Source organism: Ceratotherium simum, chromosome 9 (assembly GCF_057802395.1).
Source record: "Ceratotherium simum simum isolate JZ-2026a chromosome 9, ASM5780239v1, whole genome shotgun sequence".
In the NCBI taxonomy this organism is placed as follows: Eukaryota; Metazoa; Chordata; class Mammalia; order Perissodactyla; family Rhinocerotidae; genus Ceratotherium; species Ceratotherium simum.
In genome coordinates this window covers 3,733,564-3,803,359 of record NC_141908.1, presented here as the reverse complement: position 1 = coordinate 3,803,359, position 69,796 = coordinate 3,733,564, and the positions used below count along the sequence as shown (strand labels likewise).

At 58.4% G+C, this 69,796-nt stretch overlaps 1 protein-coding gene across 13 annotated transcripts; it reads right to left on the bottom strand.

Moving 5' to 3' along the window:
- Positions 1-10,818: 10,818 nt before the first annotated feature.
- On the bottom strand, positions 10,819-69,013 carry BIN1 (bridging integrator 1). Of its 13 annotated transcripts, XM_004423917.3 has the most exons (19): positions 68,792-69,013; positions 40,415-40,495; positions 34,013-34,067; positions 33,679-33,773; positions 33,082-33,177; positions 31,876-31,983; positions 30,990-31,082; positions 27,049-27,134; positions 26,770-26,845; positions 25,326-25,408; positions 21,945-22,092; positions 20,151-20,279; positions 16,702-16,809; positions 16,175-16,198; positions 15,053-15,160; positions 14,053-14,142; positions 13,703-13,813; positions 13,306-13,407; positions 10,819-11,466 (listed from the first exon to the last, which is right to left on the bottom strand). In XM_004423917.3, the coding sequence occupies exons 1-19, from the start codon at positions 68,873-68,875 to the stop codon at positions 11,359-11,361; spliced, it is 1,785 nt and encodes a 594-aa protein (XP_004423974.1). In that variant the 5' UTR covers positions 68,876-69,013; the 3' UTR covers positions 10,819-11,358. The 13 variants fall into 13 exon arrangements, with proteins under 13 accessions (XP_004423974.1, XP_014637989.1, XP_087291148.1 ...); XM_014782503.2 differs by lacking the exon at positions 30,990-31,082 and having other exon boundaries at positions 68,792-69,002; XM_087435022.1 differs by lacking the exons at positions 16,175-16,198; positions 16,702-16,809 and having other exon boundaries at positions 68,792-69,007.
- Between the last annotated feature and the right edge of the window lie 783 nt (positions 69,014-69,796).

Sequence of the window (69,796 nt, the reverse complement as noted above, 5' to 3'; positions counted from 1 at the left end):
ATCCCAGGTGCGGACCTACATACCACTTGTCAGGCCATGCTGTGGCAGTGTCCCATATACAAAATAGTGGAAGATGGGTGCGGATGTTAGCTCAGGGCTAATCTTCCTCAGCCAAAAAAATATATATCTATATATCCTTCATAAAGAAACTCTTAGAAACACTTTATAAATTCAAGTTTACATAAATAAGGTAAATCAGATTAGCTTAATAATTTTGTTTTCAAAAAACAGGTTGGTTTTTTCTTTGATTTATCATTGTTGAGCATAATGCAAGTACACATTTTATTTGGTTTGATTTCTCATGAAGAGAATAATCTGAACTTCCCAAATAGTTTACTGATCAAAAAGCTAATGTTACTCTTATATGTTACAATTATGAAAACTGTAAATTGATGTTACTCTAAATTGAATCATTATTCAAATTTATATATGTTTTGTAGTGCATCAGATTAAGTTAATTTCCAATATCTTCAGATAACTTTAAACTGATATTGAATGGAGCTAATTAATGAATAATCATTGGCTACCTAGGTAATTTCTAAGATATAGTACTAAAACATAATTACTAAGATAACTTTAAGTTTATATACTTTTGCTTCTTATTTTTATATGCTATAGAAAGACTGTATATTTGGGTCATGTTAATAAATGTATTTGTGTTTCCACTTTAAGAAGGAGGAGAGGGATGCGTGTGGCTTTGGAAGGGTGTGCACCTGCCTTCCTGGCTCTGCTGGTCGGCTAGCGGGCTTGCCTGGGATTGTTCTCAACTTTCCACGCATCTCCTCAGTTTTTTCTGTTGAATAGAAATTGGTTACTTTGGATAAAAGATGTCATTAATATGGGTGGTTGATGTTACACACAAAGCAATAGTAACAAAGAAATACAAGTGCGTATGTGCTTTGGTTTTGTGAGGCAGTAAAGAGCAGTTTTGTTCCAGAGTGTGAAAGAGCACAGTGAAGGACAAAACTGAAAAAGTGAATTTTATTTGCCTTGGTTTATAATACCTGAGTCAGAAAAGAAACCATGAAATATGTTAAAATTTTGGCGAAGTTCACTCCCCATGGATGGCCTTGCTGCCTCGGTTTACTGATTAGTGCCTTTGGCTCCAACGTGAAAGGTGATTCTGCAAAGCATGCAGTCTGCCCAGACAGCAGAGTCTGTGTCTTACCATAAAAATTGCTGTGCTTTATGTTGACTTTATTATGTCTTTGATTATTAAAAAACAAAACACACACAGAACCTCACTCGTGAACAAGATGCAGCTCTTCAAAATCATATCACTTCAATGTTCACTTTACAACTTTGTATTATTACTAAATAGGTGAGCAAGAATTGTTTCTCGGCGCCTGTGACGCTCTCCTTATCAAGGGCCCAGATCTCTGACAGCCCTTTTCATTTCTCCTTCCTGAGGTCAGATCCTAAATACTGAAACAGTAAAATAAAACTTTCAGATGTTTTTTAACTAAAACATTCTTTGAAACTTCCCGCAGGGCCCCTGGAAGCTCACAAAGATTTGTTCTTCCACCTTATGAAACAAGAGAGAGACACTCGAGGTCATGATGTTTGTTTAATGGGCCATCAGAGCTGCCGGGAAGAACTGTCACCTCAGAAGAGACTCTCTGCCGTCCCTAGGTTAAGTTTGTATTGGTAAATGTCATCAATATAAATATTCCAGATGTTGCACGCTTCGTGGGAAGTCCCTGAAGGGTTGCCAGTGTCCTCGCTGTCCATAATATCTTTTACCCTCAGGGAAACGCTGATCAAAACTGTTATGAAGTAGTTATTTCCCAATAGAGAAGTTGACTCTCCTCTATCTTGTATTACCACACGCTGTAATAAATGAACCACAGTGTTGTCATCTACAGACAGCTCTCTCAGTTTATTCCGCTGTTTGTCTGGAAGCTCTGCTGTCAGCTACAGGCCAGACACTGTGTCTTCAGCAGAGAAGGGCAGCCTGAGGCCCCCATGAAAGGACTGTGCCAGCTGCTCTGACTGCTGACACTTCAGTGAGTGGCCTCCTGGGGACAGACTGCTGACCTGGCTTCGCCTGGACAACTGTCAGACCACACCAACAGATAGACAAGGGTTTCTAGGACTCAATTCAGAGCAGAAGCTTCTTGAAAGTAGGCAGGGAATGAGAATTAATTACTTAGGATTGAATGAGGCCATTTCATTGTCGTTATTTTTTGGAATATTGTTGATGTTGCTTTCATCTTTCATTTACAGATCTGTGAGGAAACCCTTTCTCTTCCTTCTTAACCTACAATTTAATAGATTTTGCTTTTGTAAATTGAAAAGAAACATTTTTTTTTCCAGAAATGACTGAAGTCCCTGGGTACCCCTTCCCCATGTTCCTCCCTCCTCAGAGGTAGCTACTAATCTGAATTTGATATATATTATTCCCATGCATTTTTAAACACTGTTATATATAGACATCCATTAGTGATATATGGCATAGTTTTGGAAGCTTTTAATCTTCATCAAGTTGGCATCATATTGTAACTCTCCTTCTGCAGCGTTCTTTTTTGGGGAGAGGGTGGTGAACGTTGTTTCTGAGATCTGTCCACAGTGATAGATATAGCTCTTGCGCATTCATTTTCCCCTCTACACATTCCACCTGGTGACTTGATCCATTAACATTGTTTGTTTATACCAGTGGTGCTGCACTAAACATTTTTGCAGGTCTGATGACCTACTTACTGAGTAGAAGAACCTCAACTGGAAAACTGGCCCTGTTTTAAGCTGCTGAACAGTTCATAGCTGGGCATAAAAAGCGACGTTTTAATCTGATTCTCACTGACTCCCTGAATTCAGCAACTCTTGCTTAGTGCCCTCAACTTTTCCTGGAGATGTAGTTATTGTCGTAGGTTCCGTGAGAAGCTCTCCTCCTTCTTGTGGGGGTGTAACTGGATCGTGCGGTTGGGGTGTCGTAGGTGGGGATCATTCGCTGTTCATCAGGCGTGAGGAGCCGCTTTATATACAGACTCAATGCCACAAAGCCCTCCCGGGAGAACATGCCTGGTCCCAGCCTCACGGAGGGTAGAAAGGTAGCTTCCTGCAGGCCGGGAGCACCCCCAGTCTGGGGCACTGTGAGAAGAGAGGAAACCCTCCAGCCGTCTGGTGGCCACGGCTCCTTGGGCTCTGTTGTCAAGCAAATAATCAAGGCTTTGAAGACTCCAGGCTGACACTCATGAAAACGTCCAGACAGAAGCTAATTCTAGGGCCCTGACAGTTGCTCAACGCTGCACAGCTCTCTCGATTTGAGAGCAATCTCAAGGAGGCCTGCAAATTAATGAACATTCTTACTGCACCTGTGTAAATAATCAGGCCAAACCTAATGAGACTTGTTTTGTGATAAAGAATAATTTTTGGAGATTATTATGATCCTCAGGGAGAGAAAAGAATGTTTTTAAAAATTGTGAGAAACTTTAAATGGGCAAAAAACAAAATTACTGTGTCCCTTCGATGGCATTCTGGGCATCATCTAGTGGACCGCGGGGATTGTATGATCGGTGGGGTGCATGCGTTTGTCTGGGGCTGGGCTGTCCCGCAGTCCTGTAGACACTGAGTCAGCCAATGTGGGGCCGACAGGGATGCACACAAGTCCTGCTCAGGCGGGGCCCTGAATCTCCTCCGGGAGAAACTACGAATCTCTGAAAATCCGGTGCTCATTTAAACTGCCTGTAGCATCTTACTGGTTCTTCATTAATTAGTTACATAAAATGTGTAGCTTTTCTGTTTGTATGAGACATATGTATACATGTATGTATGATTTTACCTTTTTAAAAATATTCTGTAATACTTCTTAGTTCACCCAACAACCCTGTGAATTGCGTTGTCACCACTATTTGACAGGAAACAAACTGAGGCCCAAGACGACGTCGCACCACAAAGAGTAGATGCCCCCGTCCGTCGCCAGATCCCAGCTCTGAACCACCCAACACCTGCCTCCAGGGGCCTGAAGACAACTGAGACGTGGGCCTTGCCATTGCCCTGTGCCCTGTACCTTCTGGGGTCACCGTTTCCTTTGCTCCCGCGTAAAATGCTCACTGTCCCTTCTGACATGTTGTGAACAGAACGTTTCAGCTCCTGTCTCCCTGCCCCCTAGGACCTTTGCCAGGCAGAGGCTGGGGGAGATGGCATTTTTTCCGTGCACTGCTCTCTCTGTCCTCCTGTCCTGGCAAATCCTCTCTCCCCTACAGCCACTCTCCTCTCCACCCTGGGTTGGCTTCTACGGGGCCCTCGGCCCCTGCTCTGTGATTTCCTCAAAGCAACATTGACACACCGAAGGTTTAAGATTAAAGGTGGTGGGATTTTCAGCCCAGCACAGAATTAGAAACAAATTGAATATTAGTCTCCAGTGCCCTGCAAACCCATCAGGTGTTTGCTGTCCGGGTATTTCTCCCCGGTGGTCCTTCATCAGGCCTGGCTCACTGCCTTCTCCTCGGGTCACGCCCCCAGCCTCTTCTCCTCATTCTCTCTCCAGCCTTCCCCTTTTGGGGGTCCTCCCGTGCACCGCCCTCCTTCCCCACAGGCAGAGGCGCAGTTCCCTTATCGTGCAGAACAGTTCCTCTTCGGCTTCTCCCATCCAGGCCATGGTGGGGAGGGAGGAGGGATCACCGTTCAGAACCAAGCATGATCTTTGAGGTATTTTTTTTCCCAACAAATGACCTTTTGACTCTGAGGAAGTTTTGCTTCTTCCTAGTCCAGTCCGTTCCAACTTCACACTGTAGGCAACTTTTCAGATAGAAGTTGTTTTCTTCCTATTGCACAAAAATTGAATTCCCCGACAGGAGATGATAATCTGTCAGCATGGAATGCGTCCAAACAACGCTGCCACGGCCTGCAGATGCTGCTCGGAGAGGAAGTTCTGGAACGTGCTGAGTAACTGCAGCCTCTTGATAGAATAAGGACACACAAAATTTTAAAAGATAAGTGTTCACTTGGATGAACTGTTGGCTCAGAAACTACAGACACACATCCTGAAATGTAACCCCTGCCTTGGGATCTCATGGGCTCTCAAAAGATTCGTGTGAACAAAAGACAGAAAGATTAGCAGATCGCGGGACAATAAGGGGTGTCATACTGGGAAACCAACAGTTCAGCAGAGAATGTCTGCGTGAGCCTGAGTCCACGGGGTGCACCTCGGGGTTCTGCAGGGGTCGGCTCTGCGGAGCTCAGCAATCTGATTACAACCGATCGTGTGAACCGCCTCCTCACTCAAATGTGGGGAAGCTGGGTTCCAGCCTCTAAGTGGCTGCTAGAGGTCCCACAGTGGGCTCTGAGCAGAGTCGGGACTTGTCCTCCTGTCCCTCCATCTGTCCACCACTCTGGGTGCCACATCAGGACATGGGCTGAGACGGAACGAGACGGCCATCGGCCGTGGCAGACTTGGAGGCTGCAGAGCTGACCAGGTGAAACGCGGCCGGGTGAAACACCAGTCTGCCCTTGAGTTTTTACAAACCACGGGCCAAATCAGGCAAAACCAAACAGGTGACTGGGTTGGGTGATGGGATTATGACTCATTTATTCCAGTTTTTAATAAACAATGCCCTGTGGCTTCTGCAATAAGCAGTGGTGGCCACATGGCAGGGACTAGGCAGAGCATGACGGAGCACTGCACTCTCTGAGCACCCGAGCCCGGACCCTGACCTGGAGCCAAGGGGCACAGGGGGCTCACACAGGGGTCAGAGGAGTGGGCAGCTCAGCTCCATTCCCTACACACGTCGAGACAAGTGCCATGACAGACAGATGGATGGATGAGGGTGAGCTCAGAGGAGCAGTGGGAGAGGGAAAGGTGTATCTGTGAGCATGGCAGCATGGCAGAGAAAGTCGGACAGCGGGCAGAGGCCACGCTACTTGGCTGTGTTACTAGGACAGTAAATCCAAGGCAGGAAGTAGAGGAAGATGGGGTAGAGAGGTAGTCAAGGTCTGTGTAAGGGATTGGTCTTGTGTAGGAAATGGAGCCTACCAGAATGTTTAAACATGAGAGTGATGTGATTAGAAATGAGTTTCTGAAAAACCGCCCTGGCAGCTATGGTACCATCCACAGATGGACTAGAGGGAGGTGCCACAGAGGCAGCAAGACCCACCAGGACACTATCGAATTCCTGCAGGAGGAGGTGAGAAGGCCTGAACCAGGAGGAGGTGGGGGATGGGGTGAAATGATTCAGAACTCTTTAAAAGGCCAATCAGAGGACTCGGTGACAGACACAGGAGCATGGAGCAATCAGGAACACTTCAAGTAACAGAAACCCCCGCAAATGTGATGGGCTTATTTGTGTCACACACAAAAAAGTCAGGAGACACCAGTCAGGTTGAAATGAATGTGGCTCTATAATGCCACCCCTCCAGCTTTACCCTGTGCCATTCTTGATGAGCGGCTCTTTGTCCTCAGGAATGTGGCCTCAGGGTCACAAGTTGGCTGCTACACCTCCAGCCCTCATTCCAAGGCAGGGAAGAAGGCAAGGGCCTTTCTCTTAAGAAGGCTTTGACTTTTTATTAGGGAAGGGATGCCCTCCCTCATCTCTTTGGCCAAGACTGTGTCATAAGGCCACACATAGCTGCAAAGAAGGCTGAGTGACTTTAGTGGAATTCATTGGTACCCTGAACAAAATCAGAATTCAGTGAGGGAGGAGGAGCAGATGAGTATTGGCTGGGCACCTAGCAGCATCTAGGCGATGCCCCAGGTTTGACAAGCCTGCTTGGAGGCACATAAAGTTTGAGGTGCCCTTGGGCATCTGGGGAAGCTTGGCAATTAGATGAAGTTAGCTTCATGGGCACCTGAAGCTTGGGTGAGGACACTCACCTGAAGCCATGGATTCGGGGTCACCAGCTCATAATGAAAGATGACCCTCCAGAAGTATCTCAGCCCATTCCATAACTCTGCTCTATAGAAGCTACATGTCCTCTAGACCTACCAAAATAAGAACAAGGTGTTGTTTCAGGCTTCAAGAAAGAAATCCCGTTGACTTAGGGATTGGGATGGTTTCTGTATATGAACTTTGGCCCATCGTGAGTTTATCATCTCCTCAGGGAATCAGCTGTGCCTCCTTCCTGGTCCCCTGGAAGTTCACACAGGGCAGGGCACTTCGGGGACATCGGATAAACACTCAAGGTTGACAGACTGAGAGACAGGACCTCTGCTCACGCTGGGATTCCAAGCCTTTCCTTTAGCAAGACTCAACGTCCATCTTTGTCTCTGTGGTTGATCTTGGCTGACTGGGGTGGGGACATGCCTCTTCTGCCCTTCTCCTGCCAGCAGTCAGGATCCTCATCTGTCATCAGGGGCCGTCAGGGAGGCGGCTTCCTTGCTCATTGTTAATCATCCTTTTTAATGATATTGCGAAGGGCCTTTCCTCAGTGATTTGCTCTTCCTCATAACCAGAGCCAGGCCTGGAACGTCGTTGTCACAGCCTGCCCGAATCCTCCAACCGGCCCACAGCGGCCCCTCCCGGGGAGCCCGGGGACCCCAGAGCAGGCCAGGCAAGGCTAGACTGTCCTTCCCGTTCTCTCTGGCCTCGTAGACCAGAGGCAGTTTCTGAAGCAGGAAGCTCTTCTTCAAGGAAGGTATTTTGCAGCTCCTCAGCAGTCCACGCCTGCAAAACCTCTTCCTCCTCCCTCCTCTTGCTGTTGGTGCTCAGGCTGCCCCCCTGGGCCCTGCTCCGTCCTCTGCTACAAGCTCTCCCCGGGCGCCCGCATCTCTTCCCTGGCCCTCGTCTCCACCTCGATGCAGCTCAGCCCCGACCTCTCTCCTGAGCTCCGGGCTCCCTGGCAAGAGCTTGAAACGCACGGGTCTTTCCCACTCAGCCGGCCCCACGGCCAGACCTGCCCACTCCTCCTCCTGCTTCTCTCTGCCTGAGACGGGCCTTCCCGCATCAGCTCCTGCGGACCCTGTTAACTCTGAAGGCTCAGCGGAGACTCCTCCTCCCACAGGAGACCAGGGTGGTAGCTCCTTTTAGTCTCCAGAACCTTGAACACACTACTGTGACAGCCCCTGGGGCAGTCCTAACAGTTCTTGTCTGCTTTCCCCCGAACTATGAGCGCATCAGGCGCAGGAACCACATTTTAAGCTTCTCTGTAATCTGGTGCCTATGTGGGAAATGGTGAGTGAGTGAATGAGTGAATGAGCTAGTGAGTGAACGTTCAGGACACTGGATCTACATAGACACAAGTGCATCCCCAGCCACACAAGTCTCCAAATGGCTAAGGAAGGTCACACACCGTCTATACTGTCTCCACTGGTGGGACAGGCTCTGGGCATGGAGCTGGCGGGGGTGGGGGTGGGGTGTTGGGTGAATATTCCTCCTGGAACATGGAGGAACAATCTACATGGGTTGTGTTCCCCAGTCACCCACTGACCCTCTGGAGGTCAGTCCTAGATAGACTGGATGGAATGAGGAAAGCAAGGGTCTCCCAAGTGTCACACACTCACTCTCACAACACACACACACCCCTACTTGTAGTCTCCATCCAGTCACATTCCCTGGTCTCATGACCCTTTCTGGAAGCCATGTGCACCGCGGAGTGCACATTCACTGGTTTGAGCTCCTAGAATCTCCCCTTTTCCTTGGAAGCCATACCCTATTTTTGTTTAGGCGTCTACCCTCCCCCACCCAGCCTGGCCCCACCTCCAGCTCTAAGCGTTGTAAGTTTGGGGCCAATCCAGAGGTCCCACGCCCAGCCACAGCAATTGGTTCAGCATTGGGGACCTGACAATTCAGGCCAATGAGACCAAGGAGATTTGCTGGGGGGCTTCTGGGAAGGAAGTTCCCTCCCCTCTGTGGAAGTCTCTTCTGCACAGTGCAGTGTGCAGACATCAAACCCAGAACCGCTGGGGACCCAGCCCAAAGAGGAAGTCGACACCCAGAAGACAGGGGAGCCAAGAGCATCACGGGGCCTGAGCCGCAGCTTGAGTGCCACCCACCCTGGACACCAGAGACACCCAGCCAAGGCTTGCTGAGCAAATGAACCTAACGTATGGTCACAATGCCCCAGCATAAACCCAGCATTTTGGGGGTGGGTGAGACTAGGGGTGTGAATTCTTTAATTCCCAGAGGCAGAGCCAAGGGTGAGCGGAACCAAGAGAAGCAATGCCAGCATGGTTACCAAATCCAACCCAGAAGGAGGAGCCAGAGGCCAGCAGGCTGGGCAGTGTCCAAGCTGCTGTGGAAGACCTCGGGAGCAGCAGGAGGGAGGGAGACCAGGGGGAGTCCCCTGAGATGGACTGGGGACTTCTAAGACACTCTGGTGACCGTGTGTTATCTATGGCCTTGGGCGTGGGGAGGGAGGGGCTGTTAGCACTGATGAGGTGTGTGCTGCCCAGCTCTGAATTCTCTCGGAGTGACACAAACCCAGTAGTGTCCCAGCTCCCACTCACCCAGCTCAGCTCCGGCCGGCTGCTTACCCACTTAGGCAGGGGCCCTGTGCCCGGGCTCCCTCCCCCCAAAGCTGTCTCCGCTCCCTCTCACCTCCCACCTCCCATGTGGAGCTCCCTGCGGGCCCCACCACTATGATACAGAGCAGGGCCTTTCCTGAGAAATTACCCCAGCTGCAAGGGCAGGACCCCCTTGAGGATCAGGGGGTGAAGCTCAAAGCGACCGTCTGATACATCTTTGAATCTCATATTATGATGAACCTAAGGCAAATGCTTTCTCCTGCAGAATCTGCTTAAATTGTTCATTCTGAAATAAAAGTGAAGACTCTCCTGTTGGCCCCAGGGCTGCATCCCCCCACATACTCCAGGGCACACAGCCCAGGTTCAGAAGCAAAGTGCAGCTGGACAGGTCTGGGGGTCAAGCCTGGCTCCCCCAGCGATTAGCTGCATGGCCCTGGGCCAGAGAATTAACCTGTCAGTCAGTGTGGAAGGAACGAATGAATGAAAAGCTAAAGCTTTCAAAGCAGGGGTAACTGGAAATGAGCTCCCCACGCTATCACTCAAAGAAATCATGGTTGGCAGAGCCAACACCATCAGCCACAGGAGAAGGGCCACAGCAGTGACAATCCTGCCACCTGAAGCAAAGCCCCCAAAAAAAACTAAGATTCTGACATTCATCCCTTTCACCTGCTTTTACCATAGCCAGATGTATGGAGAGTAAATCCCTTCCAGCTGGAATTCCAGCTGGTCCTGGGTCCATGAGCACAACTCCAGCAACTTCTGGGAGACCCAGGCCACTGCTGCATGTGCCACATGCTGCTCAGAGCAGCCACATCGCTGAGGAGCTGCAGAACCGGGGCTGTGTGCAGTGGGGGCCTTGACCTCAGAAAGGGAGGCAGGCAGCGAGACGAGGGAGAAGATGGGTGGGCCAAGCTTGCCCATCACTGCCCCCAGGCTCAGGCATTCCCCATGTGCCTGGGGCCCACCCTCAGGTTCAGAACCCAGGCCCACCACTCACCAGCACACCACCGAACCTGCTGGGGCCTCAGTTTCCTCATCTGTGGAGTCCTGGTATCTGATCCCTGAGTTCTCCCATGTATTAAATAATATCACTTAGGCAGTCACCCAGTGGATGTCTTGGCACTGAGCTGGTTCTTCAAGCCCCTTGTCTTCCCTTCCCATCACCGGCCCCCATCACCTGCATCCTAACCAACCACCAGTAAAAACACCAGGGGCCAGGGGCTGAAGCCCGTGGTCGGGGCTGGGCCCAGGCGAACCCAAAAGGAAGTGGTGGCCGAGCAGCTGGCAGAGGACTGCCAAGAATGGAGCCTGTTGCCCAGCAGCCCCCGCCTGGACAAGGACCTGGGGGGTGGAGTGTCTTGGTAGAAAGGCCACAGATAATCACAGTTCCGTTGCACTGCAGACAGAAATGGAGGGAGAAAAAATAAACGAAGACACATTTTCTGAGTGTCATCAGTTTTTGTTTCATTTTGTTTTGAACACTAAGATTTATTTTCAAACAGCACACAGACGGTCTGCGGGGCAGGGCCAGGCAAGGCTGGTGTCTGGACCCCGAGGTCTCTGGGGAGACGGGACCCCACCCACAGCAGCTGCCAGGAAAAGAGGACCCTTGCCCCGGCAGCACGGCCGAAGCTTCAGGCAAGCGTGGTGGCTCAGCGGCCCCAGGCCCCGCCCTGCGGCCGGGCACACAAGCGGCGGTGGACGCCCAGCAGGCACGGGCAGGGGCGGCCGGGAACTCAACTAGGGGACACAGCAGCTTGGTGATTCCACCGCACTTGCCGAAACCAGGCTCTTTGGAAAACAACCTAACCTTTGGGAGAACACCTCTCGGCTTAGGTCTCTCCTCTTAATTTCCCTTTGCTTTTTAAAAGTTTAAAAACAAAAACAGAAAAAACAAAAACACACATTTTTCGGGAAAAAGTGTTCTTCACACGCCCAGAGTGCTGCAGCAGCCACTGCCCTCACTGGACTCGCTCGGTGAAGTTCTCGGGGAAGACGCCCCGGCATTTCTCCAGCTCCTTGTGCTGGTTCCAGTCGCTCTCCTTCACGCCCATGAGCCAGCCTTCATCCTGAGGGGAAGCGGAGCACCCAGGTCGCACAGGGACGGGGGAAAGAGGGCATGTGAACTCTACAGAGTGTGCATCTCGCTTGGGATCTGCTGGGAGGATGTCCTCTCCTTCCGCCTGTTCGTTTCCTCTAGACTGTCACGCCTGCCTTGAAGAACGCCTCCTCCAGGCAGCACTCCCTGCTACTCCTGACACTCGAACCAGCCCACCCCAGGAGCCGTGCTGTCCATCAGCAGGTGGATTGAGCTCTGTCATTTGGTGAATCCTCCTCCCTCTGGAAAGGCAGCCTGACTGCTGCACTGGTCTGAATGTGTCTAAACAGCTTCCTCAATCCCAGGCCAAGGAGTTTCCCCCCGTCTGATGCCTACAGGGGACATATGACTGAAGAGGACATCCGCTGTCCTTCCAGACTTCTACAAACAATTCCAGAAAATTTTGGTGAGCACTGACCAGTCAAAAGCTTCTCGAGTGACCTGAAGCTGCCCCACCAAGCCCTCCAACTTGAACTTGGCCTTTGCTCTAACACTGACCCCCACAGGGATCATCTGCCTGACCCCTGACAACCTCCCAGGCCCAGACCCTGACCCCTGAGCCTGCAGTGGACATCGCTGCCCCCACAGCTGGGCTATGCCTGGGACCCATCTGGGTCTTCGTTATTTCATTCTGCATCACTACCTGCCTTGTCATAGACCCTACGTATGTCCTATCTGAGCCACTTCCTCCCACCCCAGATGACTCCCATCGTGGGCCAGGGGCCAGGATTCTGCTTCTGAAAATCCCACCCAACCCAGGGCTGGCCCACCAGGGAGATCAGTGGATTGGCTGAATCAGCACCAGAGCCAGGAAATCCTGTTACTCACACCTCCCAGCCCACTGTGGCCCCAGGAAGTACCTGGTGCCCTCAAGTCCCAGCCCAAGACCCCCCAACCCAGGCTAGCCTCCTCCCAAACCTAGCCTCAGCCACTCCAACAATTAAACCACATGGGCCTGTTGAAGGGTAAGTGGGCTCTCTGAACACCTGGTCCCAGCCAGGACTCCCATGCACTGTGGGTGTTACCTAGGCATCAGCATGGGCACTCCCACCCCACTGACACCCCACAAACGCTCACTCGACACCCACAGTGAGGCTCCTGCTGAGGGGGCGCGCCTACGTGCGTGAAGCAGCTGTCCAAACCTAGGAGGGCAGTTCTGCCTCACTCGGCGCCAGCCCCAGGCCCAGCGGAAGCCCACTCTGAGGACATTAACCACCAAGGAGAAGCTACAGCAGGAGAAGGGTCTGGAAAGCATCTGGAGTGAGAAACAGCTGGGGACACGGCTAGGAGCATTCAGGGTCCTGCCAGAGGCCACACGCTGTCCCTGTGTGGACAGGGGCAGGGCCAGCCTGGACAGGGCGGCACGCAGGGCCCACGTAAGCCCAATGTGAGCTGCAGAGCAGGCCCCTTGGCGGAGGGTTCATGGAGGGGCAGCCAGGGATCCTGTCCTTGGAGGGGACCTGGGGGACAGGGAAGGGAGAAGGGAAGAAAGAAACTTGGATGAGAGAAAGGCAGACAGCGCAGGAGGAAAGGAGGGAGGGAGAAGGAGAGCAGACAGAGCTCCAGGAAGAAAGAGAGTGAGAGACTGAGAGAGAGACAGGCAGGAGAGCCCAACAGTAGGGGACATGTGACGACAGGAGACGGGCCGAAGGAAAGGGAGAGAGACCAGAGAGGCAAGGGAAGAGAAAAAGGGATTACAGAGAAAGGGAGGAGGGACGGGGAGAGGCCGCTGGTCTCGGCTGCGGGGCTCTGCTGCCCCCTGCTGGCCGCTCCCCGCCACAGCTGGCCCAGCCTAGAACCCGGGCCTCACCTGCTCCTCGGGGTTCTGGAAGGGGATCACCAGCACCACATCACCAGCTTTGAGCTGCAGCTCGTCTGTGTCGGTGGCCGTGTAGTCATGCTGGGCCTGCACCTGCAGGGGTTGGGGAGAGCTGGACACCCTTCCCTCAAAGGCTGTGGGTCCCTCCTGCTGGCCTTATGGTGGCTCTGGGGTAATGTGTCAACATGGCGACCAGGACCCCGTGACAGCAGTGGGACCAGGGCTCAGGCGCCACCTCGCCAACTGGACAGCAGGGGTATTAGGGGCAGGCCAACTTGGGGCCAACCACATGGCTCAGGGTCCTCATCTGTGAAAGGGGTGCCCCACCCCCAGGGCACTGTGGGACAGCGGCAGTCAGAGGCTGGAGGGTCAGCTAGCCTGGGCTCACCTTGAACATGAAGCCCGGGGGCAGGTCCAAGCGCCCCGCCGTGCTGCCACCCTCCACAGTGCCGTTCACAGTTGCAGAGAAGGTCTCCACCACGACGGCAGGCAGAGAGCTCTGGGGAGGGAGCACAGGTCAGCCTGGGGGCGGTGGGCCCAAGAAGGCGGGCCATGGGGACAGGGAAGGGAGGGCCACACCAGACCAGCCTGCCTCCAGGTTCCTCAACAGGAACCACGACTGGGACCAGCACAGAGCCAGGAGCGCAGGCTAGACACAGGGCTGGGAGCCGCGGGCGGGGGGACAGACGGACAGACAGCAGGGAGGAAAAGACAGGGCCTTGGTCCCTGTCATCTTACGGAAGCTGCTTCACTTGCCGCCGTCTCCCCAGGCTCCTGGGCTCCAGCCGCAGGTTGGGTCCCACCCGCCACCTCCGTGGCCTCTGATGGCTGCAATATAAATGCCAGCATGGAGTCACAGTTCGCACACCACAACCAGGACAGGGAAAGGGGTCACAGAGGGCAGCATCCCGAGTGGCAAGAGCTGGCCGGTGCCTCTGCACAGGTCAGGGAGCCCCTGGAGGAAAGGCAGGTCCCGGGCTCGGGAAGCAGCTGGAAGAAAGTGCTAGCAGGCACAAGATCGCTGAGTGACGTGCCGCTGAGAAGCCCAGCACAGGCCTCTGGGTGCCACTTCGACCCTCCCTCACAGGCCCTGCCCTCTAAGCCCAAGACCTGGCCAAGCCTCAACTTCTTCCCACCCACCTGGCCCAGCGCGCCCCTTACGGGTTGGCAGGGGTCTGCTGAGCCAGCAGACACCCTGTGCTGGGGGAGCAGCATGCGCCCATCCCAGCCCTGGAGGCCTACTCCCGGAGGAGGGAACAGCAGTGCCGGGCACGATCGATGGTGGGGGCAAGACAAAGTGCACGCTGCAGCCACGGTCAGGCTGACCTGGGCCAACACTGAAACTCGGCCACTTCCGAGCTCAGGGAGCAATCACTCAACCTTCCTAGCCCCCGTTTCCTCATTTGTACAGGGGGAAGATGTGTAGGTTAGGGTGAAGATTAAAGGAGAAAATTCTGGAAAGTGCTTGCCATAAACCAGTAGGTGCTCTAAATGCTCCTCCCTCCCACTACGGGGGGGCTGGGGTGGGGCTGGCAGGTGGAAGAGGGGCTGATATGACCCCAGCCAACCCCAGCACGAGTGACAAGCCCAGTCCTAGGGCCTCCTGGTTCATGGCCCTGGCCTCACCCTCAGGCCCATGGTGGCCTTGTCCATCCTGTGCCCCCTCCTCTGGGCTCTTCCTCCATGCTACACCCCCAGAGACTGGGGACTGATGAGGGGCTGGCAGGTGGGCACTTACTTGGACAGGCCTTGGCTCGGCCGTCGGGCTGGGCCAGGCCACAGCAAAGGTGCCCTCGGCAGCACTGGGCTCCCTGGAAGGCAGGCTGCCAGCTGGATTCTCTGTGGGCTAGTGAGGGGCCACCAGGGAGAACAGGGCGGGAGGGAGGAGACCAGGGAGGAGAAGGTGTTGGACAGGGGCACGAAACAAGAGAAGACAGTCATGAGCCACCTAGCGTTGGCAAAGGGGAAGGTGGGGGTGCCTGCGGCAGGCAGCCTGGCCAGAGCCCAGCAGGGGCAGACGCAGACCCCTGAGGAGACGCCCACTCCCGTCTCTTCACTCCTACCACTGCCAAGGGGATGGGCAGGTGAGAAGGTGCCACCCTCGGCTCAGCACCCACTGAAGTTCCCTTGTCAGAATGGCTCTGCTCGCTCGCACCCGCCTTCTCTGGCCTCCTCCAGAGTGAAGGACTATCGTGGAACTTTCTTGTCTGAGCTCCCAGGAGCCTGGGCTGCTGCCACCTTCACACCAGCGCCCCATACTCCTGCAGGAGCTCTGTCACCAGTCACTGGGCAAGTCCCATGCCCCCCGAGCCTGTGTCCAGGCCACCAGGTGATGACGACACCTGCCAGGCAGGCCCTGCTCACATACAGGCACCTGGCCTCACCCTGCCTTTGCTGCCTCTCCTGTCATCCCTCCCTCTCTCCTTTGTCCCACCAGGCCCCCGATGCCACTGCCCGTGGGGCCTCTGCTGACAGAAAGCTCCTCCAGGGCAAGGCCCCTCCACTCCAAGGCCCTCCTGCCCCACAGGCCTCGGCCCAGCATGAGGACACTCTTTCCATCCTGGATGACAGCTGGTCACTGTCTAGGCCACTTGCAGGCCCTGATAACTGGGCCCAACCACAGAGGACCCTCTTCTCAGGCTAAACCCAGGAGCCCCTTTCCCCGGGGCCTGGCTGAGGGCATGGTGTGTCCACAGAAGGGGAAGCAGCAGAACAGCTGGAGACAAGGCAGCTGCAGCCAGCGTCCTGTGTGTGTGCGTGCACCTGAGAACCATCAAGGTGCAGGACACGCCGGGGTGGGCCCGGCACACACAGCAGAGCGGCTCCCCGCGGGGGTGGGCACAGAGCAAACACGGCTTACCTCCCAGAGGTCCCACGGAATTGGCTGAGCGCAGCAGAGGGGGAGAAGGACAGAGTCAGCACAGAGGTTAGAGACGGGGGGGTGGGCAAGCATTCCCCAGTGAGCCCCACCCCACACCCGCCCCAGGGCCCTCGAGCCCAGCAGGCATGCAGCTGGGCTCTGAGGTCTGCAGAGGCCCAGTCCTGGACACGGCTTAGGGGGCTGAGACCCCAGGCCAGGGAGCACCCAAACACGGTGCTGCCAGGAGAGGGGCAGGGTGCTGAGACGGACTGTCACCTGCCAGGCAAGTGTTCAGCTGGCCCCCTCCTCAGGGTCCTCCCACTGCTCTCTTGCCTTCCCACAGTCAGGACCAGAGGAGGCGATAAGAGCCAGGGGCCAGGGCGTGAGTGGGAGGAGAGCCTGGTGACCCCAGGACTCCCAAAGGCCTGGACCTACACAGGCCTGCATGGCCAGTGGGCAGACACAAGCCCAGGGCCTGGTGCCCTGGAGGCCGCTGGGCCGGTGGGCAGTGGTGGGCTCAGACCAACCTGACCAGAGGGCGTGGGCACCTTCATGGGGCTTGCCACAGGTGGGAGAGGGTCAAAGTCCAGGTCCAGCAGACTGGCCTGCTCCGAGAAAGGCCCCGGGGCCTCAAACTTGGCAGCAGCGGCAGAGGAGGAAGGCAGTTAGTGACAGGCAGGGACAGCCGATGCGGGTACACACAGCAGGTGCTCACGCTCATGGACATGTCCACCTCACACACAAAGGAGCACTGCCCACGCCACAGACCCTGGCACAAGCTCACACACACAAGGACGATACCTGGAGGCCACCTCAGACATCGGCCACAGCCAACCGCCCGCCCAACGCCAAGCCCCCAACTCTCGTCTGCCTCGTTCTGCAGGCTGACAGAGGCCTCCCTGGGCCCGTGCCTCTTCCCGGCTCTCTGGGCCCACAGCTCCCCCGGCCTCACCCCTCTGCAGAAGCAGCACAGGCCACAGATGTGCTGGACAAGACCACGTTTGGTCCCCCTCACCTGGAGGGCCTCCAGGACAGGCACAGGCCTCCCCTTATCACCCCATACAAACAGGTCACTCTGTGGTGACACCTACCCACCAGCCAGCTCCAGGGAGCAAGGACAGGGCTGAGGCAGCACACATTGCCTAGAGGCCCAGTCTTACACGTGGGCATCCTCAACGCCTGGGGGGCCTGTGTTCAAACTGCAGATCCTGCTCCCAGCCACCCGCAGAGATCCCCATTCAGGGGTCTGGGTGCAGCCCAGGAATGTGCACGTAGCAGGCATGGCCCCAGGAGACTGGTGGGGGGGGTGGGGCGTTCACGCTGTGAGAAGCTGGCCCCACCGTAAGCTGGGCCAGGCAATCAGGAGAAAAAAGGGTCTTTCCCAGGGCTGCCCGCAAGCAGGCCGGGGGGCAGGGTCAGCACAGTGCCCAGGGGACACGCTGCCCTACTATGAGGGGCTTGCTCAACTGCTGCCTCCATCTTGAACGTGGGGTTTCCCTGTGGAGGCCATGGAGGACTGCCCAGGTCCTAGAGGAGAGCTGGCTCGGCCCCGGGGCCTCGTCCCCCACCCTCATGCAGTGCTGGGAGGGCCGCAACCCCACAAGCCCAGGTGAGCCCAGCTTCCCGTCTCTGTCCGCCCTGATGGGCGCCCAGCACTGACAGCGAGTGCCTGCAGCCTGCCTCCACCCGAGGCCCTCCATCAAGAAGGAGCCGAGACCTGGGAGTGCAGGGAGGGGCTCCCCAGAGAGGCCTTCACAGCTGAGCTGCGCCCTGTCGGGAGAGACCCAAGACCCTCAGTCCTGAGAATGCTTGGCGCCAGCTGTCTGGCAGCTCAGGGGACAAGGCATCCACGCTGGACCAAATACAGAGGTCAGAGAGCCCAGGGCAAGCAGACCCACTTCCTGGACAGGGGGCCCCAGTCCCCAAGCCCCTGCCCCAGGCTCACCCCCAGCCCCTGACTTTCCTTTAGGTAGAGCCCTGTCTGATGAGCCTGGGGGAGGGAGGTCACTGCTCCGTCCCCATAATCGAGCCGTCTCTAAGGGACTGAGTGCTCAGGACACATGAGTGCATGGCCTCCAGGTGCCCTCCCACCTGGAGCATTTCTCTCCTCCAAGGAGCCCCACAACGCACCCCTTCTCAGAAGTTAGCCAAGTCCAGACAGCTGCCCCATCATAATCCAACGGGACAGGATCACCAGGCCAAAGGGCAGACCACGTCCTCCCTGCCCCACCTCCCAGCAGGCCAGCCTCCCCATCACGCAGGACAGGGACTGTCCTTCGGCACAGGACACAGGCTACTCACCACAGCCCAGCAGAGCAGCCCTGTTAGCACAGCATCGTGGCCGGGGACCAACCCGCCCCGGCTCCGGGCAACAGCACCCACGGTGTACACTCCCACCCCGGCCCCGGGCAACAGCACCCACGGTGTACACTCCCGCCCCGGCCCCAGGCAACAGCACCCACAGTGTACCCCCCCCCGGCCCCACGCAACAGCACCCACAGTGTACACTCCCGCCCCGGCCCCAGGCAGAGACCCGGTTCCCTGAGTGGATGGAAGAGGCAGCAGGGGAGGCATGCGATGAGCGTGGAAGGACACTCAGTGCGGGCAGTCTGGCAGCAAGTCAGGCCCACAGGTTCCTCCCCTGTTCACTGGGGACAACCCCCTCCCAGAGGGTGGCTGAAAACCCAACAAGGTCGTGTAGGTAAGTTGCTGGCACCTCCCCCTGCTCAGTGTTGACTAGCTCTTGGTCACCCCGTCTCCCTTGTGCACCCTCAAGAGCTGGAGAGCATCCCAGCAGCAAGCTGCCCTGGAGGTCTCCCCCCGCTCCAGGAGCACTGCAGCCAGCCTCCGCCACCTTCTACAGAGAGGGGCTCCCACGCCTCCGGCCCTGAGCCAGGGCTCCCCATCATCGCCCACCTAGTGCCTGTACTGAAAGTTTCTAGTTCTAACCCAAAGTCCTCCCCTGGGGGCTTGAAGCCCACTCACCCCTAGGCCCCCTTAGCAGAGACCCCTGTCCTCAGTTCCCAGCGGCCTCTCCCTCCACGCTCACCCCCTCTGGCCCTGCCCTCACCTCCAGGCCTCTAGGCTTGTGCAAAGGAGCCTGCGGAAAGCAGAGCCCAGAGACCCCATGGTGCGCTCCAACTCGGGCCCACCTGGGATGAGCCAGCCCGCACAAAAGGTGAGGCCCCACGTGGAAAGGGCCCTGGCTGTGAGGCCTAGAGACCAGGCTCAGAGCATTTAGCACACAGTGGCCCCTGAGAGCTGATCTGACAGTGTGCAGCCCGCTCCAGGGCCACCATGGTCACTTTCCCTGCTCGGCCCTGCTTCTGTCCATCTGTGACGGGCATTACATGCCTCTTAGGGCATTTACAAGCAGCAGCTCTGCTTTGCAGCCCAGCCACCACTCCACCTCCACAGGCTGCCAGCAGCTCTGGGAGCTGGTCGAGCTGCCTTGGCCAGACATTCCCGAGCCTTCCCAGCTGTGCCCCTGCCACCTGCTCTCCCTGCCTCCCACGGTGGCACTCTCCCGACACACTGAACTCTCAGAAGTCCCAAAGGCCCTCTCTCACCCCTCCTGGCCTATGCACAAGCCGCTGTCTCTGGCTAAAGCACTGTGTCTGCTCGTAGCCACCTGCTCCAAGAAGCCTTCCTGGCTTGCCCAGGTCCTCCATGTTCACTGCCCCTTTCGGCCATAGCATCAATGGAACCGCAAGGCCATTGCTGAGCTGACCGTCTCCACTAAGACCGTTCACCTGTGTGCCTGAGTCTGGCCACAGTACATGCTCAGAGATGGATGAAAGATGATGGAGGGATGGATGGATGGGTGAGCGAGACGGAGGCTCAGGGTCAATCTCTCCAGCCAGATTCCTGGCTCTTGAGGCAGAGGCCCAGAGCATGGGATGAAGAGGGAAGGCCATGCACCCCCCGAGGAAGCAAGAGGAGGGGAGAGACCTGGGCCGCGGTGGCCGCGGCTGACCTGGGAGGGGGTGGTCACGCTGATCTCAGGGACAAACGTGTCGTCAAACAGGCTGAGGATCTGTTCCTGCTTGACCTCCTTGGACGGGGTGTGTTTGGGAGGCGGAGGGACTGGTGGGCCTTTCCGGAGCTGTGGGTCGGCAGCGGGTGAGGGGGCCACATGGGGAGGCACAGTGGAGCGTGGGGCGGGGTGGGGCAGACAGACAGAGACAAAGCCATGGTTAGTCACACCCAGGCCACGGTCCCACCCAGACAACTGAGAAAGACAAACCAAGAAGAGTCACTGCTCCCCAAGACACAGAGGCCAGGACCCCACGGCCCCCTGAGGGGGAGAGTGAGGCAGGAGGTCCAGGAACACTGTGCAAAGAGAAGGAAGAAAGGGGAGGGGAGGGGAGAGGAGCGGAACAAGAGAGAAAGAGAGAAGAGAGCAGAAAAGAAGGAAAAAAGAAGGAAGTGGCCTGCCCAGGCCACCCAGGGCCGCTCCCACCACCTGGGTGAGAAGGCTGGAGAGAGAAACGGTCGCTGAGAAACAGCCCAGGCAACCAGTCTGCCCTCCAGCCCCTGCTCGCCTTCGCCCAGACCCCTCTCTCCTCCTCCCGCTGGAGGGGCCCCCCGCTCAGCCTCTGCTGTCACCTGTGGAGACCATCACCTGTGGAGGCTGGCATGGAGCCAGGAGAGGACCTGCCCACATGGGGGGGACCTCAGGCAAGTCATGCAAGCCCCCAAGCCTGGGTTCCCTCACTTGTGGGCTGGACATGACAGCACCTGCCTCAGGGTGGTCGTCAGGATTCAAGGAATGAAAACGCGGACAGCGCGGGCACAGTCAGGCCCAGAGTCAGCGCTATGCGCGTGTGGGCTCTCGTCACTGCTCCTAACGTCGTTATCCTAATCAGCTGTCGACCAGGTGATGGCCTAAAACCAACAGAGCCCCTGCCAGAAGCCAACGCTAGGGAAAGACTAAGAGGGCCGACAGGGCTGCACAGTGGACGCCGTCCTCCTCCCGCCCTTTCCAGCTCCCGGGGACGCTGCAGACACCTGGAGAAACCTGGGGGGGCACGGAGCCAGGCTTCTCCAGGAGGGGGCCGTCCAGAAGCTCAGAGCCTGTGCCCCTTGGCCACCTCACACTCTCCTCACTGAGCCCTTTCTCCTGCTGTCCCTTTAAATGTCCTGCATGCGGGCCGGCCCCGTGGCGCAGTGGTTAAGTGCACGTGCTCCACTTCAGTGGCCCGGAGTTCGCAGGTTCGGATCCCGGGCGCGCACTGACGCACTGCTTGTCAGGCCATGCTGTGGTGGCGTCCCATATAAAGTGGAGGAAGATGGGCACAGATGTTAGCCCAGGGCCAGTCTTCCTCAGCAAAAAGAGGAGGATCGGCATCGGATGTTAGCTCAGGGCTGATCTTCCTCACACACACAAAGAAAAACAACAAAAAAATAAACGTCCTGCATGGCTCCATGCAAGAGAGAAAGCAAGGAAGAGACAAAGACAGTTGTCTCTGCGGACTCGAGATGCTCTGGGCTGAGGGCCCCAGAGCCTGTGTCTCAGGAGGAAAGGAAGACGGAGACAGCCAAGTAGCCCGAAAGGCCAAGGAGAGAGGCCAGGGAGGGCACTGCGGTGGGGAAGAGGGATGCACAGTCACAGATGCCCCCACAGGAGGCCGAGGCCGCTAAAGTGACCCTGGGCCAGGCAGGCACAAGGGAGACCGAGGACCAGGCCCAGGCAGAGGACGGAGGACTGGGAAGCAAAGCAGGAGGAAGAAGGGCGGGAGGAAACAGGCCACTGGGACGTGGTGCCTACCTGAGACGGGGACTTGGGGAGGGCAGCCCCGGGTGTTGCCACGCTGGCCGGCTCGGGCTCATGGTTGACTCTAATCTCAGGGGTGGCAGCAGGGGAGCCATCTGGCGGAGGCGAAGGGCTCTTGTTCCCTTTTGCAGGGGCGTTGTCACTGTGGAGGCAAGACAGAAGAGGGAGCCCAATGGAGGGAGCTCATGGCATAGGAGAGGGAATGTGCACATACACAGGTGTGTGTGTGACTGGGTGTGTGCACGTGCAGATGCCCCAGGATCCATGTGTGAAAGTGTGTGCACATGTGTATGAGCGTGTCCACGTAGATCAGTGTGTGAAACTGCAGGTGTAGATGTGTCCACACAGATCCACTGTGAAAATGGGATGGCCACGTGTGCATGAGTGTGTGTCCTCGTGCGTCCACGTGTGAAACCACATGTATCTGTGCATGAGAATGGGTGGAAATGAAGGGAGGCGGCATGAGACCACAGCGGGGGCCTGCTTTGGAGATAGGGACAGCTCAAGGTGGAACTCTGAGCTGGAGGCCTGCGGTCCCCAGGGGAGCCGCCCCAAAGGCCTCGGTCGGGCTCCCCCGGCCTCCTGCTGAGGGGCCGAGCGCCACAGCACCAGAAAGCCAAACATCCTAGAAGCAAAGTGAGTCTCCTCCCACACGTCACGCAGCAGCCCCTGTGCCCAGGGTCGGCCCCAGCGCTCAGCTGGACCCCAAAGGCCTCCGGGCTGTCCGCCTGCCTGTCCACCCACTCACACCAGGTCAACCACAGCCCCACCCCACCCCGCAGGCCCCCACTGCCTGTCCACACCACGCTGCCACTGTCTCTGCACCTATGCTGCCACAGGCCCTTCTGTGGAAAGCATGGGAGACCACCCAGAGGCCATGGGCAGGAGGGTGACTAAAGGCCGCCTTCAGGGCAGGGGAGCGGCAGGCACGCATGAGAGGGTGAGGTCTCCAGGCCAGACTGCACAGAACTGAAAACAAGGGCAAATGTATGCATAACCCGCCACGTGGGTACAAACGGGGCAGAAAGTAAAGACCTGTATTTGCACCTGCATAAAGAAACACTAGGCCAGGTGCCGACCAAGACTCGACACTAGCCACAGGTGCTGTTCAATTTATTCTTAAAGGAAATCAAAAATTCAGCTCCTCAGTCACACCGGCCACATTGCAAGTGCTTGACAGCTACAAGAGGTGAGGGGTACTGTGGTGACAGGGCAGGTCTAGAAGGAAACAAAAGAAACCAGTGACCACGTCACCTGGGTGGGGGGGTCTACACGATGGGACAGATGTGTGAGAGACATGGCTAGTATCTTCTCCTCTTTACTGAATGTGTTTTCCGGGAATGTATTTGCTTCCTTAAAGAATACAGTCACGCGTCACTTAACGACGGAGATATGTTCAGAGACAGGCGTCGTCGTGCAAACATCACAGGGTGCACTTACACAAACCATAATGGTAGAGCCTGTAGACACCCAGGCTGTGTGGTACCAATCTTATGGGACCTGCGTCACACTCGCGGTCCACCACCGACTGAAGCGTCGTTATGCGGTGCTTGACTGCATACATAACAGTATGCACACACACGTAGTTTTTAAAAACTCCCACGGTGCTGCAGTATCTGTTTCCCTGAGCTCCCCAGGCCTCCCTGGCAACATTCCCCACCTGTCGATGCTCCCGCTCCGGCCGCAGCCCGTTGGACACGGTGGTGCAGAGAGGCCCGTGCTGACCTAAGCTCGGCTGTCCGCCCGCCGCCCCCCCCCCGTGCTGCCCAACCCGCACACCACACTGCGCAGCCGGGCCACCCTCCGCCCCCCGCCCTGCCGCAGCACGGCACACAGGAAGGCAGGTTAGGGGTTAGTGGCGCCCTCGGAGGAGCGAGGGCTAGGCGCATGCACGGGGCGGGGCCCGCGCTGGCTCCCAGGCCCCCGACGCAGCACGCACTGCAGTACCTGTTCTTCTTTCTGCGCAGCCGCGAGAACAGTTTAGTTTTCTTTCTGTGGGGACGGACGGGACGCGGAGCCCTTCATTTGGGGGAAATGCCAGACTCGTGGCTGGCCTGTTCCCTTCCCTCATCAGCAAGCCCTCTGCTGAGAGGACAGCAAACGGGCAAGGCCTCCCCCACCACCCGAGGCCACGAAGAGGGCCTGAGCCTGCCCTCAGCCGCATCCTTCCATCCGGGGACCCTGCTGGCCTGGCATGCTGTCAGGTGCCCTGGGGTGGTGCTGGCAAAACGAGCAGAAGAGGGAGCTGCTCTGAAACAGCCTGGGAGCTGCAGGAGGCTGGCCAGCAGCCGCCCTGCCTGTGGTCCAGCCCAGGAGAGCCCAGGGCTTGGAGTACCAGGAAGGAGTAGGGGTCAGGTGGCCAGTGTGGGACCCTGGGAGAGGAGGCAACCAGGCCGCACAATGGGCCACTATGGTGTAAAGGAGGCTCACGAGGCTCCACTTCCCTGCCTCTCCCCTCAGACCTGCCCCTCATCGCAGGAAGCCTGGTCCACAGTCCAGGCCCAGGACGGTCACCACTCACCACCCTCCTCATCCATCCCGGACTCCCCACCCTTCCCTCCAGGCCAGGCAGGTGCAGCGCGAGGCGGGGGGCATTTCTCCCTGCAGGGACCTGGGAACCGCCTCCTGGCCTTTATCCCTCCGCCCTACCCCCCACCGCGGTGCTCTTGCCCTCAGGGCCCCTCTCTCATCACATATTTTCAGGGGCGAAGAGGAGCAGTAACATTCACTGAATATCTTCTCAGTCCTAGGCAGTACCCCAAGTGCCCCGAGAAGCAGATCGAATCACCCCGCCTTACAGACGAGGAAAGCGGCTTCACGGGCGCTCTCCACACTGTGCAAGGCTGCACGCCGCAAAGGAGGGGGAACCCCGACTGGCTATTGCTTCCCATGAGCCACAGCCAGAGGGCAGGGCACTTCCCCTCCTCCCTCACGGCTTCCCCTCAGGAAACAGGGATCTCCTCGAAGCAGGAGGCCCCCCCAACAGGCCAGACGGAGGACAGGAACAAGGCCGGCTTTGCAGAGTGCAGAATGCTGCCTTCCAGGGCCTTGGGCTTCCCAGGAGCAGGAGAGGGAAAAGGTGGCACTACCTCTCTGCTCTGAAAGGATGGCTCACTTTCCAGAAGCCTCCACCCCTGTGAATCATTTGCTCCCCGCCCCACTACCACCAAAGCTGAGCAGGCACCCTGACTGCTCCTGCTGAACAGATGCCCTCCCCTCCTCCCCTGAGCACAGGGAGGCCAGCCAGAGAGGCCCATCCCAGGGGGACCAGGAGGACAAGCCTGGCCCGACCTTGCATGAGTCAGCGAACACCAGGCGCCCACCCCTGACCACACCTCCCCACACCCAGGCTGGAGGGCAGTGGGCGCCACATACCTGGGCTGGGCCTTCACCGTGAAGGTGTTGCTCCCGTGCTGTTTCTCCAGGCTGACCAGCACGTCGTTGAGGTTCTGGTTGAGCTGCAGAGAGGATAGCAAGCAGGTGGGGGGGGGGGGCACCAAACAGCCCCATTCTCCCCAGTAACATCCCTGCTCCTCCCCGTGCCGCAGCTCCTCCCCTGCACCCCTGCCCCTACCAGGAACAAGCTCTTCTTTCCCCATCAGTGGGAGCTGGCAACCGGCACTCCAAACCCAGAAAAACCAAGAGGAGAAACGGAGGAGGAAGTGGGCTGCACTGCTAACAATTACCGTTTCCGGGGACCATCTTTTCTTTCTACTTGTAGGTATTTCCTAAAATGCCACAGAGAGCTTGTACTGTTTTCAAATTTTTTTTTTAATTTTTTTGCTAACTAACTGTTGATCCTTATCATTAAAGTCATTTGCCAAGATGCTTTCAGGCCAGAGATTTCATCAAAAGCAGGCAAGAGATGAGGTTTATCCTATGCACATAGTGATTCTCATTACTGAGACTATTTCACTCTTTGCTTTGACCACCAGGAAGCTCAGAGCTGAATTTTCCTCCCATTTTACTTAAATGTTTCCTTCCCCAAAATACCTCCTTCTGTTTGTTTCTTAAATTTTTCTGAAGTTGCCTCAAACATCTGAAGGAAAGAAGAAAAAGTAGGAAGAAAAAGGAAAGCCTAAAACGCAGTACTGACGGTACTGACTCAGGAGAGGCCTGAGTTGGCTTTTCCTCTTCCTGCCCTGGGCCTGGAATCCACCACTATCACTTCATTCCTCTGGGCCCAAGAGACAGAATCAGACCCACCCACTGCCCAGAGGGAGGGGGCTGCCAACACTGGGTTTCTCTAACTCAGCTTTACAGTTTAACTGCCAGTTAAATTAAAATGAAAAAAACACAACAGAGGAATTTAAGCTAATCAGATCCCTTGTTATACCAGGTTCTGGTAGATAATGCAGACTTGTTTCAATGTCTTAGGAAACATGGGAAAAAATTAAAACTTGAGAAAATTCTAGCAATTTATTTATTATTTGCCTACAAATTGGGAAACCGCCACCATTTTCCGACACTGAGCTCCCTTGGCCAAGGCTGCCTGAGAACACTTTTACTATTTGAGGTGGGCTGGCTCTGCCCAGGCAAGGAGAATAGGTTTGGGAGCAGGGAGGGGGCCGGGACTAGGCCCATGGGCCCCTCTCACAGCCTCCCCAACACACCTAGCAGCTCCCAGTGGGCCCAGACTCTGTTCCTTGAGGGTAGGGGCTAGGCAGCTCCTCCCCAGGGCCCAGAGGGTCACTGGTGTGTGCCAAACCCCAGCAGGGAAGAGGGAGCTAGGCCTGCCCCCCTCCATGCCTCTGACCCTGGCCCTCGGCAGGGTGGAGCACGGCGGAGGCCCTGAGGCCCACAGGTAAGCAGGGCCTACCTTACTCATCTCCTTGTGGAAGTTCTCCTCCAGGCCCGCAATGCTCTGAAACGTGTTGACATAGAAACCTACACGGCTGTAGGGGGAGGGAAGGAGAAGGGCAAGGTGAACACACAGGTCAGGGCGGGCAGCCCAGGAGAGCCACACAGCCAATACACCTCTGCCCTCACCAGAGACACAGACCTGAGGGCATGGGGCCTGAGGACAGACACGCGTGACACAGTCATGCCGCCTGGAGAGGGAGGTCGAGGCTCAGCCCTGCCCCCTTCTGGCCCTCACCTGTTCCACAGGGACGGCAGCTCCTCCTGCAGATCCACATTCATCTCCTCAAACACCTTCTGGGCTTTGATGAGCTCCTCCTCAGCCTGCGGGGCAGGACAGTCATTCCCCTCTGCTGAGCCTCTCCCCCAGCCAGCCCAGGCCAGGCCAGGCCCACCCCCAAGACCTGTGCCACCCAACCTCCCTCCCTGGGACCAGGGCTCTGGGGAAGGCGGAGACTGAACTGGATGTGGATGCCAGGGGAAGACCTCTCAAGCAGCCCCTAGAGCCCCTGCGGCCAGGCCCGCAGGGGCTACTCCGGGAACAGGGCAGGCAGAGCAGCCATGGCAAGAGGGAGACCCCCCTATCTGGCCCAGGTGGGCCACAAGGGAGGCGAGGGGTGAACAGGGCACAACAAGAAGGCAAGAGACAAGGGGCCCAGGGGGCTGGGGCACCGGAAGGGGTCAAAGGCAGACCTAGAACCAGCCAGGTGGGGGCCCTGCCCACTCACACGTGAACCCCTCTCAGGCTAAGTGTCAGCCTGCTGCCCGGCTCTCTGGGCCTTGCTGTCTCTCCTGAGTATTCCTGAGCCCCTTTCTCAAGGTGGCTCCTATTCAGCCTCAGCCACCAGCCTGCATTTCACTTCCCTGGGAGAGGCTTTCCTTGCACCACCCCCAGCCCCCACCCCCACTCTGTGCCCTGTCCCCCCAAGAGGGAAGGGCCTGGGGAGGAGGGAGATGGGCTGCTGGGCAAGGTGCCTTTGCCCCCTCCAAAGGCCTTCATGCCTTCCCCAGCGCGGGCCCTGCGCCCTCCAGGCCTGCTCAGGCCCACCAGGCGGTGGCGCTAAGGCCCCATCACAGAGCAGAAGAATTTGGGGAGCAGCAGATGCCCCTCTCTGAAGGCGGAGGGAGGGCAAGGCAAGGGTAGTGTGAGTCACAGGCCCCGGCCAGAGAAGGGGCTAGCTCGTTCTGGAAACAGTGATGCAAGGAGGTGACTTGGATTCAGGGTCTGAGTCACAGCCCTGGAACGTGGTGGGCCGCGCCCAGCAGAAAACTTCCCACCAGAAGCCTCACGTTCTCAGGCCTTCTGGCAAAGGCAGCCAACTGGCCTGAACGCCAAACTGCCACAAAGCACACGATTTCCCCCAGCCCACCCAGCTGTCCCATCCAGTTCCAGGCACCAGGATGAGCCCAAGTCAGCCCCTACCCCACTGCGCCCCCCAGGCCAAGCTGTGGTGACTTGGGGGTGGGACTAGAGGAGAGACGGGCCACCATCGCTCCTGACTATACAATTACCTCCAGGTTGTTGGAACTTGCTAGAGTGAGCATGAGCTCCTTGCCTAACTTTTTAAAATCTAATTTAAAAATTAAAGGTAGAATAGAAAAAAAAAATGTCTCCCTAAACACGCATGTGGGCTGCTCCTGGAATGGCCCAGACCTGGCGCGCCCTCTAGGCCACAGCCAGGCCATCCCTGCCCTCCTCCTCTGAGCATCCCAGTGCCTGGGCGGGGGCTGCTAACGACGGTTTGTAGAACCCACAAGTGAGTGACTCCCACACGACCAGCCTCGCACGCCTCACACTCATACACACCTCCCTCCCACTCAACGGCAGAGTCTGGGTCAAGTCCCATGTCCCTCAGGAACCCACCTGGACCACCCCAGCTCCTGTACCCACAGAGACCACCTCTCCATGAGGATTCAGCCGCCACCCCACCACGGGGGTCCCTACTCCCCAAATGAACAATCATGACAATGACGGTAACGATGGCACAGCAGCTCATTGCTGTGTGCCAAGCTCTGTTCACACATCCCAGCGAAGCTGCAAAGAATAGGGTTCCTGGAAGTCAGGGCCTGAGTCTTTTATTCCCTTTGGGTCACATTCCTCATATTCTGGCTCTTTCAGAAGCACTCGGGGTAGCAGGGAGCGGGAGGAGAGCTATCACTGTGGGGGAGGCCTTGCAGCCCCGTGGCTCTGCTCCATGCTGACGGACATGGAGCACAGACCCAAAATGACCCACTCACCATGCAGCAGGGCACCAGGGTCCTGCAGGCAGGTTTGAGGAGACTGTGACAAGTGTGGAGAGCAGCTCAGAACTAGCCCAGGGAACACCTGGAACTGGTCAGCTCGAGAGAGCACAGCCTCACGAGGTTTCACTGTCTCCCCAAAGGCAAGTCAGCCGGCAGGGCGGCCCCGGGACCCCAAGTGCCCCAGCTCACAGCCAGCCAGCTGCCCATGGGAACTCCGAAGGCTCCCCAGCTCCCACCCAGGCATGCGCAGGGTGGGGACAGAAGGAGGATATGCTCCAATAAAAACTGAATCCAAGTGGGAAAGCCAACTCAGCTGAAAGGCCTTACATCTGCAGCCCAGCATCCAAAGATGAGGTCATAGGCCTCAGCCTCCCCTGCCACTCCCCTGGGGGGTGGGGGTGGGGGGCCTCCCAGCAGGACTCCCCACCACACCCATCCTCGGAGCCCAAGAGCAGCCACAGGCACCACCCCAGGCCCCACAGTCTCCGGGGGGCTTCTCCCACCCAACAAAAATGTTCACTGGCCTCTTGCCAAACCCGTTTCAGAAAAATTATGCAGAAACCCTGCCTCTGGGTTAGTGAGCCCATTCCCCCTCAGCCAGAAGTCCTGAACTCTACAGGCAGGACAGGCCACTCCAGCCCCTCACGCCTCCACCTCCTGCGCAGAGGAGGATGCGGGCCCCCTGAAGACTCCCTAGGTCGTCTCCCCCAGACCCTCCAGGGTCACCCTGACTGCAGTGTGAGACTGTCAGCAGCTCAGTGCCTCCAAAGTCAGCCCACAGCTTTGGCCTAAAAGAAATCAGGCAGCAGGTCAGGTAAGAAATTAGGCCACGAGCCCATGCTGAGCCCAGAGCTCTCCACATCACAGGCATTTAACATATGTGGGTTGAAGATGATGACATCAGAAGGTGGTCCAGAGAAAACGGAGCAGCTGCCCAGGGGAAACCCAACCTCCTGGGTCAGGCCTCTGTCACCTGCCCCACCTTGGAATCACGAAGGGGTGCTGGAGTCACGTCAGTTTCACCGGCGAGAAAACCACAAGGCCATCTCTCCCAGCGCTGCATCCAGCAGTCCCTGGCCACACTGTGCTCACCCAGGACCTGGCCCATTCTGAGGGCAGGTGGCTGAGAAGAGTGAAGTATTGCCAGGGTAGCAGGATCACTCAGGAATTTTGTACAAAGAGCCTCCTCCAGGAAGCCCTCCAGGACCACTGTGGTATGAACTGTCTGCCCTCCAAGAAACTCCCAAAGAGCCAACCCTCTAGGCCCCAGGTCTCAGCATCCCCGCCAGATTGATAAGCCCTCCCAGTGTCCCCTCCAGGGGACCACAGGTCCCAGGTGTCCCCAAGAGTCTGGCCAGCTGTGGCATGACGACCTACATGGAGCCCCAGGCCAGGGAGCTAGGATGATGACCCAGGGCCTGAGTCAGGTGAGACCCCACTCAGCCACTGGGCTGCTCTGGGAGCCCGGGCAGGAGATTGTGCCTCTGTGGGCCAGTTTGTCTCCTCAGTAAATTCAGGATAACCTCCCAGTTCTTATGAGGCTTGAAGGACAATGCATGCCAGGTCGGGAGCCCTAGTGACATCACGCCCCTCCCGGCAGGAGCCCTCACAGAGGACAAACGGCTCCGAGGCTTTCCTGGGTTCCTGGAGGCTAGGATTTCAGAGAGTCACAGGACGACCAGAGACCCGGGTGCTGAGCAACAGACCTGGGCCCATCCTAGGTCCACCAGTGCCCCAGCCCCTCTCTGCCTCGTACATTTGACCTCAGGTCTCCCAGCAGAGGCACCTGAAACAGCTCTGCCTCCCAACCCAGGAAAGGGGCTGAGCCCTCCCCCACCCAGGCACAGGGCAGCTGGGCAGACAGGCGCCCAGCGCCAAGGACAGGACAACCGACCAGAAGGCGCCAGCACGTGCAAGGTTAGAAGCCAGTGTCACCTGATTTCGGAGCAGGTTAGTTTGAGCTACGAGATGAGCCTGCAGTTTGCCTTGGCACCACTGGGGGGCGGCTTTCTCAAGCAGCGAGACAGGCTGGGGGTGGGGAGGGGAGGTCAAGGTGAAGGAGAGAGGAGAAACAGGACGGAGAGGGGAGAGAGAAACAGAGGCACAGATATTAAACACCAAGTCCAAACATCCCCAACGCAGTGACAGACAGGCTGGCCACCCCTCCAGGGGCCAGCCCCCACAGCAGGGGAAAACCCCCTGAAGCCAAAAGAATGAAGGGAAGCCCCAAGTGGGGGCAGAGATGGGGGTAAACTCCAGCTACAAAGCAAAATGTGAGAATCGTTAGCAGGGGCAGAGGGACTCAGCAAGCGTGGTCCTGCTCCAGCGTAGGGGACCCACCCTCGGTCCCCGGCCATGTGGAAAGTGTGGCCAGCCCAAGCCCTGTGCCCCCGGCTTGTTCCAGCTGAGACAGGGTCACATCGGATCCCGTGACAGAATTCCACTCAGAGCACGCCAGGCTGGGCGGGGCCATTCCAGTGAAGCCAAGCCAGGCCTGCTCTCATTCTGGAAAGTGGCCTCAGAACGGGCCAGAGGAGCCAGGGGCCAGGGCAGGCACCACAGGATGGGCCGGAAGTGGGCCCTCACCAGGCATCCTTTCACTCCTCCGCCCTGGGCCCAGCACCACCGCCTCCCCAGCCCTGTGACCTGGGACTAGTCACAGCTGTAAAGCCATCTGTAAGGGGGTTGATTCCTGCCGGCCAGGGGAGCAGTGAGAACCAGGGTGCATAGGCGCAGTGAGTGCAGCACAGAGGAAGGCTCCTCCCGGGGTCCCTGCCGCATCTCCCTGAAGACTCTCCCGAAGCCGCCCACAAGACCTTACCTTGGCAATTTTCACTTCATCCTTCTTTTTGGCGGTTTGGAGGGACTCGAAATGGTGCCGGGCACTGTCGTAGTCCACCAGCTTCCGCCCTCGCTTGGCGATGCGTGACTGGGGGACAGACGGAGGAGGAGGGGCTGAACAGGGCCTGGCAACCACGCTGAGATGCTGACTCAGGCTGGGCCCAGAGAAACTGGGGTGTGGGCACAGGGACCTGGATGCAGCAGGAGGGCCCAGGACAGTAGACCCCAGGCTCAACGAGTCCACCTAGTGCATGCTTGAGACACGGCTGCCTGAACACTTCCGGTGGCAAAGAGCTCACCCCTTCAAGGTAGTCCATGTCCTCTGTGGTCCTTTCCTATACAGAGGTCAAACCGTCTCCTTGCAATATTAACCCATGTGTCAGTACCCGCCAGCCAATACTGCAGGGGATGAGCCTCTTTCCTGGCCTGGCCCTCAGCTCCTTAAAGACATCTCGTGGGCCACCACTGTCAGCCTCCCTTCTTCCAATAAAGCACCTTTGGGAGCCTGAGGCATCTGCACTGGGGGGCTGAGTGGGCCAGCATGGAGCATGACCCCCTCTCCCGGGGATCAGGTCCTGTACGACAGTCACCACCTGGGCTCGACACCTCTGCTTCCACGGCCGAAGCACCCAGGGTCCCATTCACCTCAGTGGAGACCCTGGCACGGTGACAAAATCTTAACACGTACCTGAGCCCAGCAGAGGCAGCTGGCTTTTTCAACATACACAATCATACAAATACACCCAGATAAGAGGTGACACACACAACTATACACACATTCCCTTCCAAGCACACACAGCCTAACACAGGTCACCTTTAGGCACACACGCCCAGGCCTTATATCCCCTTAATACACCTTATACAATCCTATGGTCTCTCCATAGTGACACAGCCACACACACATACACACACCATGGGGTCTCCTTCCGTAGCCCAGGGACCTGAAAGTACAGGGCTCCTAGCTCCGAGAGGCCCAGGTCTGGGGAGTCAGGGAGTGAGGGGCTGCCTCAGAGGAGCAGCCCTGGAGAGAGAAACTGCCAGGCGAGGGGATGCTGCCTTCAGGGCAGAGTCACCGCAGTGCTGAGCCAGCCCTGGGCTGCACCCCCACCACTTCCTCTCTCCCTCTGCAGTTCCTTCCCCAGGCTGCTGATCAGAGCCGGGCAGACCTACAAAGAGCGCCTCTCACCTTGATGTCAGGGAACTGGCCCAGGTACGTGTCCATGGTGAGCAGCGCCTGGTCCACCAGCTTCTGGTGGAAATCCATCCAGAGCAGGTCATTGTTCTAAAGGAGGAAGAGCACGTGAGCGTACCACCAGGGGGCTGGGCCACCCCCAGCCCTCAGCTATCGCCTCCCAAGCCCTGGGGGTCAGCCCAAGCCCCATCATTTCACAGCTCAGTGGCTTCTCAGAACCTCGGTTTCCTCATCTGTAAAATGGGGGGTAACAACTCTTGTCCTATGGCCTCTCACAGGGTGACAGTGAGGATCAGATCAGCCCAAGGCTGGTGGGGTCAGGGAGGGAGGCTGACCGAGTCATGAGACACGACACAGAGATGAGGAATAGCCACAGTCCACTACCTCACGACAACCCACCTCAGTGTGAGGGCACGTCAGAGGAGAAAAATGACCCTCAGAGACGGGAGGCCACTTGCCCAAGGACACGCAGCATGTGAGTGTCCCAACAGGAAAGGCTTATGCCAGAGGGCGAGATGGAGTGGGACAGGCCAGCAGCTGAGGCCAGCAGGACCCTTCGAGCAGGGCCGAGGCCCCCTGCGCCACGCTCACCTCGGCGATCTTGTTCGCGTCGTCCCTGCCAGGCCAGTCGGGCTCGTACACCTCCTGCAGACACTCGTTCAGCTTCTTGGAGGCCTCATGCATGGCTGTGGGGCAGAAGGGTCACATTGCAGCCAGGGTCATGGGGGGCCCGGGATGCGGGGGGACCCTTGCCCCCACCCCCAAAGGCCCAGGAGGTATGTGGGCCTCCACTGACAGCCCTTGCCCCCCCACCCCAGACACTGCCACCCCTTCCCAGTTTTGCACCCATCAGCTGCACATGGGGAAGGCCCCTCACTGCATCCCATACAGCTCGGCCCAGCCAGGAGCCCCAGCTGCCCCTCACCTTTGACCGAGGCCAGGTAGGTCCGAAGATCCTTCTGCAGCCGAGTGCCCTCGGTCTGCAAAGAGAGAGACGAGAACAAAGTGAGGGCCTGGGGGCACGCTGTACCTGACCCTGTCCTTCCTGCACTCCCACATGGACAAATGCAGGCTGCTCCTGACAACGCCACAGACCAGCTGTCCTCACCGGGGCGTTGAGAGGACTAGAAAACACGAGATGTCTAAAAGCCCCCGGGCCACGGCCTGACATGAAGCATGAATCAGAGCACAGCAGCCATTGCCTCTGGCCACCAACGCACTGAGCATCACTGTGTTCTCGGCACCGTCCCTGCCTCGGGAGCCCCGTGCCTGAGGGGACATTCATCCCGAGTCGGTCAGCACTTGTCTCTTCCAGGCACTATTCTCAGCCCTGTAAGGAAGGCAGAGACCACTCGGCCCCAGACAGGACACACGGGGCACGGCTGAGTGACACACGCGACAGCACACATGAAAGACGAGAGTGGCATGCGACAGGCCTGCCCTCAGACAACCGTGGACCAAGTGGCCAACGAGCACAGGAACGTGGCCGGGAGGTGCAGCGACCACCCGACACCCTGTTCAAAAGCCTTAGGTGGTGCTGAGACCAGCAGGCCCCCACGGCATCATGCCAGGGAGGGAGGGCCCGGGGCGAGCCTTTCCAGGGTCAGCCGGGCTCTGATGGATGGAGGACGGCCCTGAGGGTACAGGAGACCTCAGGAAGTGGTGCACAGAAGTGTGGGGATCATGTCCATGACTCTCAGCACACCCCCAGCTGAGAAGAGATGTAGGATGTAGGAGGAAAAGGTTGATGAGGGGGAGTGGGCCAGGTAGCAAAGCCCCCTGAGCTGGGAGGGCAGCCCCAGGGGCTTCCTGAGACGGCAGGACCAGCAGAGAATGTGGAACGGGGCGGGGAAGCCTCAAGTCCCTCTGGGCCATCAGCACCACAGAAGGCAGGAGCAGGAAAGCTGAGTTCCAGGTGGCAGGAGGGGTGATCAGGCTGAGGCCAGCAGGTGAAGTCTGAGACCACCAACAGTGAGATGCTGAAGCTTCCAGAAGCCATGTGAAAAGAGGGAGAGAGCACACACAAGCATTGGGGCCATGAAGACCCAGCTCTATTCCTTACTAGACATGTAGCCCTAAGCAAGTTACTGAACCTCTCTGAGCCTTGGTCTCTTCGTCTGTCAGCTGAGGTGAATGAGCCTTGCCTGGCAGACCACAAGCTGATGTGCGTGGAGGGCTCGCACGGTGCCTGGCACACCCAGGTGCTCAGGAAATGGCTTCAGGGAGCCGGGCCGGATCCCATAGCCTTGAAGGCCAGCCTCAGGAAATGGGCTGTATGCTGAGGACAATGATGTGGGGCAGAGGGGGGCCACGAGGAGAGTGGGGCCTCTTGGAGGCCATGGATAGCAGTGCCTGAGGCTGGCCTCTGCAGGGGAAGGGCACCCTCCCGCCTCTCCCTGCCCTGACACTACCCACAGCTTTGTTTTGGATTCCCTCACCCTGGTGGAGGGTTAGATAGACACGGACCCAGCAGCTAGCCACAGTCCCTGGAGACCAGCACCCCTACAGAGTCCAGGCCTGGCCAGCCTGGAGTTCCTAGAGAAGAAACACTCCTGCCGAGCACAAGCAGAGATGCGGTCACCCCTCACAGGCTCACCCCCAGCCACCCTCAAAACCAAGCAGGCCCTCCCTCCTCCTAGCCGGGGCCTCCTCCTCCCCTGGTGTCCTCAGAGTACTGTGCACCAGCTGCAGACTCTCCACGCACCGTCTTCTCGACAGCTTTCTCCCCACCTGATGAACGAGGAAGCTGCGAGGTGCATTGACTCGCCCAGGGTTACACAGGGACTGTGAGCCGGTGAGGAGCTCCAAGGCCGGGCACTCGGGCCCGCATCTGCTGAATGGGTCAGGAAGGGCCCTGAGAACACAGGCAGGTCCCTGGTTATTACGATGACCGCCACCATGAGACGGAGAGACCTCGTGCAGGCGGGTTTCGGGGCAGCCCAGAAGATGCCGGACAATTTAAAAAAAAGGGAGGAGTGGAGAGGAAAAAAGCAAACCCTCCCCAAAATTCCTTCAATCTCGTAGAGTATACATAATTCTTATGAACATCAGAGTCTGAGGCCCACGGATGAAAGATTAAGGAAGAAACGACAGGCCAATCCCCTAGCATTTGCAGCTCCCTGGAGTTCCGTCAGGCGGTCAGATGTGGACCCTCGGAGACGGGGAATGGGCCCATCCCACTCGATGTAGCCTCTCTAGTCCCAACAACTAAATGCTTTGGTGTAAGGATGAGGAGTAAAGTGTATTCGTGATGTGATGCTATTGTATTCCTCTGATGTCCCAGAATATTCCAGACCCAGCTTCTCTTCCTGTCAAGCCTACACCATCTCGCTCCCCTCCCCACTGCACCCCGAGGAAGGGGTCGCCCATGGGGTGGGATGCCACGCTCGCCCGGGCTGCAGGCGGTACCAGGGCCCCTTGTGCTTTCCAAACAAGGCCGTGCTGTGAGCAGGCTCGCTGGGCACAGATGTGCAGGGGCCGCCAGAGCTCTGCCTCCGTGTGCCAACTGCAGCTGGCCCCTCAGCCGTACTCCCCAGTCAGTCCCCAGGGTCGGACACAGCCCTCCTCAGCTGGGGGCCCCATCCAGCTGCCTCCTGCAGGGCAGCACCCAGACCGGCCAGCACAGAGTGTGTGTTCACTTCCCAACTGGCTCCCTCAGCCCGCAGAGGGTCTGAGAAACAACTCTCCAGAGGCTCCTGACTCTAACACACTCCTTGCAGAGAAGCTGGGGGAAGGATAAGGTTCTGGAGCCACTGCCCCTCAGCCTGCACTCCTGGCTCTGGACTCAGGAGTCTGCAAGGGCATCACAGCCCAGGACCAACACCTAATGCAGCTCGGCCAGCACCCTATGTCCCCACGGCACCTCCCTCCAAAGGGTGTTCCCTGCCTCCCCTGACATCAACCCCCAGTGGTGGCCTGAAGACCCGAGCCCTCATCTTCCCAGTGGGTTTAGGGGACAGGGATGTCCCCTCCTGCATGGACCCCCTGTGGCTCCAGCCAACACTCATCCCTCTGCAGTCAATGCCAGAGGACCTTCATTCCACAGCCAGGGAGACCCACTTTGAGCAGAGCCCTGGGTGGGCCCTGGGACAAGAAGGAATCAGACCTGCCCCACCTCAGTGACAGAAATGCCAACAGCAGTGAGCCCTGGGGTGCAAGCTACACGTGGCCCCCAGGAGGAAGAGCTTGGCCCACTTGGAGGACCCAGGATGGCTTCCAGGAGGGCCTGAGCTGAGTCTGCAGGTGGTGTGAGTGGGCCGTCCAGGGTTTCTCAGTGCAGGGACAGAGGGCAGGGGAGAGCGAGAAGTGCTGAGTGGGCCCAGGAAGGGCTGTGTGGCCTGGGTCCCTGTAAAAGCAGGTAGCAGCAAGGTAACCTACACCCTGTCCTAGGACCCACCCCCATAGGAAGGGGTAGGAAATTCCCTTCCTTGAACACCAAATTCCCTGCTATCCTCAGCCCTGACTAGCGCTGGGCCCACTCTGCTTAATGTTCACAGATAAAGAGCAGGAGAGCACTCGGCTCCCAAGCTTCTCGCGCTCAATCCTCACCCCACCTTTCCTCAGGTCTCCCAAGCCCTGCAGGTTGGCTGAGGCCAAGCCCACTGCAGCTTCCTGAATTCACTCCCTCAAGAATAGGGACCCGCACACTTTTCTGAATCCTGATAGGCCCCAGTCATCCCACACATCAATCAAATCCAGAGCTGCCTTAACCCCCAAGGGAGGGTTACCCCAAGACTTGAATGAGATGAGACCTCAAATTCACCCCCTCCTGCTACCACTCTTGGGCCCTGAAAAGCCGGCCATTCCACTCAACGTGATGGCCCACAGAGCCCCAACTCAAGTGATTGCTCTATGTCCACAGCCAGGGAGCCACCAGCGGCCACCAGCACTGGTTATCTTTAGCCCTGGCCTCACCACCCAGCCCCTCTTCCAGAGGATCAGTGAGTGACTCTTTGCCTAGAGCCAGGGACCCAGAGCGGGTGACTCAGGGATGAAGAGGGAGAGCATCACTATAGTCACAGCTCTGGGGCCAGACCACAGGGAACCACAGCTCCTAGACTTGTGCTTCCCTCACCTTCCACCAAATAGTTTAGCCTACTCTGGGGAGCCCCTGTCACCCCAACCCAGGTTTGCAGTTCAGGAGCTGCCCTACCGTTTCTTCCCAGCCCAGCCAGTTGCCCTCAGGACTGGGACTCCACTCCAGAGAGGGACCTGAAAGTGGACAGACCAGGATTTAAACTCTCAAGGCCCCAACCCCAGCTGTATGGCCTTGAAAGAGCTGCTTAACCTCTCTGATCCTCAAGTGCCTCATCTGTGAAACGAAGAGAATATTAGCATCCCCTGAAGGATCAATGCTCATGTCTGTAGAACCCACAGCAGTACCTGGTCCACAGGAGGTACTCAAGTAGTGGCGATTCCCTAAAAGGCTTTCAGAGCATCCCACAACCTGAGGAAGCCAGCTGAAGAGGGGACGTGCTCCAGCAGCTTCCAGGAGACAGAATCAAAAGCAAAGACTGCAGGCTTCTTGTTCAAGCCTCCATTTTGCAGGTGAGAAAACTGAGGCCCAAGAGGCAAGGGCTCACCCAGGGGCACAGAGGCAGTAGACATCTCTGTCATGCCACCCACTTGGGCCTTGAAACACCTCCCATTACTCGCCTAGGGGACAAGCAGCCATGGGGGCTCCCATCCCTACCGTGGGCAGCCTCTTGGATGAGCTCCTCTGGCAGGTGAGGGTGCACTTGGCCCTGGGGCCTTTCCCAGAATGCAACCTGGCCCTCTCCCAGCATGCTCCCATGCCATCTCCCAGAATGCTCCCCAGCCCTCTCCCAGCATGCTCCCCGGCCCTCTCTCAGAATGCTTCCAGGCCCTCTCCCAGCATGCTCCCCAGCCCTCTCCCAGCATGCTCCCCGGCCCTCTCTCAGAATGCTTCCAGGCCCTCTCCCAGCATGCTCCCCAGCCCTCTCCCAGCATGCTGCCAGGCCCTCTCTCAGAATGCTTCCAGGCCCTCTCCCAGCATGCTCCCTGGTCCTCTCCCAGGATGCTCCCAGGCCGTCTCCCAGCATGCTCCCTGGGCCTTTCCCAGGATGCTCCCAGGCTCTCTCCCAACATGCTCCTAGCCCCTGGCTGGTGGGCTGTCAGAGTTCTCCAAAGGAGGCCTCTCCCCCTAGGCTCCATTCCAGCTGCAGAGACGTTGGAAGGCGCCTTCAGCGCTTTCTGAGGCCTCAGACGTGGGCAAGGAGCAGGGAGAGGCCTGGTCCCTCCCAGCCCCCAGCCTGGGCCCACCTGGCCCCTTTCCTAGCAGAGCTTGGACCCTGACCTCATTCCCCATGCCCATTCTCACTCCTTGTGGCCTCTTCTGGCCTCTATCCCCATCTCGCTCACTGGGGCTGGCCGGCAAAAGCCAGAGAGCCATGGCCCAGCTCTCCCTCCCTTCCTGCTACCTTAGCCCTCCCTCAAGAGTTGAGAATCGCCAGGGTCATCCCACTTCCCCCTTCTAATGTCCTCAGATACAGCCACAGAAGTGGCTTATTCTAGACTTAGCTGATCTCTGTGGGGGAAAGTTTCAGGGATAATCCAGTCAAGGTGTTCAGAGCCCTTTGGTCAGGAAGTCCTCCCTTGTATCTAACCACTGCCCCCAGGCTGCCAATGTGATTCTGTCACTGGCCCCTGGCCTATAAAGGGACTTGGTAAGGATGACCTTAAAGTCCCTTGCAGTCTTTGGAACCAGACAAGTATGAGTCTGAATCCACTTGCAAAGCTGGATGGCCTTGGGCAAATTATCCAACTTGTCTGAGCTCCAACTGCTTCCATCAAACAAGGAACGATGATGCTGACTGCCTTACAGGGTCATTGGAAGGCACCCACAAGCCATCTACAGACGGCCCACCTGGAGCGTGCCACATAGCCGGGCACAGTCAATGCTCAGCACGGGTCCAAATCAAACCAGGCTGTCCTGCTCCCCTAATAAACCTTGCCATGCCACTCTCCTCAAAAGAAGCTTCCACAGTTCCCACTTGCCTTGACATTGAAGTTTTTCCAGAGTCTGGCCACAATCTATTGCCTGCTCCCACCCAACGCCACACCTCCCCCACCCTTCCTACATCTTACGAAGGACCTAAAGTGTACCCCTGCCCCTCCTCTTTCCCATGGCCCATGCCCTGTGCCAGTGCTCTCTCCTGCAGGAAGTCTTCCGTGACCTTGCCAGCCCACACTGATCCCCATTCTCCAAGCTCCCTTACTCCATAAATTCGGCTCCTGACATCTTCCACCCGGCAGCCACAGTTCCATTTTCATAGGCTCCCTAAGGCCAAGGGCCACCCACACTCACCAGCTGCTTGTTGAAATTCTGGACACACTGTTCAAACTGCTCATCCTTTGTCTCATCCGCCTTCCCCAGCTTCTGGAGGACCTGCCAAGGCAGAGGGAGAAGGGAGAGTGGTACTTGGAGAAAAACGAGTGGCCCAACCGAGAGTGGCCGGTCGCAATACCACAGACTCGCCCCACCCAGCCCGGGCCTGGAGGCCACGGCCACGGCCACGAGCATAGCTGGGACTGTGATGGTCAGGAGGTCACGGCTGCTGTGATCCCCAAGGGCAGGACTGAGTCGCTCCAGTCTTGAGACCTCTCCCCGCCCCATCCAGGGCTCGCCCCTCAACCAAGAGGAGGAGCTTAGGACAGGCCTGCTGTCACGACCGAAACCAGGAGGAGGGGGGCTTCCAAGGCAGCATGGGGGATCGGGTGCCTGCTTGCTGACCTCACACTGCACCCTGGGTGCTCTACTCCCACCCTGCTGCTGAAAAGTGAGCTGAGCAGGAGAGGGGCCAGCCAGGAGCCACGTGACTCCACTTCCTGAGCCCAAGGCTCACGAATACCAAAGGGAGGAAAAGCAGCCTCTGGGCTGGGAGGTGACCCACGGGACAAGGCGGGGCAGCGAGGCCACCGGCACAGGCCCTGGGCACAGGCTCTTCGGTCACTAGGAGTCTTACTAGATTTTCGGGGGTGATCTGCTCCAGCCTCCCTGCTCCCTCCTCCACAGCCCAGTGGGCCGTGCTGGGCTTCTCCTGGCACTCACACTCACACGCATTCACACACACGGCCTCACAGCCACACGCCCTACTGTCAACTGGAAATCTCCCCCCTGGTGAGTCACAAGTGTCCCTTCTCAACTGTGTCAGGAGAGCAGAGGTGGAGGGCAGAGGTGCAGAGATGGGTGGTAAAGGCAAAGGACACCTATGGCCAGGAGAGGGGGAAAGACCTAAAAAAGGGGGGAAAGACCTAGAAAAAGGGGGAGCTGGACCCGGAACCCGAGAGGAAGCCCTAACCAGAAGGGCTGGCCCACCAGGCTCTCGAGAGAGGGGAAGGGAGGCAAAATAAGGAGGCAAAATAAAGACACAAGGAGTGGTGAGGGCTACGGGAGGGAGAGCAGGAAAAAGAAAGATGAGAGATGGAGGCGCAGAAAGGGGATGCTGACGCAGAGCTGGAGGCGGGTTTGCAGGGAGACAGGGAGGCAGAGACCCCCTCTGCGCCCTGGGCAGGCACCTCCACGGGAAGCAGCAAGGACAACATGATCAGCAGAGGCAGCGGCCAAACGGCAACACAAAAGAGAAGGAAACAGGCAGCAGTGGGTGGGGGTGGCAGGTGGAGGGAAAAGGAGGGCCCAGGGCAAGGACGAGCATCAGGTGGGGCTAGGCCCCACGGGCCCGGGGCGCCTGTGAGCAAGCGGGCCAGCCCAGCAGCTGTGCTAGGCCAGCAGGCCATCACCAGCACGCCACTCAGCTGTGCCCTCCTTTCAAAGTCCCTGAAGTGGGCCACACTGCCTGGAACACAGCTTTGCCTGCCCAGCACCCAGGCCAGGGTGCTGGACTGAGGGATGCCCAGTCCCAGAACAGAGCCCGGACCCTTCCCACCCCTGACTGGCCCTAAGATGGCCCGTGCTGCCCTGTGACACCTTCTCCGGCTGGCCCAGGAACCATGGCGAGGCCAGTCAGCTGGCAGGCCCTCTCTCTTATCGTGTAGTGCATTTGGCCATGTCTCACCAAGCACCTGCTCTGCACCCGGCCCTGGGCATCTCTGCTGAGGCCGCAGAGATCGATGAGACCTGGGTCCAGTCCTGAGAAAGAGGGAAGCACATAGGACTGTGGGAGCCCTGGGTGGAGATCCCATCTAGCCTGAGCAATCAGGGAAGGCTTCCGGGGGGGAGTGGCAGTTCAGACGGAAGAGAGGGCTTGCAGCAAAGGCGAGGAGACCAGAGAGATGAGGTACATTACTAGGGAATTTTGAATCACTCAAGGAGACGAGAGGTCACAGAGGATAGTGAGGGAGGGTGTGAGTGGCAGGAGGGACAGGGGTGGGCGCTGGGGCATGGCCCACCAACAACTTTATGCTACAATGATCAGCACGCAATCTACAGGGCAAGTGCAGCTGGATGCCAAGGGCTGACACCGAGGTAAGAGAAAAGCAAAACAAAACCACCATGAGCAAGAAAATCGGCCCTTCCCACAATCCACAGGTTCGCCCTCTTCCCCTGGGCAGCCATGCCAAGCTGTTCCTGTGGAAGCAGAGTGAAGCTTCGGCGGTGCCTGGCCCGCTCAGCACTGAGCTTGGGTAAGTGACTTACCCTCTCTCAGATGCTCACCCTACAGCCCCACCACCGCCAAAGAGAGAAATCCAGAAGTCAGCAAGGGCCGCAGTGAGCCAGAGGCTCCCAGGGAGCAGGGTCAGGGCCTGGCCAGCCCTCAAGGGAGGAGGACTGGGGAAGTGCCCTGTCCAGCCCCTGCCTCTCCTTCTCCCTGAGGAGATGCGCTCAAGGAGGAAGGGTCCTCAGCCCCGCTCTGCCATCAGGGCTCCGGAGGGCTCCCAGGCCCCAGATGTGCAGGCAGACACACACACCCAGCCCCAGCTCCCAAACACAGCTGCATGCTCCACCCAGACAGCTGAAGCCACCAGGGAGAGCCTCAGGCCCTGAGAAAGGCCACCACAGTGAGACTCTGCCAGGCAGTGAGAGATCTTGAGATAAGAGGCTCTTTCTCTCTGAGCCGCAGGTGCCTTGTCTGGAAAACAAAGAGAACATTAGCACTCCCCTTAAGGCTCACTTCTGTAAAACATGTCTCTGTACCTGGCCCACAGTACACACTCCAGTAACGGCGACCCCCTAAAATGCATCAGAGCAGCCTTCACACAACTAGGGGCCAGGCCTGACAACAACCAACCCTCAAACCGGGTCCAGACTGATGGCATTCCAAGATGCTAGACAGAAGTCACAGGCACACACACTGTACCCACGTATGCGTGGGCATGCATGTGCTCACAGCAAGCTCTTACTCATCCTTCAAATCCTTGCTCAGGCAACCCCTCCTCTGTGAAGCTGCCCCTGCTCTCCCCCTTCCCCACACCACTCTGGACCACTTAGGGCCTGGGACCTGCTCTCCTCCTTGCTGGCCGATGTGCTCGAGTGTCTGCCTCTGGCCCTGCCCCAGCCATGTGAACATGGCTGAGGTTGGGGACAGCGTCCAGCCCTCTCTCTGTCCCTAGCTCCTTCACAGGGCTGGGCACAGCGGGGACACACAACAAGTTCTTGGTGGCTGCTGGCTAATCTGAGCTGTGGGTTTTGAGGGCAGAGTCACGACCTTGAACAAAACATCCCATCTCCCAACCTCAGTCTCCTGTGACGCAAACAGGAGGGTCCTGTGCGGACAGCACTCAGCCTGACACACAGAGCCCCTGTGAGAGGCAGCTGCTGGAGTCAGGATTAGACTTGGCACTCACATTAATCTGAGTCTGGTTTCGGGTGATCCAGGCCAGCTCCAGTGGTTCCCGGCCTTGGAGAGGCGGTGTGAGGGGGTGACCAGCACAGGAGGCTGGGCCAGGCTCCCGCCTCCATGTGACCTCAGGCTAACTGCTTACCCTCTCCACACCTCAGTCCCCACCTCTGACATGGCAGTAACAACCATGAGCCCACGCGGCCGGACTCAGGAAAAAGCCCAGTCAGTGCACACGGCCTGGGCCGCATTTAATCCTTGCTGCACTGCACCACCCCATTTTATAGATGCGGGAAGCGGGGCACGCGGCCCGGGCCCCCGTCCTCAAAGAGCTCCCAGTGTGGCTACTGGAGGGAAAAACAAGCTGGGCACCACCCGCCCCAGGAAAGGGCCAGGACAAAATTCAGTCCGGCAAAATCCCACAGCCTTGATGGCCACCGGCTTCCTTTTCCCACCCTCCACAACTGGGACCCCTGCCGTGCCCCAGCGCCGTGCAAGAGGCCTTTCTGACTGGTCAGGGGGGCACCAGACTACAGCCAGCTCCTCTCTGCCACCGAGAAGCTGCTCAGTCATGCCAGGACCTGTCCCTATCCCCACGGGGAGGCCCCAAGGCTGCTCTCTCCAGCACCCACCAGTCCTTCACCTAGGACACACGCACACACGCAGAGCCCTCTACTTGCTGAGAGGGAAGCTGTGGCCAAGGCCATGGGTCTTGGGGACACAGGTCTTCCACCCATTCACCACACGGTTAGTGGAGCCTCCCTGTGCCAATCTCACAGACCAACCACCAGGAGCAGCAGGGGGACTCCAGGTGTCCAGGGGGGCCCTGGCCCACGGGGGCTCAGGGAATTCAGGATGACTGAGCTGGGTTTTGAAGGATGAGCAGGAGTTAGGTAATGAGGAGGGCCTGGAGCAGAGTCAAGATTCTCACTCTCTGTCCAGGGTTATGTGGCAGGGAGCCCCAGACACTCCTGTGTCACACTTATCAGAAAGCCTTTTTGATGATGGGACAGAAGACAGGTGCACAGGCCGCGCCACACCCTGGGGTTAGCCCGATGAGGGCAGGGGGGCTGAGCACAGCAGGCCTGGTGCCAGCAGTCCAGGAGGCTTGTCAGTGCCGCTGTGTCTCCTCTCACCACATCCTCGGCTCAGCCAGATAACAGTGTAGCTGAAGTGCCTCGGAAGGGACAACCCAGGGCAGAGCAGGGGAGCTGGTGGCCGGATGAACCTCCCTCTGACAACATCCACAGTTTAGCTTCTCTGAGCCTGGGCTGTGAACACTGGCAGCCCCTCCCTAGGTGGGGTAGGAGCTCATCGACACGAATGAGCACCTCTTGGTGACAGGGCCCCCTGGGGCTCAGTGAGAGTTTCCTGTGGCCGAGGTGCTACAGAGGAGGGAGCTGCCCCTTCCCCAGCCTCTCAGCTGTGGCCTTTCTCACAGCCCAGAGCAAGCTGGCCCACTCCCTGCTGGTACGGGGTATCCTGCCAAGCCCTCTCCTCTCCTCCTACCAGCCAGCAAACAGCCCCAGGGGACAGGCAAGCCCACGATGAGCACATGCCACACTGCACAGCCACCAGACCCAGAGGGACAGGAAGTATCCCCAGGGCCAGTCTTGTTTGAACAAGGAGCAGTCTATCACTGCCCACCGAACACGGCACTTCACAGACACCAAGCACTCCCTCCTCACAGGTAAGTGTCTTCACCTCTGTGTGAGACGGCATGTGAGCACAGATAACTCAGGACACAGAGCCTGAAGTCTTACAGCCAGGAGTGAGCACTGAGCTGCTCCACTGCTCCCCACAGACCTTGCCCTGTCCCGGCCACTGGAGCCGAGCCAATAGCATGGATGAGCACATCTGCACGCACTCACCTGCTGGGCTGACACGGGGACCCTGCTTGGACCGCTGGGCCCTAAGCTCCAGGAAATCCCTTCTGAAGGCTCTGACCCCCACCCCTCCCAGAGGGGGCTGGGCCCCCTGCCTTGGTGGGGACACATGCCCACATACAAATGGCATGGCACAGTGCAGGAATAAGTACTTTCTAGAACCCAAGGCTGAGGAGACAAGCCAAGCCCAGGGACCCAGGAGGGAAGCCCAAAGGAGGCAAGGCCCACGTTCCCAGTCAGCCCCAGTCCCCAGGCTCTGGGCCAGGCAGGAAAGCTGGGGGCTCCTCCAGTGGTCAGGGCAGGAGGCATCTCACACGGCCAGCAGAGATGGGGACTCACCCACCCTCACCCAGAGCATCCCCAGAACCCCAACCCACACACACTCACTCACACACACAAGGGAGGGCCTCATCCAGCTCCCCCCAAGGACCTCACCACCCAGCTGCAGAGAGCCCCTCGGGCCTTCACCTTCCTCATCATCTCCTCCCGGCACCTGCCCAGCCACTGCCTCAGTCAGGGTTGGTCACGGAGTGAGCGGCCCCCAGGAGGCTGGGTGTCACCATGTCACTTCTTCCTCCCAGCAGAGCCTGTGGTCAGGGGACCACAGCGACAGGATGTACCTCTTCAACCCTCAGGCAGAGGCCCCACACCAGCAGGAGCAGGCAGACAGACAGACAGATGGGCAAGCAGCTGGAAGGCCAGGTTTTCCCACAGATCACTAAGCACACACAGCAGGGCCCCGTTCTGAGGGAGACACCCCAAGAGGGGAAAGTGAGCAGGGGCCACCAGAACCAGGCCAAAGGCCAACTGGGGACCAAGGCTGCCCCTCAACCAGACAGACATGCCGGGATGGGATATTCTGCCCACCCTGCCCAGGAGCCATGCAAGAGAGCACAGAAGGAGGCCAGAGGAAAGCCCCCAAGCTCACCACTCATCCCTACACTGCACATCCCCCTCCCAACTGCTTATTTTGAGATATAAGCCTCAACACAAGTTGAAAGAATAGTACAACAAACTGCCACAAGCCCTCCCCCCAGCTCACCACTTGTTACCACTCAGCCACACTTGTCTTATCTCTTTCTCTCTATAAACAATCGGGTTCGTTTGTCTGTATGTTTGCTGAACCACTGGAAAGTAAATGGCAGACATCATGACCTTTTACCCCAAAATACCTCACCCCTAAACACTTCAGCATATTTCCTAAGAATAAGGATGTTCTCCTAAATTCCCCCCGTCCCATCAGCACACCTAATGTGTTCATATTTAATACTATTACCTACTTACTATATAGTCCACATCCAAATACCCCTACTTGTCCCCCAAAATGTCCCTTATGTCTGGCTTTTTGTTTGTTTTCCCATCTGGGATCCAAACACGATTCACACATGGATTTTGATTGTCGTGTCTCTTGTCTTCCTTAATCCAGAATATTCCCCAACACACCTACTAATTATGTTATTTTATACATTTTTTTTCTCGTTCATGATATTGACTTTTTTTTAAGAGTACAAGCCAGTCCCTTGAAATGCTTCCCACTCTAGATTCACCCAATTATTTCCTCGTGGTTAAGTTTAGGTTAAATGTAGTTTGGCAGGAATCCTACAGAAGTAATGCTGTGTCCTTCCAACCGCATCACAGCGGGATGCCCCTGCTTGGGGGACTGAGGTGGACCAGTTGGTCAAGCAGTGTTTGCCAGATCTCTGCTGTAAAGGTAACTCTTCTCTTGGTAATTAATTAGTCATCTGAGGGGTGATACTCTGTCATCGTGTGAAAGTAACAGGCCAACAACTTTTTGCCCAGCACCTTTACCATCCATTAAAACTGCTACTCAAAGTGGGGTCCACAGACCAGCAGCTTCACAGTCATCGGGGAGCCTGGTAGAAATACGGAATTTCAGGCTCCCCCCAAGACCTGCTGAAGTAGACTTTGCTTTTTTTTAACAAATCCCCTGGTGCTCTATGCACACATTAAAGTCTGAGTGTGCCTCCCATCTTTGCCTTAGCCAACTGCTCCCCAGGGCTCCTCTCATCCCCTCTCCATTGCCTGGCACTCTACAAAGAGCTTCCCTGACCGCAGCTCTGCGGGGAGGGGAGCGGGGATATCACTGACTCAGGCCTCCATTTTGCATTCAGTGTGTTATAATCTATTACCTTTACTATTCTTTTTGATGCTCAAACTGTCCCAGATTTGGCCAGTGGGAGCTTCTGGATGTGTCCCCATTAGTCTTTGAGCACTTCTTTGCTTTCTGACACCACGAGATGCTCCAGGCTCCAGCCCGAGCCATTTCTCCAAGGAGCCCTGGCTCCCTTTAGGGCAGGTATGCTCATTGCTACTGGGCGTCCTTGCTCCTAGGCAGCTCATTTCAGCTTTAGGTGATGCCTTGAGCTACACATTCTCCCCCCACTTTAGAGATAAGAAAAGTAAGGCTGAGACATTAAGGAATTTGGCCACCAGCTAAGAAGGAGCAGAGCCAGGACTCTATGGCTTTGTGGTAGCCGTGAACAAGTGTGGCCTAGATCTTGTCTGCTGTGGCAAGTGAGCTAGACCAACAGCCCCAGCAGCTGCCCTCTGGGCCCATCACTGCGTCCCAGCCTCCCAGCCTCCCAGCCGAGGCCACACCGCCCCCGGGCTGCTCTGGCCAGTGCTGAGCACGGTGGGGCTGCAGAGAGACAACAGGCTCCTCCAGCAGGGGACTCTGGCCCTGGGAGGCCCATCAGCCCGGCTGCACCTTTCTTGGCACTGTGCCGCAGTCAGCCCTGGGCTGCTGCTTCTAGCATGGCATGTGGCGCTCTCACTTTATGAGTGAGGAGACTGAGGCGTGGAGTACTGAGGTGACCTGTGCGCTGGCCAGGACTAGACCCAGGTCTCCTGACTCCTGGGTTCTTTCACTGGGTGTCACTCCTGGGGTGTGGCTCTTGCCCCAGGGCTGGGGGCTGACTGCAAAAAGGGGCAGCTTCACTTCTCATCTAGCCAGGCAAACCCTGCTTCTCCCTCCAGACAGCCAGTGAACTCCCTCACAGGGAGGTGTCAGGCAACTCTGCCTCGGAGTGGCAATGCTTAACCCAAAGGCTGGTGATGTGGTGACAAGTGTGGCGTGGTTAGCAGGCCCAGAGCTGCTGCTGCACCCTTGGGTTGGGAGGGGACCACGGAAAGAGGGGCTAGAATGAGGGGCCTGGCCTCCTGGAAAGCAGTCAGGTCCCTGGGCCCCTGGGCCCTGCTCCAGCCCAGCGGGGGCCGGCAGTGGGGAGAAGCCACTCAGGCTCCTGCCTGGGAGCAGAGCCCAGGATCCCGGGAAGCAAGTCCAGAACACACGGCAGAGGCCCTGGCCAATGGAACCCACAGCACTCCTGCAGCGCCAGGCTGGCCACGCGTCCGGCTTTGCCTTACCACTTCCCAAAGGCTCAGTGACTTTTCAGAAAGAGAAATGTTGAAACACCAGCCTTGGGCAAGAGCCAGGAACAGGCTTCCATCCCCAGGAGGCAAGAATGCTCCCAGCACTCAGGCCCCACGCAGCGCCTTCTGCACACTCACAGGCTCCCATGCACAGGCGTGTGCACGTGCACAAATGCTCCCTGACAGGGCCACTGCCCACGGCCCTTCAGTTACCTCTGGGCACAGTAGGAAGGTGGCAGGAACCACAGGGAGGCTAGGGAGTCAGGCAAGAAGCAGAGCAGAGGCCAAGAGACACTGTGCAAGAAGAGCCCAGAATGAGCAAGAGGAGTGGGGGTAGAACGGGGGGGGGGGGGGGGGGGACCGGCAGCGGCAAGCAGGCAGGTCTGCGGGAGTAGAGGGGGCACCCCATGCCAGCTCCCTCTCCCCCCAACACCCCTGCAGCAGCCTGAGGGGCCTCATCCCCTCTCCTGGTCCCTCTCTCCCCCCATCCTCAGGACCTCTGTTTCCCCAGACTGGCTGCGAGGTGGTGGCAGGAGGCATTGGCTCTGGGGCGGAGCCGTCGGCCATCCTGCCTTCCCTCAGGGGAAATGCTGCAAGCTCAGCTCACACTCCAGAGGGGACCTCTCCCCACCAGATTCCATCTCTCAGCGCGCGTGCTCACACACACACATACACATACACACACACACACACACACACACACACACACACCGCCCAGCCCAGCCCAGCTCCCCATGGATTCGCTGAGGGCACTGCATCTGTCCCTCCTTCTAAGCTCCACAAAGGTCACACTGCAAGGCATGCCCCCAGGGAGCCTGATCCAAGGACCCACCCTGAGGGGCCCCGCCACCCTTGACACTCCCTTCAGTTGGCCTCATAGCACCAGGGCATCCTGAGGTGGCGACTGTGGGTCCCATTTTACAGATGAAGAAACTGAGGCTCAGCGAGGTCACTAGGCTAACGAGTGGTAGAGCCAGGACCCCAGACCTGATGGATTCCAAAGCCCACACTCAACTTGTGATTCTCAAATGCAGGTACACAGACCCCAGGAGTAACAGGCAACATGTCTAGGGTTTACTGCAAAAGATGCACGCTCCATCTTGCTGCATTCCAAAGATTTAACTGGTGAAGAAAACACTTCTGTGGCATAACCAACATAGACAGATTTTACATTAGAATGCAAAGTTTGCAAAGACTTTTGCAATGAAATACAAAACTAGAAACGCATTTCCAGGTTCCTACTGGCCAGCTGAGCAGGCTGCCCCCCAGGAAGCTCCAGGCCCCACTCCCACCTGGTGATCTGTTTTTTTAACAAGTCCTCATGTTCTGGAAGTTGCTGTCCCCTGACACCTGTCCACAAAGACTCACCCTTTTCTGTGGGCTCCTGGCAAGAACAACTGACTGACCGAGGAAGCCAACCGGCCTGTCCTGGGTGACTGTCACTAAAACTACCTCTTTCCTCTCCTGGGGATTGTCCGTTTCCTTTACGAAACACTAACAAGAGTATGGGGTGTTTGGTTTTGTTTTTTATGTACCTAACTGGCTCCATAAAAACTTGGCCGCCACCCATGTCAGCCCCACAGCAATGCCTTGAAACATGATGGTTGGCAAAACCAAAGTGCGTGGAGCCCCCTGCCCTCTAGGACTGGCCCTTCCCACAGGCCCCTCCCAGGGCTGTCAGCCGACCCACCCCTGAGAAAGGGGGCTGGGGGTCCTCCTCCTCCTCCTCCACACCCATCTCTCCAGGTGGAAGGGACAGCTCCCGGCTAGGTGAGAAGTTTCCAGTTGACTCAGGCCAGGAAGCCCCCCTCCCCCTCTCCTTTCTCCCTCCTTCCCAGGGAGCCTGAAATTCCAGCCAGTTCAGCAGATAAGCCTGTGGCCAGCGGCCAGGGTGGGGCCACCAGACCCCAGAGGAAGCCAGGGTGGGCTGGGGGGGTTGGGAAGGCTTGAACAGTCTAGAGCAGAGCGCAGGGGATCCAAGGCAGCAGGGGCAAAGTCAGGATGAGGAAGGGTCAGGGGTGCTGGGAGGGGCTGGGCCGGCCGGGGGTGAGGGGAGGCCACAAAACAGCACAGCCACTCATCCAAAAGCATCCAAAAGCCTCACAAGCCTTCCCCAAATGCTGTGAGGAGAGGGAGGTGTTCCACAGACGAGGAAGCCGAGCTCCAAGCTCCTGGTCTCAAGGCCAAGCAAGCAGGGGCCTAGAATTGGGACGCAGCCCATCGGCTCCCAAACCCAATGGCTCTAACAGGCACAGCGCCACCTTCCACGGGGCTTGGGGGGCAGGGGGGTCAGCCAAAAGGAGGCACAGGCAAAAAGCAGCACTGGAGCCAGAGGGAGTGCCGCAGGGCCCAGGCCTGGTGAAGACTGGCTCCCCTGCCCTCAGGGACCTCCACAGGCTGAGCCCACTCCTAGTCATCAGCATAACCAGGCAGCATCCTCACGGGTAGGAGGGCTTCTGTGAGGGCCAGGACCACCCAGACCGAGGCTGGACACCCCCTTCCACAACCAAGCACCACCTAACTACCCAGCCCCGCCCCACAGCCCCCACTCCAGGGCAGAAAGAAACTGGTCACCAGGGCCGGCCCTGTGGCTTGGTGGTTAAGTGCGCGCGCTGCGATGCTGGTGGCCCGGGTTCGGATCCTGGGTGCGCATCGAGGCACCACTTCTCCATTCATCCTGAGGCCGAGTGCCGCATACAGCAACTAGAAGGATGTGCAGCTACGACATACAACTATCCACTGGGGCTTTGGGGGGAAAAAAATAAAATAAATAAAATCTTTAAAAAAAAAAAAAAAAAAAAGAAACTGGTCACCAGCTTCTCCAAGCGGCCCAAGCTGCTCCCCACTCAGCAGCCCCCTCTCGACTTTGCCCCCACAGCCCAGATCCAACGGTCCCTCCACAGTGGGGAGTCCCCACCCCTGGACTCTGAGACTTGTTCCCACGGCTCTGAGGGCTGGGGCTCGGCTCCTCGCGGATGCCCTCCTGAGCCTGGATGGCTCTGTCTGCATGGAGCAAAGCAAGGCCCTGCCCTGGAGGGGCCAGTGCTCTGAGGGGGAGGCATGCCCGTGGTGACATACATGACCGAACAAAACACAGCAGGTCATGGAGGGTGGGGCCCAGGGAAATGGACCCTGAGCAGAGACCTGGTGAAGGAGAGAGACACCAGGAGGAAGAGCAAGAGCGGGCCACGCAGAGGGCACAGCAATTACAAAGGCCCTGGGGTGGGAAGAGCAAGGCCTGTGTGTCTGAAGAGAGGGAGAGAGGGCGGGCGGAGGAGGATGCTGAGCACATCGCATGACCCATCAATCAATCCCCTCTACAGCCTCACGAAGGAAATACTATTCTCGTCCCCACTTTGCAGATGAGGAAACTGAGGCACTGCTTTAAAAACTCCCCAGGGTCACCAGCAGCCAGCCAGCGGCGTGGCCAGGAGCCACACTCCAAGCCTGGCTCCAGAGGTGACGCACTCCAACCACTGCACAAACTGCCTTGGCAGTGGGCCAGACCCAGGGCCTTGATTGGAGCCCCTGGAAGATGCCAGCTTGGACACTCTAGCATGGTTAGGAAGCCCTGGAGAGCGCTGACCTGACTGACAGTTTTAAAAAGTCCCCAAACAGACTGCAGAGCGGGGTGGAGCAGGGACGGTGACCGCAGTGACCCAGCTGGGAGGCAACAGTGGTTTGGGCAGGGACAGGCAATGGTGGGAAGTGGTCAGATACGGGGTGACAGACAGAGAGGTAAGAGGGACTCCAGGGTGTGAGCAATGAGAGGGGCCGTCACCACCTGAGATGGGGACACCTGAGGGTCATGGTGAGTCTGAGGTACTAGAGAAGTCGGACAGGGAGGTGGGGACTCAGGGGCCAGGAAGGCTGGGGCGGCCAGGACGGACTCCGCATCAGGCCGCTGCTCCCCATGCCCTGCGCCCCTACCCCTCAGTCACTCCCACTCCGGCGACCAGCTCAGGGCAGCTGACTAGCTCAGTGTCTGGTCTGGACAGCTGGCTAAGAGAAGGGGAGAGAGGGCAGACGGGCACTTATTGCTCTGGACCCCTTCTGGGAGAGGCCCAGAGTGGAGATGCAGGGAGCAGGCTGTGCAATCTGGGCAGGGAACTTCACCTTTCTGAGCCCTGAGACTCATCAGTAAAACGAAGCCAAGCCTTCTCCCTCAAGGGGGGATTTAAGGATGAAGTGTGGTTGTGTAGGTAAAAGGGCCCAGCAGAGTGGTGGCTGGCTTCCTTCCTGCCCCCTTATCCCTAGCTTGACCTGGGATTCCTCCCACCCAAACCAGAAAGCTCTGGCAGCTTCTTCCACCTCGTCGCCCCCTTGCCCCTCCCCCCACCAGCCCACACATGCCTTGCCTGGTGCCTGGTGCTGCCACCCAGCGCACCTGCTCCCCATGACTCATCCGGGCTTACCCACGACATTCCTCGTGGACAGCTAACACCAACCCACCCTGCCTCCCTCTCCTGGCCCAGCCTCCTCACAGCTCTGCAGGGACCCTGGCCCTTCGGTAAAATGGGAAACTGGTAAAGGCCCCGCAGAAACCAAGCAGCAGCTGAAAGTCCTGGCCTCCTAGGACCAGCAGCAGCCTCCATGGGCAGCCCCGAATGGCCTTGATAGTCCACATCTGAGAGTCAAGCCCAGAGGCAGTCCACTCGCAGAGGGTTCAGAGAGGCCCCACAGCCAGGGCATGGCCCGGAAGTCTGAGGTAGGGCCGCCAGCTGGCCTCGTCTGTCGTGCTGGGTGGGGCCTGCTGAGGACCGGCAGGCCTCACCCTTGGCCCAGCCCTCCACACCACCTGTTCAGAGCAGTCAGCACGGCCACCCAGAGCCGCCGCCACCCCACCAGGCCCTCCATGCAAGTATGCATGCTATTCTCAGCCCAGGCTCCAGGACACAGGCCATCAACAGAGGGGTGGGATCTGCCCCTCCAGCCCACCTGCCACCCACCAGCCCCTCATCAGCTGTTTCCTGAGCTCAAGGGGGAATGGCCTGCGCAAGGGAGAAGCCAACCACGGGCCAGCCCACAGCTCAGTAGAGCACAGAGCCAGAGCCAAGGGAGGGAAGGTGAAGGCCCTGCCCTGCACCCACGCACCTGGGGCCAAGCAAAGTTCTGACCTGGGCAGGACCACAGGCACCTCCCATAATCCTCATCAGGAAACCTGACTTCCCTACTGCTGCCAGGCTGTGTGGGCCCTTCATACCACCTCCTCCAGGCAGACTTCCCTGACCCCACCCCAGGCACAGGGACTCACTTGTCCCTCTGGATGCCCTAGGCCTTTGCATATGTCTGCTCCTGTCTGAGAATCTTAACCTAAATGTGCAACCAGGTTATTCATTTATTTTACCAATCAGAATCCTCCATGTCCACATCTGTGAAATTAGAACTATTAAACAGTACCTAAAGGAGACAAGATATGTGGTTTTTTTTTCCAAACACATTATTGCTATTATTTTTGTTATTCAAAGGAGTCAAAGCCCAGAGTCAGTTTTAAATGGCTCCCACCCACTCCTGCCCACCCAAGCACAGACACGCGTACCACCCCTCTCCCCCCACACACACACACACCGTGGAGAGGGCCATCCCTCACCCCACCCCCACCCCAGTGATCACTCCCAGGCCCTCATCTGCCTGGGAGCTGTGCTAAGGGCTTCCCCGCCTCAGCCCTGGACTGTGCACAAATTCCCAGTACCCATGAGGGCACCCAACTTTGCAGATGGAGAATCAGGACTGGAGACTTGCTGGCTCAGGGCCCCACAGCAGAACACAGTGGCCCTGGCCCCAGCCCAGGGCTAGTTCCATGGCATTTCACCAGAGTGGAGGCTGGAGGAGAGCTGGGCAGGGACTTGATGGGGAGAGGGTGCTTGATCAACCAGTAATCAGCTCAAGGGACTCTGAAGGCAGGGGTTGGGGAAGCGAGAGGGGACCAAGAACAGACTGGGAGGAGTCTCGTGGCTGCCTGGACCCTGTCCGATGCAGTGAATGTCCAGGGCATAGGAGGGGCTTTGCCAGGCTTCCTCCTGCTAACCCTGCACCCCACTACTCCTGTGCTGGCAAGGAGAAATGGGGGGGCAGGGGAGACCGGAGGGGAAGGCACTATCTTCCCACCCCCAGCAGATGCAGGAGGTCAGTGCACAGTGGGCAGAGCAGGGCCTCCCAGTCCCAGCCTGGAGGCTGCAGGGGACGATGCAAGGGCTGCCAGAGGCCTGGGCAGGTCACCGCCCTCCAGGTCCCACCTCTACAATCAGAGGAGGGAGGCAAGGACCAGGTAAGCACGAAACGCCCTCCATCTCTGACTTCCCAGGGCCCTCCATCTCTGACTTCCCAGGGCTCCGGCAGCGCCTCAGCCCTGGAGCCCCTGTCTCACCATTTAAGGAGGTCCTCAGGGGTCTGGCCCACATCCCTCCACTGAACACATCCAGGCTCCCTCCAAAGGCTCCAGAAGGGCTGAGGCAGTGAGGACAGGGAGGGGTGGCAGAGACACCACACACACAAGAGGGCAGAGGCCCCCAGAAATCACAGCAAACACCAGCACGCTCTCTACGCCTGCTGGGGAGGGGCCGCCCTCTCCTGGGCTCCTGCCTACATGTTCCCTTCCTTCCTCCCCGGGGCCGTCTTTACCAGGAGAAACACAGTTCAACAGTAAGGGGAAGTTGAGCAGCCAGAGTTACCAACTCCCTTTAAAAAAAGACAAAATCACAGTACTGTGCCGAAGCGGGAAAGTAGAAAAGCGCGGGTGGGGCAAGGCCTGGGGGTGGATGCCAAACTCCAGATCCTGGGAGGTCGGCCCCCGGCCATCGTGCTACAGCTCTGGACCCTTCTGGATCATCGAAGAGCTGGAAGGGATTCCTGCTGCCCACAGGGAGAGGGGACCAGGGGGAGTACTGAAAGGGGTGGGAAGTAGAGATGGTCCCCCACTCCAGCCAATCCCCTCCCCTTCCTTCCTCCCCTGAGACCTCAAGCCCCACTATCTGGAACCCAAGCTGGGTCTGGACTCCTCTACTGCTGGTGGGCCAAGGCCAGCCTGGACTTGGGCAGGACGGCCCAACAGGCCATACACCGAGGGCATGGGCACAGCTGAACACCCCACACCCTCCTAAGGCACCTTGGCCACCCCACCCCAGAGGAGGGCTGGGCCCACGAGCGGGCACCCCGACCTTCAGAGTCCTCAGGTATGAAATAGAGACACCCCTGCTCCCATTAATCCTCACAAATAGGAAAACCAGAGCTCAGAAGGGGTAAGGAACTCGCCCAAAGTCAAGGCCTTGGGAGGAGCAGAGCTGGGATCTGAACCTGGGCCTCCCACTCTGCCACACTATACACAGTGCTTTGCAAACTGTTCCCTTACGCACTGGAGGCGCACACTCCCATTCACCTGAAGGGCCTGTTACGTGCGGGTGTCAGGATCACAGACTCACAGTGGGACCAGCCTCCAGCCTCCAGCCTCCAGCCTCCAGCCTCCACCCTCGAAGCCTCGGGGTCTAGCAGGGAGGATGGTTACCCCATTGTATGGAAGAGCAAACCAAGGCGAGAAGGGTTAAGTAACTGGCCCCGGTCCCAGACAGAGGGAAGGGAGAGCAGGAGTCAGAATCCCAGGTCTCAGGGTGCACGTCCGCTGCCCAGAGGCCCCTCTCTCCACCAAGCTGTTCAGGAGTGGCACTGCACTGGCTGCAGAACGTGGGGATGGCCTCTCTGGTCTCTTGGCGTGCACAGCGGGCAGGGGGACCCACGAGTGCAGTGGCACAAAGTCGGGACACAGGTATCAGGCTGAGTCCTGCTGCTGACCATGGGTTTCCCAAGGTGCTGACTCAGCTCTCCCAGCCAGGCCCTGCAACCCTGCACCAGCGCCTCAGGGCGGCTTCCACAGGGCCCCAGGCCAGCCGCGCCAGGATCAGGCACCAGGGGGGACCCCACTGGTCCACCAGATCCAGGGCAGCACTGCCCCCAATGTCCTCAGGAAGCGTCCAGGGCCCCCTTTGCAGTGGCCTCCTCCAGGCCCGCAGTCCACCCAACCAGGAGGGCTGGGCTGGTCAGTGTGGGGAAGGTGGTGACATTCTAGCTCAGCCAGGCCAGCTTCCAGAACAGACTGCTCCACTGAGTCTTAGGGGGAGGGAGGGACACAAATAAACTCCTGACTTAGTTTATATTTCAGAGAAACAACAATATTTGGGTTTTGTCCCAGGTTCAGCAAATGCATCCAACTAATGTGGATTCTGTTTCTCGGTTTAGATCAAGACTCAGCTCTATTCTTGGCCATTAACTCGTTCTTAAGTCTCCCCGGCCCCAGGATCCCCCCACTCCCACTCTGTCTTCAGGGGAGGTGGGCACTCTGGCATCTGTGCCCAGCTCTCCCTCTACTTGAGGCTCCCTAGGGAGTGCAGAGTCCGGCTGGCTCTATCCAAATCCGACCCTGACCCTCTGGGGTCCCTTGATTCCTGCGGAGACCCAGGTGCCCCGTCTCGCTCATGGAGTCGTCAGGGAATCCCAGCGCCACGTGGAAATCCCGACCCAGTGAAGGGCCAGCTCTGCAGGGTCCCATTCTCCTCTGGTGTGCCAGCCTCCTGGGGCAACCAAAGGTCCCACCCTCTTCCCATACACACACCCACACACACGCACCCACACACACACACCCAGGTGTTTACTCCACGGAGGCAACCGCACACACTGATTTTCATTCGAAAGCACTCACATTTGCACTTGGATGGTCTCTTCCAAGCATCCTTTCACTCCCTGGATTCAGGGATGGGGGTGGCAGCACCTGGGAAAGGCCAACCTAGGGCCAAACCTGATGGCTGGGAGGGACCCTGAGGCTCAGTGTTCTCATCTGCCAAATGGAACCACAGTCTTGCCTACCTCACCGGTCACCAAGAGAAACAAAGGAAAAATGGTAGGTGTGAGAGTTCTTAGTAAATTACCAAATGCCACGGAGATATTAAGATTGTCCTCTCCTCCTGAACCATCTAGACCCGGCTGGACCCAGCAGAACTCAGCTCTGCCATTATCCCTACAAGAGTCTGGGAATTCTCCTTACTTCACTGAGGGGAATCTCATGCTTCCCAATTCTTGGATGGACACGCTGAGGCACGGCAGCTGAGCCAGGGTTCATATATCAGGCTTCTGATGTATGAATGAATGAAGGATGAGAGACCCTCACCTCTGTCCCCAGCTCTGTGCCCCTCATCTGGCCCCTCAAACCACAGCCCACCTGGAACCATTTGCCCCCACCCCACCCCCTTCCACCAGGCTCTGGCTCAGGAGGCTCTGACTTCACTCCTCAGTGAGGTGATACCACCACCTCCCAGATTAGCTTTTTCAGACTATACAGGAAAAAAGAAACAAAGGCACTGCAGTTCAATTTCAAGAATCCTGTCATAAGCAAAGACAAACAGCTCAAACCACAAACCAGCTCAAAAGCCAGAAAGGTCCATATCTGTGGGTTCCCAGGTGTGGGTTCCCGAGATGCTCCCTGGGAAAAAACCCCTATGTCAGCCCCCACCGGGGACCAAGCACTGATCACATTCACTTCCTCCTGGACCCTCCCCACAAGCCTGTGGGGCAGGAACTCTTATTCCCATTTACAGAGGAGGAAATGAGGGCTCAGAGAGGGCATGACTTGCCCAGAGCACCAGACTAGGCAACTGGTCACTGGGGCCACACTCCTTCCTCTCTCTGAGGATTAAAGGCCCTGTTCGGGTCTGTCTTCCCCACACACACCTCTTAACCTTCTTCTTGTCTTTCCCCTGTTCAGTCTCTCCTCTCCCCCTGTCCAGCTGCCAGGGGCCCAGGACCAGATTAGTGCCCTCAACCACCCCATCACCACTATCTGGCCCCTGAGATAATTAGCAATGGGCTGGAGGACACCTCCTGAGAGAGTTGATGCCATCTCAGAGCAGAGAAAAAGGGGAACCACAGTGGGAGTGGGCGGCAGGGGCCCCCTTGAGGGGTCTCTCCCAGCCCAGGACTCCCTGCGTCAGGTCTGTCCCCAGTGCCCAATGGCAGGCCCAGGCATGTTGGCCATAGTCCTGGGGAGAGGCCAGGCTGAGCAAAGGGTCCAAAGAAAGCAGCAGCAGCTGTTGGAAAAAGGAGCCAGGCTGGCAAAGGCTCTCCCACCACCCCATCCCCCTTCCGGCCCCACAGCCTCTGCAAAGCTCCTCAAGCCACAGGCCTGAGTGGAAACCGCAGCCCCCCTCACCAGCCAGCCGCTGCCCCCTGAGCCTCCATCCACACAACACTCCGGTTACTGCTGTCCACTCCCCACCCAATGGTCTGCGCTCGGAGCCAGGGTCCCCACCAGCTAGCATGACTACTTGTCCTCTGAGGACCCTCCCCAGCTCTGACCCAGGAGCTAGGGGACCCCCGCATGGCCATCTGGTCAATGGCCTGGCCTCAAAGGGCAGAGCACACAGGGCTACCTTGAAGAAGGGTGAACCGATCACTGACAGCCCTCCCAGCTGTCAGGGTCTATAGGCCTAGCAGTGTTACTCTCTCCTCAGGGTCACCTTGGAGCCCCAAAAAGACAGAGAAGCAGGTATGCACACGATGGGGGGAGGTACAGGATATTGTACACCAGCCTTTCCAGCAAGGCTGGAGGACAGACGTCACCCAGCCCGTGACCCCACCCCTGACAAGTGGACTCCAGGATGGCAGCCCTGCCCCAGACCCCCTGTGCCTTCCTGGGCATGGCTGGATTCTAACCTGGCCAAGGTCACCCCCTCACCCCTGGCCTTCTCCTCTTCCTCAGAAAGCCAGGGACTCCTGAGGCCCAGGACAGTGAAACACTGGGTCCCAGCTGAGCCCAGACTGGGAGATGGCCAGACAAATGGCTCAGGCGCCACCTCCGAGGAGAAAGGCGAGTAGGCCGGGCACAGGGGTCTGGGGGCAGAGCCGGCTGGTCCCTCTCGGCCCTCTGGGGCCTGGGCTCCCTCACCTATCTTTTCAGACTCGGGCCTCATCCCACCCACCCCCAGTCACACACAGTCCAGCCACCCTGAACAGACTGCCAGCAACAGCCCTTTCCCCCCCCACAAAAGCTGCCTCCTTTGTCCTTCAAACCCAGCTCAGGCGCCACCTCCGAGGAGGAGCCTTCCCTGACTGCCCAGGGCCCTTGTCGGCTCTCCCCTCAGTGCTGCGATGGGCACTGTGTGCGGGGCTGGGAGCTCCCTGAGGGCAGGGGCAAGGTGAGCTCTCCCCTCTGGGGACCCTCAGCATCCCAGCATCCTGGCCCACAGCGGGCACACCGTCACCAAGAGGACAACGGGGATCAGTCAGGTCATCACGGCCCCGGGAGCTGACTCAGTGTACAAGGTACAAGGAGCCAGCAGGACGTCCCCAAAAAGGGGCCCTGGGGGCTCCAGGATGGGGGGCCTGCAGGGGTCGGAAGGCCTGAGAGCCCCCGCCCAGCCTCGGCAGTCCCCCCGAGTCCCGTGGTGGCTGCTGCCAGCCGCCCACTCGCTCCCCGCCCTGGGCTCAGCACCCCCACACCGCGGCCGCACACTGCAGAGGAGGAGACATCTGCAGCTCTTGCTGCCCTTCCCGGGGGGTGCGGGCGCAGCAGTGGGACCCACCCGCCATCCCAGGCTTGGGCACGGCATAAGGGCACAAATGCCACTCCCAGGGGCACCACAGACAGTTCTCAGTACCCAAGGCTGCTGCCCACCCCCAGGCTCCAATCCCGGCCCTCCACCCACGCCATGGCCCCAATCCCACCATCTGCTACGACACTGGGACCAGGTCAGGGACTGGGGCAAAGGTGAGTTCCAGGAGGCAAAGAGAAGAGGCCCAGCAAAGAGAGAGCGGAAATGGGTCTGAGGGCAGCAGCTCACTGGCCCTAACAGTGAAGTCTCGGATCCAACAAACCACTCAGAGCCCCAGGTCGTGATCCCCAGCACCTGTCACCTAAAAGCCTTCTCGGGGTGGAAGAGGACTCCTGTGGAGGGCCCGGGCCAAGCCCTCTTTGGCTCCCCAGCAGGGTCCCAGCCCACCTCCAAGAACCCCAGTTTCTGGGCCCAAGCACTGCAGCCCATGACTCAGGTAAGCCCCACCCCCACCCTGAGCCATTTACTGCGGGGAAAAAGCACTGTGCAGTGATGCCCGGGGCCCTCAGAACGGCCTGTGGTGGGTGGGAGGTGCCCCTCCAGCCTGACCCCAAGCCCTGAGCTCTGACCACCGCCTCCCCTACTGTCTGACGGCCTTGAGTCCTGCAGCACAGCTCCACCACCCCTCCCTGCGCCCGGAGACCAGAGCCTCCCCGGCCTCTGCCAGCCATCAGTCTGTCTCCTCCAAGCCTGACAATCTGTGCATCCAGCAACAGGTCTGCAGGAGACCTACTGTGTGCCGAGCTGGGGATGCCACAAGCGACTGCAGGAGGCAGGACCCACTCCACGGAGCAGACGGTCTCAGGGGCCTGCCTGAAGCCTGGACCCAGGAGAACCGCCTCCCTGCTCCACAGGTCCCGTCCACAGGCGGGACGCCCCGGAGCAGCAGGTCCCAGACTTCAGATTGTCTTCCCAGGGTGCGTGTGTGTGTGGTCAGTGGCACGACTATTTCCTGCCCAAGATCATTAAGAAACAATTAGTATTACCATCATTTCATAAAAGAAACCTTGTTGCAACAACGTAAAAGTAGACAGATATAATCTCAGAATGAAGGATGTTCCTTTATACTGAATAAACTGTATGCAGCTTTTATACTTGGGAAAACACTCTCATACACACATACACATACTCTCTCTCAAACGCACGCACACCCCATTGCCTCATTTGTCCTCATTTGCATGGGAACCCCGTCTCTAGACTTGCATAGAGAAACCCCACGTGTCCCCTTGCCCTCAAGCCCACCACACATCTCAAAAGGGGAAAGGCTACATCCCAAAGTATAAGCCTGGACCCCAGGTGGGGACCCACGGGGAGACCAGAGGCCCAAAATCTCATTTAATGGGGGAGGGAGAAGGTCTTGGGGACCAAATCTGTCAAATGACCCCCCTGATAGACAGGCCTTCAGGGTCAGGAGGGCCTCACGGGAGATCTGCTTCTCATTTCCATGTCTCCAGGCCTCCCCCAGGCCTGAACACCCCCTCACGGCCTGAGGTAGCCACCCAGACAGCTGGCCAGGACAGCCCGTGGACAAGTCACCCCATGCTCTGAGCCTCACTTTCCCCATCCGCGGAGTGGGAATCACGCTGACCTCACCTGGGTGCAGTGAGGATGAGAGATTTCCTGGGCAGCTGGCACCCAGCAGGCATGCGATAAACCACGGCTATTATTATTAAGTTAATATTTGACATAGGCTCCCCTTGGGACAGGAAGAACCTGTCTTTCTCTTCTCAACTCCCCAGCCCGACCCTCGTCAGCCCTTGGCACAGAGCCAGCTTCGCTGCCCAGTCCAGGACTGTGTGGCCTCTTTGGGAGGTGGCAGCCTCTTCAGGGAGGCCCCAGGAGCCCAGGTGCCAGCCAGGTCCCACAGGGCATGCCCTTCCACACACAAGAACAGCTCCTTTAGGAAACCACAAGCTCTGCCCTTTGCTAGGAGCCTCTCCTGCATGTGTCCACTTATTCTGCACAAAATCCCCTGTGGCACATACCTCCCATTTCAGGTGAGGAAACTGAGGCTCAGAGAAGTCAACTGGACTAGCCCAAGTGTAGTACCGCGTGGGGAGGGATTCAAACCCAGCTCACTAGGGCCCAAGTGGTTTCCAATGCACCGAGCTGCTGCTTGACATGAAATCTTACAAGTGGCCCTCCCAGTCTAGGCATCTTTGATGCCTTCCTCCTCCTCCTTTAGTGGCTCCTCCCCCCTCCCCAACCCTACCTCCTGGGCGAGGGCGCCTGCGCTGAAGCTGCCCAGGCCTGTCCTCTGTCAGTGCCCTGCAGGGTGATTTTAGCATTGCTGTCCTTTCTTTGCACTTTTAACCCCAAAAGGAGACTTGTCAAAGAAGCAGCTTTAGAAAAACACAACATACCAGGGTGACATCCAACAGGAAGCCTCCCTGGCCCAGGTGCCCTCTCACCTGGAGACCAGAAGCTTCTGCTCAGCCTCTCCCTCGCAATGCCCTGCACTGTGTGGGCGCCCTCGTTCACATCCACACCCGAGTCCTCAGCACCAGTGCTGGGGATGCTCAGGAAAGGCAGAGCCACTGAGGAAGAGCTACAGGCCACCTCCTGCTTCACTGCTCTGAGAAGCAGCTTGCACAGCAGCTGTTTGTCTCTTTGCTGTCTCCCCAGCTAGAACGCCACCCCCTTGAGGGGTCTGGTTTTGCTCAGCCCATATCCTCCGTCCCCAGAACAGTGCCCAGCACATAGTGGGCGCTCAATATTTGCTTCCCGAATAAATGAGTGAATAAGCAAACCCCACCATCACTTTACTGATGGCCAAGAGTGAAGCCCAGAGCAGGGGGACTTGCCAGGGCCACAGTTTATGTGTCGGCAGTCAGGACTCACCCCAGAACTGCCGATTCCCTCCCCCGCTGCAGGTGCCCCTACACACACAGACACAGGCGCACACAAGCACACCACTCCAGGACTGGGACGACATCATAAGCCCTGATCAGCCGTGGGCTCAGCAGGGATTAGCTGTCTATAGAGGCCTGTAATGGACACTCTCAGGCAGAGAGGCAGAAGAGCCTGTGCAGGCAGGGAGGGCCCCAGTGTGGCTCACCGTGCCGCGCCGCCCCACAGAGCTGGCGTTCAATGGGCACCTGCCATGTGCTGGGCACCTGTCCAAGGCTTTCCTCTCCACAACAAACCTGTGAAGAGGAACCGTTAGTATCCCCATTTTGACCTGAAGAAACTGGACTTGCCCAGGGTCCCAGCTAGTGAGGAGAACCCAGGACCGCCTGCCTGCCGTTCTCACGCATGCTCTCTCTGCCGCATCCCTGTAGCCTCTTCTACAGTGAGACAGAGGCCTAAGACTGAGGGTAGGACTCAGGGATTCTAGAACCCCATGGAAAAAGCACCATGCAAGGCCTAGCTTGGGTTAAGTAAGGCAGGAGGGAGGGACAGAAGCATTCTCCTAATGTTGTCCAAGTCATACACACAGCTTGTAAGGGACGAGCTGGGCCGCGACGGCCTAGGCCAGGCCCCAGGGCCTGGTCAGACGCCAGGGAGCAAAGGTGAGAATGGAGCCCGTGATGGGTCATCTGTGAAAAGGAGAGAACAGTTCAAACCTCGGCTTCACTGAGAATCCATGGGATACACAGATCTCCCCAGCATTCAAGACGTGATCAAATCTAGCCCAAACCCACCTCCCAGCCACTCTCACCACTCACAATACACCCCACTCCTTCTCTCCAGGTGAACCAGCGGCCTCTCTGCCCTCACTCTCACCCCGCACCTCAGCCCACACCTGTCCCTCCTGGAACCCCTTCTCCTGCCCCACACAGCCCAGTGAACTCACTCTCCTCTGCAGGACCCTGGGCAAAACAGCCTTGCCTCACTTTGAGCGCTGCCATGGGCTAGCAGACTCTCCTGGGTCTCAGCTCATCCCTGGACCCCACTGGGCTCAGGGAAGTCTGCAGGCCACGCTTCCAACCTCCCCGTTAGGCAAATGTCCCCTGAGCCACCATAAACACCCCACCCAGAGAGGATGCCTGGCTCAGGAGCCTTCCCTCCAGCATGCAGGATGAACCATCTACATAAATAACTCAGGTTTGGGGAAAAGTTGATCCAAGACTGAAGAGATGCAGAAAACCATGGGCAAGCTTATGAGCTCATGAGTGAGTGAGCTCATGTCTCTCATGAGTGAGAGACAAAGGAAAAGATGGCATGGGGAGGCAGACAAGAGAGGGGAGCAGGAGGAGGCCTGAGAGAGAGGAGCAGGAGGAGGCCTCAGACACTCAGGGACAGAGAGACGGGCACTAAGATGAGGAAAGAGAAATGGAGAATGTGGGTGGAGGGGAGCAACTTTTGACTAGGGCCTGGGAAGTGGGGCAGGTGGGTGGAGCCTGGTGCCTCTCAGCCTCCAGCAGACCTGGGTGGGCTCCCACCCCCAGAGCACCTGCTCTGTGGTGTAATGTGTTACTCTTAAGGCGGCTGTGAGGATGAGGATTGGTTGTAAAGGCCTCACTCCTACTGAGGAGGCCAACATGGCCACAGCATGAGGAGGCCTTGACCACCCAAATGAGCACAATGCCATCATGGGCATGTGTCAGGGTTCTATTAATAACCATCATTGCACCTTCCATCTACTGAGCATCTGCTCCTACATGCCAGGGCTGTGCTGCCCACTGACAGCCCTGGGCCCTGCCCCCTCCCCGCTGGGCCTCCCACTCCCAGCAGGCTCAGGGCTGGCCATGGGGACAGACAGAGTGCACACCTCCACCCCTGCCAGAGCCTTCTTCCTCATGCTTATCATCGGCTCCGTCAGCACAAGGCCAGCCTCCCTCATGCACGCTCCATGAGGACTTCTGGGCGGTGGACCTCGGGGGCAAGCAGGCCAGATTCCACCCTCGCCACAGCTGTCCCTTCTCCCCACCATCCCCTCCCCCAAGGGGCCCAGCCCGCCAACCTCTAATCCTCTGTCATCTGACCCAGGCTCCACCCTAAGTTGGTTCTGCCCAGCCACCCTACTGAGGCCTAAAAATGGACAGAGTCATTTATAGAGGGTCCGACAAGCCAAACGCAATGGGAAGATGACCTCATGGCACCCTTGGGCCCAAGCTCCCAGCACACACTCTGCACCCTGGGCACTCTGGGGGAAGCAAGAGCTAGGAGGCGAGCAGCGACAGTGCTATGCAGGCAGACCCTGGTGACCTTTCCAATATATTCTCATGGCCTCCTGACACCAGTGCCAGAGGCCACGGGACCTGACAACAGCAAGCTCCAGGCCAGCTAGAGCCACGGGAACCCTGCTGCCCACTGCCCCCTGGGCTCAGCCTAGGCCCAGGCACCTAGCACACGTCCAGGCAGCATCTGTTGAATGAGGGAAGGCAGAGGAGCCATGGCACAAACCACAGGCCTGCATCAGGGCTCCCAAGCCAAGCCCCTAAATGTCCTTCTCCGTTCATAAACAGTCACTCTGCACCTGCTGGGGCCAGGGGAATGCCGGGTGCACACACGGATCTGCCCTACCCTCAGGGAGTGCCCAGACCAGTGGTGGAGGTAGGCAGGCGATGGGTAATGCCAAGCCAGGACCCAAGGAGAGACCCACAGAGTTGGGGGGACAGGAAAGCTGGCCCCACAGGCACCAGAGGGCAAGCTTTCCTTGACCACACTGTCACCCTCTGAGTCCTGGTGGATGTTTGGACTAAGAAGGGATGTGGAGAAATTGGGAGAGAAGAAAAGAGACACATGACGCCCATCTTCCTGCAGATACCATCTAGTCCCCCAGCAAAGCTACTACTTGTCCCTGGTCAGGAAATGCCCTCCTATGGCAAGAGGACAACTAGAATTGCCCCACTATTGATTGATTTGACCGAGGCGAGATGGGGGTGGGGCAAGGGTGCCTGTGAGACCACCGACAATGTGAGTTAGAGTTAGACGTGGTCCTGAACACCCCAGAGATGCTGAGGAGGCAGCCAGGTCAGTGGCACCCAGGCTGTGACAGACTGAGCCACAGGAGGGCAAGGGGGAGAAGCTGGTGGCTTGAGGCTTCCTGAGAGGGGTAATGCAGCCAGGCCCACAAGGGAGGGACAAAGGAAGGCTACTATCTGAGACTCAGCCAGGATGCCTGTGGTGCTGCTCTGGCTTCTCTTGGGGGAGAGTCTCCTACCAGTGACCAGGGACAGAGAGCAGCAGTAGCACTAAGCAACTCCAGTCCCACACAGCCCAGGCTTGGGCAGGGCCAGCCCTTGATCAAGGCCAGCATCCAGCCAGCATCCACAGCTGACCTGCTGTCAGCCAACTGCCCATGGCCACAGAATGGGCTGAAGAGGGAGGGGTGGCAGCTCAGTGGGGTCAGCGATGATATATTGCCACTTACAGGGAGGGGACATGGCCCATGCCTATTGCTCCTGAAATTACTGAAGGATGTGCTGCAGAGACAAGGCATCTGGGCAAAGGGCACAGAGCAAGAGCCGAGGGGAGCCAGGAAGGAGCAGGCCAGCTGTGGGGTGGGGGCAGGGCACTCGTCTCAGCTGACCCTCTGCTTCCCACTCATCCTCCTCAGCCCCTTGGGAGCCGGAAGCAGGCTTAGGCCCAGAGCTGCCTGCTCCAGGCACCTAGATGGACTACTCAGTCACGGGAGTGGGGAGGAAGCAAGGGCAGCAGCATCTGCCCCCCCTCACCACCACCACCAACCTGAGCTTTGAAGGCTTCCCAGCCCCCAGGCAGCTATCCGTGGGGCTCTAATCCCTCCTCCCGCCCTGGGAGGGAGCGGACAGCTGGGGCAGGCCTGATCTGGAGCTTGGCTGAGGGCCTTTCCCTCCACGCGCACCCACCCACCTCCTTAGCCCGGGACCACAAGGATGAGCAGCAGAACTCTGAGGGAGGCACTGGGGAAGCTCTAGCCGCCGCCCCCACACCCATCACGTGGCTGCATCCCTAAGGAGCCCGCAGGTCTCAGCTGAAAAAGTCATTGTTTATAAACAGCCACAGGCCTGGCAAAGGAAGGCCGAGCCGTCCCCGGGGCCGGTGCGTCGGACGAGAGAGGCGGCAGACTCCACTGGGGGGCCACCCAGGCAGGAGCACAGATTCTGCAATCTCAGATTTCAGAGTCGGAGTCGGCAGGGGAAGTGGCGTCAGCAGCTGGCGTGATCCAATTCAATAAAGCAGAGGCGGCAGGGGATAAAAAGCGGAGCCGGCGCGGACCCCCGCCCCCTAGCCCCGCATTTCCTGCACAGTCCGGGTGCCACGGGAAGCCCCGGTTCCATCCCCCGCGCTTGGAGCCAGTTGCTCCCGGCGCTGAGGAGTCGGGTTTCCTGCAGCGCCCTCCACACCCCCAGCGGCCCACGGCCAGTCCTCCGGGCCAGTTCCCCACCCCGGCCGTGGGCCCCCAAACCCAGAGCCACCACTCCCTCCCCTGCCGCCGGAAACGCGAAGCCCCTGCTCCGACAAAGGCACCTCCCCGAAGGGTGCGCAGCCCTCGGCTGCCCGGGGTCCCGGCCCGAGCTTCCAGGCCGCAGGCACCTCTCGGGAAAGGAAACCCGATCCCTCCTTCGACCAGTGGGGAAAGAAGGTGGAGAGGCGGGTGGGGAGGAGGGAACGGCGGACGCAGGAAGCTCCCAGAGGCCTGGAGCGAGCGCGCTGGCGAGGGGCAGCCTCGGGATTCCTGGAGCACGGCGGCCCTAGGGGACAAGGGGCAGGCTCCCTCCCCCAGCGCAGGCCCCGCCCGCACGGCCCGCGTGGCCCTGGAGGGCTGGGAGCGCCACCTCGTCTCCCAGCCTCCCGGCCCTCGGCCTCCAGGGTGGGGTGAGCCTAGACCTCGCGCCCGGAGAGAGCGTGGGCCGCCACTTCTCTGCAGACGTGCGAAGAAGACACAGAGCGGCCGGGGGCGGGGGGGGCGGGGACAGCTGCGCCCTTTTCTGGCCCCCGCCGGGGATGGGGAGACTGAGGACGAGGACTGGAGAGGGCGCCCAGAGCGCCGGGGCCGCAGCCCGTAGACCCCCCCCGAAGGCCTTCGGCAGCGGTCGTCCGGAGGTGACAGCGCCCGACACCGGGTGAGGACCAGCACCCTGAAGCGGGGGTGGGGGGACAGGTGGCGCGGACGGCTCGGCGGCTGGGGGTCGGGCTCGTTCACCTTCTCCTGCGCGCGAGTGAGCTTCTTCTGCACGTTACTGGCGATCTTCCCTGCCGTCACCCCCTTGCTGCCCATCTCTGCCATCGCGGCTCAGGCCTCGCCCGGTGGCGGGCGCCGATCTCCCAGCCCCCGGCCCCCGGCCGCGCGTCCTGCCCCGGCTCGCGCTCCACGCCGCGCACTAGCCAGCCGCGCCGACTGACGGAGGCGGAGCGTGCGCCCGGCGAGCGAGCGAGCGAGCGAGCGAGCGACGCCGGGACCGGGGGATGGGGGACGGCCGGCGGGAGGGAGGGGGAGGGGGAGGGGGAGGGGGAGGGGCTGGGCCTTCGGCGGCGGTCAGCGCCCCCCGCCCGCCCCCTCTGGACCAGACACTGCCTTTTAAAGGGCCACTCCGGGCGCCGGAACCGCCCGGCCGGCCAGGAGCGAGCGGCGCGCGCGGGTGCCGGGGCTGCGGCGAGCGGGACTCCCGGGACGCTCCAATGACACCGCGCCGGGGCGGGGACTAATACGACAGTCCTGGGTCCGGGGCCGCCGCGCGCCGTGTTGTCCTCCTAAGTAGTCACCTCCAGCCGCCCAGATAAGGAGGTCGATGGGGGAGAGGGGTGCTTTCAAAAACCCGAGATAAAGTGCGGCGATTGGTGCGCACCCCTGGTATCCGGGAGCCGGGGCTGGGAGGGGGCGGCTGGAGCCCCCTTCTCTCCCCCGGGGCTTACCCCTGGCCCCGCGCTGGACGCTCGGCCCCCGCCCGGCCTATAGTCTCACCGTCTCCACCTGAGTTCTCTGGGCGCCTCTGGAACGTCTTCACGTCTCTGTCCCCGGCGCCTGGTCCCATGCCAGCCAAGGCGCCCGGTCTTCCACTTTGCTGATAATTATTGTTATAACAACAAAACCTAACATTACTGAGTGCTCACTGTGTGCCTGGCGCTCGGCTAAGAGCCTCCTCGACAGGCATTGTCGCCTTCAGTCTCACGACAGCCCCAGGAGGTGGGTGCTGGTATTGTTCCCATT

Coding starts and splice junctions, on each gene's coding strand:
- BIN1 (XM_004423917.3), bottom strand. CDS start 68,875: ATGGCAGAGATGGGCAGCAAGGGGGTGACGGCAGGGAAGATCGCCAGT. Junction 31,083..31,875: donor ATGAAGTGAAAATTGCCAAG/GTAAGGTCTTGT, acceptor CCCCACCCCCAG/CCTGTCTCGCTGCTTGAGAA. Junction 16,199..16,701: donor TGCCCACGCCCTCTGGTCAG/GTTGGTCTGAGC, acceptor TGCTGCGCTCAG/CCAATTCCGTGGGACCTCTG.